General features: G+C 39.0%; 7 protein-coding genes and 2 long non-coding RNA genes across 12 annotated transcripts; 4 read left to right on the top strand and 5 right to left on the bottom strand.

Annotated features, from left to right (window-relative positions):
- The first annotated feature begins 438 nt into the window (after positions 1-438).
- Positions 439-4,196, top strand: LOC126610746 (ras-related protein Rab5-like). 3 transcript variants are annotated; one of them, XM_050278867.1, is made up of 7 exons: positions 439-655; positions 1,508-1,585; positions 1,681-1,848; positions 2,428-2,476; positions 3,149-3,222; positions 3,381-3,474; positions 3,664-4,196. In XM_050278867.1, the coding sequence occupies exons 2-7, from the start codon at positions 1,523-1,525 to the stop codon at positions 3,777-3,779; spliced, it is 564 nt and encodes a 187-aa protein (XP_050134824.1). In that variant the 5' UTR covers positions 439-655; positions 1,508-1,522; the 3' UTR covers positions 3,780-4,196. The 3 variants fall into 3 exon arrangements, with proteins under 3 accessions (XP_050134824.1, XP_050134822.1, XP_050134823.1); XM_050278865.1 differs by having other exon boundaries at positions 443-651; XM_050278866.1 differs by having other exon boundaries at positions 457-651; positions 3,735-4,196.
- Positions 4,197-5,433: 1,237 nt separating this feature from the next.
- LOC126610745 (protein ROLLING AND ERECT LEAF 2-like) lies at positions 5,434-9,107 on the bottom strand. The gene is made up of 4 exons (XM_050278864.1): positions 7,870-9,107; positions 7,574-7,749; positions 7,132-7,355; positions 5,434-6,360 (listed from the first exon to the last, which is right to left on the bottom strand). Exons 1-4 carry the CDS (start codon positions 8,873-8,875, stop codon positions 5,556-5,558), a joined length of 2,211 nt encoding a protein of 736 aa, XP_050134821.1. The 5' UTR covers positions 8,876-9,107; the 3' UTR covers positions 5,434-5,555.
- A 1,200-nt stretch (positions 9,108-10,307) lies between these two features.
- On the bottom strand, positions 10,308-13,374 carry LOC126609621 (uncharacterized). The gene is made up of 9 exons (XM_050277476.1): positions 13,085-13,374; positions 12,891-12,965; positions 12,514-12,587; positions 12,309-12,411; positions 11,901-11,951; positions 11,491-11,644; positions 11,137-11,275; positions 10,734-10,839; positions 10,308-10,625 (listed from the first exon to the last, which is right to left on the bottom strand). The coding sequence occupies exons 1-9, from the start codon at positions 13,230-13,232 to the stop codon at positions 10,468-10,470; spliced, it is 1,008 nt and encodes a 335-aa protein (XP_050133433.1). The 5' UTR covers positions 13,233-13,374; the 3' UTR covers positions 10,308-10,467.
- A 552-nt stretch (positions 13,375-13,926) lies between these two features.
- On the bottom strand, positions 13,927-17,505 carry LOC126609860 (uncharacterized). Its single transcript, XM_050277792.1, has 7 exons — positions 17,200-17,505; positions 17,024-17,081; positions 16,781-16,913; positions 15,754-15,857; positions 15,534-15,678; positions 15,283-15,423; positions 13,927-15,023 (listed from the first exon to the last, which is right to left on the bottom strand). Exons 2-7 carry the CDS (start codon positions 17,062-17,064, stop codon positions 14,166-14,168), a joined length of 1,422 nt encoding a protein of 473 aa, XP_050133749.1. The 5' UTR covers positions 17,065-17,081; positions 17,200-17,505; the 3' UTR covers positions 13,927-14,165.
- Positions 17,506-23,809: 6,304 nt separating this feature from the next.
- Positions 23,810-25,526, top strand: LOC126612203 (uncharacterized). Its single transcript, XR_007618984.1, has 4 exons — positions 23,810-23,973; positions 24,126-24,181; positions 25,134-25,175; positions 25,260-25,526. It is a non-coding gene; the product is annotated as an uncharacterized LOC126612203 (long non-coding RNA).
- Positions 25,527-30,524: 4,998 nt separating this feature from the next.
- On the bottom strand, positions 30,525-30,936 carry LOC126611349 (uncharacterized). The gene is made up of 2 exons (XR_007618814.1): positions 30,790-30,936; positions 30,525-30,753 (listed from the first exon to the last, which is right to left on the bottom strand). It is a non-coding gene; the product is annotated as an uncharacterized LOC126611349 (long non-coding RNA).
- Positions 30,937-30,993: 57 nt separating this feature from the next.
- Positions 30,994-33,473, top strand: LOC126611348 (mitochondrial arginine transporter BAC2). The gene is made up of 2 exons (XM_050279574.1): positions 30,994-31,702; positions 32,713-33,473. Exons 1-2 carry the CDS (start codon positions 31,469-31,471, stop codon positions 33,373-33,375), a joined length of 897 nt encoding a protein of 298 aa, XP_050135531.1. The 5' UTR covers positions 30,994-31,468; the 3' UTR covers positions 33,376-33,473.
- A 1,171-nt stretch (positions 33,474-34,644) lies between these two features.
- On the bottom strand, positions 34,645-36,245 carry LOC126611347 (pyridoxal 5'-phosphate synthase-like subunit PDX1.2). The gene has a single exon (XM_050279573.1). The coding sequence runs from the start codon at positions 35,880-35,882 to the stop codon at positions 34,950-34,952; it is 933 nt and encodes a 310-aa protein (XP_050135530.1). The 5' UTR covers positions 35,883-36,245; the 3' UTR covers positions 34,645-34,949.
- Positions 36,246-46,847: 10,602 nt separating this feature from the next.
- LOC126611482 (kinesin-like protein KIN-13B) lies at positions 46,848-52,552 on the top strand. 2 transcript variants are annotated; one of them, XM_050279775.1, is made up of 12 exons: positions 46,848-47,270; positions 47,532-47,738; positions 48,199-48,390; positions 48,808-48,909; positions 49,349-49,426; positions 49,581-49,662; positions 50,078-50,237; positions 50,325-50,627; positions 50,991-51,209; positions 51,304-51,658; positions 51,866-51,931; positions 52,169-52,552. In XM_050279775.1, exons 1-12 carry the CDS (start codon positions 47,103-47,105, stop codon positions 52,346-52,348), a joined length of 2,112 nt encoding a protein of 703 aa, XP_050135732.1. In that variant the 5' UTR covers positions 46,848-47,102; the 3' UTR covers positions 52,349-52,552. The 2 variants fall into 2 exon arrangements, with proteins under 2 accessions (XP_050135732.1, XP_050135733.1); XM_050279776.1 differs by having other exon boundaries at positions 46,849-47,270; positions 47,535-47,738.
- Positions 52,553-60,948: the final 8,396 nt, after the last annotated feature.

The following is a 60,948-nucleotide window of genomic DNA, read 5'->3' as shown; positions in this document are numbered from 1 at the left end:
AAAGTACATAACCGTGAGCAAGCCTAAAATCGGGGTTGTGCCGGCCAAAAGCAAATCGGGGTTGTGCCGGCCAAAAGCTCTCCGATGGTCGAGTTAGTAAATGATTTTAGACTCAAGTAGCGAGTAAGAGAATTTAAGTGTTTAGATTACGGAAGTAGAGAGAATATTCGGAGTGAGGGAGTCTGATGGTTTTTTATACAAATCTGTTGTTACTTCTTGTGCGTTTGCGTATGTTTTTAAAGAGAAATAAGTGTATCAGTGGGTTGATTGGGAGCCAATATGACTTCTCAATCCCTCGCCGATAGCATGTATCGATTCACATTTGATTATTAATAAAATCTATCTATCATTTGAGAAAAAAAGGGTCAATGACTCATTGAATGAGATTTGAGATTGGAGAAGTGCAAAATGCAATAAAACTACCAGTCAATACAACAACCAGTCTACTACTTGTGGGATTGTCTGAGTGCTCTCTCTTCTTTGTCATCTTTCCAGTTTCTTCATCTATTAATTTTCTTGGAAAATCCACACAAAATTTCTTGTCACTTTTATTGCAACAGCTTCTCTCTCCCCCTCAAAAGCTGCTACAATTTTGATCAAAGTAGTGCTCCAATGGCGAGGCCTGGCAACAAGATCATACAAGCCAAACTGGTGGGTATGTCTTACCCTCTCTTTTATTTCCAATTCTTTTACTTCTGTATTTTTTTTCTATATCTTTTGCCTCTGTTCCCTTCAGCTGCAATCTATCATTACAAAAGACTAATGTGTGCAGAGATTTTCATGAGAATCTGAAGGGTTCTATTTGCAATTGCTTAGCTCAAGAATCTTAATCTTATATATTACCCAGAATACAAAATTTGATGTCAATTGTGTGTGTGTGTGTGTATATACACTTTCTTCCAAAATTTGATGTCAATTGTGTGTGTGTGTGTATACACTTTCTTCCAACTGCATACTGGAAAGATTCAACCCCACATAAGTTTGATGTAACTTCTGTGACTATCCAAATGAAGCTATGGGATGTCAATTGTGTGTGTGTGTGTGTGTATACACTTTCTTCCAACTGCATACTGGAAAGATTCAACCCCACATAAGTTTGATGTAAATTGTATAGTCTGATGTAATGGGATATCAGGTATTCCGTATTCTACCGCTTCGATTTCCTAGTTGATACAATAAAACTATGGAGACTCCCATAAAAATGATAAAGCTTCCTTGTTCGAACGCTTGCGGTGGTTCATTTACTAGCTAAACATTTAGTTATGTTGGCTCTATCAGGATTTCGAGCAGAGCAGCATTTCTAGGTGTGCCATTTTGTTACTCCAGACCGTCTTTTAGTTTTAGGATCGGATTTTTTATCTGCATTTGTAATCACATTTTTAGTACCGAACGATGTAGAAAAATGTTGATTCTTATTTGCAGTTGTATTTACATGCAAACAATATTAGTGGAATCGTCTCACAAAGACACAGCTTATTTCTAAATTTCTTGAATGTTTCCTTTTCAGGTGCTTCTAGGGGACATGGGAACTGGGAAAACCAGCTTGGTGTTAAGATTTGTCAAAGGCCAGTTCTTCGATAACCAGGTTTTTGTTGATCTCTTGTATTTTCGACATAATCTTTCCTTTTCCCGATTTATGAGTTTCACAAGGGAGCACCTCGGTGCTTATCTGTGATGCAGGAACCAACGATAGGAGCAGCTTTTTTCACTCAAATACTGTCTTTAAGTGAAGCCACTGTGAAGTTTGACATATGGGACACCGCAGGACAAGAACGATACCATAGCTTGGCTCCTATGTACTATCGTGGTGCAGCAGCAGCTGTAGTCGTGTATGACATCTCAAGCACGGTACTTAGCTAGGAATTAATTTCCACTTACAAGATACCAAAAGTTGCACATTTTAGAAGACTGAATGCAGGGACGGAGCCAGAAATTTCTTCTAGTGGGGGCAACCGAAAACAACTAAGAAAACCTTATTATAGTATGGTTATACGCAATATGATATTAAGGATGGTTTCAAATGATGATGTATCATAATTCCAATGTTACAAAAATTTCAATATAGTAGTGGAAAGTGGCAAAGTGATGAGAAAAATATACGTACATGATAGGCAGGAGAGGGTTTTTTTGTTTGAATGACAGAACAAGAGCACTATTGCTCATATATGGAGTACAAGTAGAATGAATATATGTTGGATATTAGATAGATATATTTCTTCAAAGATAACCCGTGTATATTATATAATTGTAGTCTGCAACTAGACAAACGAATTACTTGAGTGAGTGGGGGCATCTGCCCCCGATGAGCCTTCATTGGCTCCGTCCATGACTGAATGCATGCAGTTCTCTCTCTCTCTCTCTCTCTCTCTCTCTGATTAGCTTGTGAATATCTATGGTTCTCTGATTAGTATTTTGAATTGTCCCCAGGAGACATTTACTCGAGCCAAAAAATGGGTTCAAGAATTGCAGAGGCAAGGTAAACCAGTGTTCGTATCATGTTTTTCCTTTCCTAGACTCTGTTTCCAATAGTAAAAACCAAATAGTCAAATTATTAAAAATGATTTACCTCTTCTCTTGTCTTAAGATACTGATAATTATATAATCTTCCTAATATGCTTTAAGTTAAATCCAAACTTCTGTATATTTTGCAAATATTTCATCAGATATGTGATATACATTACTTACTAGACTAGTAGTGTTCCGTTGCTTACTGTTTCCGTAAGTGTTGCCCTATGCAGATGTCATGCATAAAGGGTGGAACAAACCTTGCTTTTCAGAACCTCCTATTTAGTTCCTATTCTCATCCGAATCTTTCGGGCTATTTGTCACCTTCCATGGTCTAAAACTGTGTTGCTTGTATTATTAAATCTGTGGCAGGCCTCGATACCTCTCTTTCGCGTGCCCTCCGCTGTCAAAATTTTGATTGCTTTTCTCTGGCTAGCTAGTACATTCTGAAACAACCTGGTTTAGCTCTTGTATTGCATACATCTCTGTGTATCCTACGTTATATATTAAAGTAGTAAGTCTGTTTTGGGATGATTTTTTTAGTTGCACTTCGAAAATGATTCGTTATCAGTATTGTGTGCTTATTTTAGAATGATCTCGAGCTGTTCTTGAAAGATGATCTATTATTTATCGCATTCTCTAGGGAATTTAAACTTGGTGTTGGCATTGGTTGCAAATAAGTGCGACTTGGAGGCAAAAAGGGAGGTCGAGAGTGAGGTATTTCCAACAGCTTCTCCACAATTTCCCATTCTCTTTCGCTTTCCTTCTGCATGACTTTTTTAGGAATGCACATTAAATGTTACGCTGTTTGTTCAATCAAAAGTTGTATACAGATCACAGGTCACCGTCTGATTTTTCTTGTAATTGGGTTGCAGGAAGGGGAGCAATTTGCTCAAGAGAACGGGATGTTTTTCTTGGAAACATCAGCCAAAACCGCGCAGAACATTAACGAGCTTTTCCATGAAATAGGTAAAATTTAGGTTTATTATCCGGAAGAAAGATGTGTTTCTGTTATATCAGTGCCTAGGAACTAGGATAGCAGGTTGATCCCAAAGGCTCATATCATATGAGACGTGAGCTGCTTGTTCGTGTAGGGTTGTATTACTCGAAATGACTTAGGATCACGGCCTATTGACATTCGGAAAATTTCATTTACAGTTTTGCATTCTAGCCTGGTTTTTGAAATTCGGACAACGCTTAGACGGTTCTTTTCCTTTCCACCTATGCAGCAAAGAGATTGGCAAAAGCTGCTCCCGCAAAGCCTGCCAGAGTGAATCTAAACAGCGAAACACGAGACAGAAGAAGAATGGGATTTTGCTGCTTGGGATGACTCGACGACATTTTTTGAGAAATCCCATTTTGCCTGTGGCTCGAAGATCGTGTTCTTCAAAGTGCAAGTCGAAGTCTCAACAAATTGCTGACACGAAATCAAACATGTTATTGATTGAAAGTTACATCTGTACATAAGATTCGTATACGTTCTGCAGAACACCAATGTTGCCTTGACAATCATATTCGTATGTCACCGATGTTCGTCGAAAGCATATGAAGCAGTGTAGCCATTACACAAAAACTTAGGTTGGATGGATCAGCTCATCTGTAGACTAACTGTAAAGGCAGTCCTCATTCTTTTTCATCAGCTTGTGTGCGGTTTCCAACCATCTATACATCTTTTTCGCGGTTTAAGTCCACTGGATTCTTTCTTTGGAAGGAAGAAAGGTATATATAAAGAGTACATCTTCCATAATTCTGAAAACACTTCCTTTAATGAAAGCAAACTGTTATTAGCACTCCAAAAATCTCATTCTACACTCACAAGTGAATTTTTCTTTCTATTTATAGATAATTCGGGGTGCAAAATGAGATTTTTAGAGTGCTAATAACAATTCCCTAATGAAATATTATAGGGGAAGGGGGTGGTCTTAACCTTACAATGGGCTAGCAATAATATGGTTCAAATTCGCTTTTGACGAGAATCAAACATAAGATCTCTCACTTACAAGTGAAAAGGAATACCACCAGATTGTAGTACTAAATAGCAAGTGACTCGTTTAAATCTAAACTACTGGTAAGAGCAACCTTTCCGTTGCACAAAGACTCGCCCACAAATCTAAACCATTGGTGATATTAGTAAAAGAAATTTACAATTCCAACCCTCTGTGACAAAATTAACAAAAAACCAATCCACCACATAAGACAAGACAACACCCCCTAATGACATTACAGTTATGGGTATTTTTTGAAGGGGCATGATATCCACACCGCATTTTACTTCTCACACACCCCTTGATAATTTATGTTCGTTGATCTTCTTTAATTCATCCGATCCGACGGTCGAAAATTAAAAATGTACGTGAGAAGTAAAATGGGATGTGTGGATAGCACACCCCTTTTTGGAATATTGGTGTGTGGGTGTAGGTGGTGGTTTGTTCTGGTGGTTAGGGTCTTCTTCTTCAACCCACTGCGTATCGAGTTTAAATTCTCCTCTCCTATAGTTTAAATTAAAGTAGTTATATGCTTGTATTCCGAGGAAAAGGAAATTCGGTGGAAAAGATTGTGTGACCTTTATTAGGAACCACATTCTTTAAAGAAAAAGTACCAAGCTCAAGGGTATCTAGAAAGACAACCACATTCTTCCTGTAAGTGTCCATGTCTCATAAATTTCTTTAATGCAAAGCTGGTTCCCTGACACCAACTTGGAAGGTTATAGTTGGACAATGACTTGGATGGACTAATAACACCAACGTGATAGCGTCTCAAATCAATAATACAGTGCCATGTGAAAGAACACGACGATACCAAGTTGAGACTCGATATTGCATCATTGTCCGAAACGCTTCGTCAGCATTCCAAAGAGAGTCAACACCAGTCAAAGGAATATAAACATAATCCCCCCATGACCAAAACCAAGAGACAATTCTCAGTATGTATTGAAACAACTTTATGTATATGATTTTGAGGGCTTTGTCCCATAAGAAAATTGCACAAACTTATAAGTTGGTAATAGATACAAATATACTTATAGGCAGGAAAAAATCATTTAAACAAACCTATTCTCTTGCTGAGCTCTCACTTGGATTATGGGGTGATCTGGACCTCAAGCCTCTGTACATTTCTGAACAAGAATAGGCGAAATCCGACAACGCCCTAAAGAGTTCTGGCAAGCGAGTTTTAAGACTTACCACCGACTTCTCCCTCACCTGAAGGCCTAGCCGTTCATATGTTTCCTCCTCCTCCTCTAACCTCTTCTTCACTATCTCCACAGCAAACTGCTTTTCTGCAAGCACATCACTTCGAGTGTGGCCTTCTGGCCCATCTGTATCTCCTTCGTCCGGAATGGTCTTGTGCTTATTTTTATCGTACCATTCTTGGAACTGTCTCATCTTGCGGGAAAGTTCTTTCCGGGTGTCTTCACATTTCTCCTTCATTTTAATTTCTTCCTCTTGGTGGATCATAATAGTATTGATTGCAGCAGCAAAGTTGTATATAGCAGTTCTTGCAACATCGTCTGGAAGTTTCTCAAGATGATCATGCCACGCAAGGAGGAGTCCCTGAATAGGGGGCCGTTGAATTCTTGGAGGGGAAGAAACCTTCTCCTTCAAGTTGCTCTCAATGGGGATGAGATTAAGTTTTAACCAACTGTTGAGGGCCTTTATGTACTCCTTTTGTTGACTCACAAGCTTCACAAACTCACTCTGCCACCCTTGCACAACACCAAACAGTTGTATCGTGCGCTCATGGTGGTGCTCACTTGTGTGCTTGGGACATTGGGAGATGTCCAACCACCTGAGTTCTTTGGCAATATTCGATTGGGTCTCATGGTGAGATCGCATTGTTGCCCACATAATTGTCATCCTGCAGTCCGAGAGTCCTATTTTAGTGGTTTCAAATTTTATGTTTGAAAATGAAGCAGTATAAAGATCTAAACTCCCACAAGGTTAGTTCGGTGGTAAAGTCCATCTCTGCCAAGGCACCATTCTGTGCCTAGGCAAGGCAATGACCCCGAGTGTTTATTAACCAAAACAAAATAAAAGAATCTCTGGAAGCAAAAGCATTAAGATCTAGAAACGGAATAGGATGGGTCACCATATATAGGTTTCCTTCAAAATGTGTATAAACAAGACAAATTTTTATAGGTCTTCACAGAGAAGGGTAGCACCATCCACTCATAAGTTGCGAGGAAAGGAAAGCTTACATTGAATGCTTTCCAACATTAAAAATATCCAATAGATCAGTGTCCAAATCCCTAGTTCTACATAGCACGCATAGCGAGTCAAATATGCCAGTGCAGATATTAAAGACTATATCGTTCTTTTCTTTTCTTCATTGCTCTTTCAAAAGATAATTCTGAACACTCTATATTCTGAAAAACTTATCCAGTAACTACTGAACTTTTCGGGAGAAAATATAGCTATAATTCATTATTTGCAAAATCTACCTACAACTCATTTACCATCTATCAAATCCCTAATCAATCCAAACAATATGCGGAAGTAGACTATTGTTCTCTATCATCAAATGCAATAAATAAATTCAGATGCCGAAAATCAGGAACTCGTCCAAAACTAAGAAACCTGAAATAAAGAAACTGCTCATATATAAATGGAGTTGTCAAGAAAAACTCACCCCTCGACAAGCTGAACAAGTTTTGGGTACAACCGTTCGTCTCGTAATGAGTTTATCTCTGCTACTGTTGAATCCATGGACTGCATGTCAACAATGTATCTTGTATGCAGATGACTTACGGCTGCTTTTGCCTTCTCCAATGCTTCAGAGTTATTACCCCGTTTCTTCACCCTGTTCAGCGAGGCAACCTTCTTTTGGTACTCAAATTTCATAAGCTCACCGGCCTATCCACCAACCAATCCCACAAACGATTTCAGTACACAAGTAATGAATATTGACATCAGTGAAGAGAATTACTAAAGTTTAAAGGACCACAATACAACCGAAGCAAACGACAAGAGGGACAGATTCACAAAGTTGTGTGGAACAATGTAGCATGTAAACCAGGATACTGATATCAGTGAAAGAAACAAAAAAGAAAATGATGGGAGTTTTTTAGTACCTTGACTTCATCGTATAGCTTTTTCTCCCACGCCAACAATTTATCCAAGATGGTAGCGTGAGTTTCGTGCTCTTCCAAGTCGAAGTCATCCTTGCCCTCATCCACATTCGCCAATCCTCGAAAAGACCGATTCCATGTAATAACACGCATCACCCTAGCAGAGTGATCAATATGCCCTGCAATTGTAATCACAGTAATTGCCAGCAAACATCAGAATTACTCTTTTTCGGTCTCAAAACATCATAAGATTACTCCAACGAACATAACAATACCCGACAACAGAATCATAAGATTACCTCGATTATCAGCAAAATTGGAGTGATAGTGGAGCCGGGCGGCCTCCAACATCTTGGAAACATCATGGGCACTCTCTGAAGCCTTGAGAAAATGGTCATCAAGCTCCCCAAATATCTTCACCAAATTCACAGTCCCCTTTGACCCCGCCGCCTTCGGCTTCTTCAGGCTATTTCCAGTGGACCCCCCGGGCACCACCTCCGCCACCGCAGGCGGCGGCGGCGCCACTACCACCTCCTCGACTTTCGGACTCCTCTCCACCTCTTCCTCTTCATCCTTTTCCACCCTCTTCGGACTTTCGTCCAACACCTCCTCTTCTTCAATACTCTCGACTCTCGTTGGCGGCCTTTCGTCGTACACCCTTCGCTCAATCTCTTCGGCGTCGGCCAGCGTCGTCGCCGGCATATTATCCACTGAGAAAAAGTAGTCAAAAGGGCTGTCCCGATGCTGTGGCAACGGCGGCACCGACCGGCTCTCCACCGAAATTGGCGGAGCCGGAGATGAAACTGGCGGTGGACCATCCGAATTGTGATCTTTCTCCACAACCCCTCTTTTACCCCGGCTGCTCCTGCTCCTCCGCCTCAAGCTCTCGCTCTCAATCACCTCATCGTCCTCGTCCTCCTCGATGATGGGTTTGGGCTTGGGCTTGGACTTGGGCAGGGGCTTCGGTTCGGGTTTGATCTCGGGCATGCTGGCGGCGCGCTGTAAAGGGGAGCCGGAGAAGCTAGGGAGCGGCGGAGGCGGAGGAAGATTATCCACAAAAGGAAGCGGGGCGGGGGGGGCGAGGGCGGCGGAGGAGGGCAAATTGGGCTGGGGGTATGGACCGAGCACCTCGCCCTGGGCGTAGTCGCTTAAGGCGGCGCCGGTGTTCTTCAAGTAGATGGCGTAGGAGGAGTGGGCGGCGGCGAAGGCGTTACGAAAGGAGACGGCTTGTTTCATGAAGAGCTTGCGATCTTTGCAGCGGGAGACCGCTTCTTCGTTCTCGATCTTGGACTGGGTGCAGCCCATGTCTGGCTATTCAGCTGAGATTGGGGAAACGGGCAAGGAAGATCGAAGAAGATGCTGATTGGAAGTTGAGAGAGAGAGAGAGAGAGAGAGAGAGAGAGAGAGTTGAAGGAGGTTGGAGGCGCTACTTTTGAGTCAGCGTCTCCTTCCGTGAGGAAAAGGAAAGGGGCAAAACGTCAGATTTTTGAGTCAGCCACTGCAGGGCTGCAGGATTCGGCTCTCACGACAACGTCAGATTTTTTTATGTTGCAACTACGACATGATATATGTTAATTATATAAATTTATGAAATTTATTTTTAAAACTTTAACGAAAAAATTTTGGTAATGTTTATTTAACCGAAAAAATATATTTTTACATTAAAATATCAATCATATTACTATTTATTTTACTATTTATTTTATTCTTATCATTAAAACTCAAAATTTTCAAGTCATTTTCATTAGCTTTCCTTTGATTTTTATATGTTTTTTCCACATGTACAATGGGACTAGCATTCTCTTTCTTCCTCTTTTCATCATCTTCCCTCCCATCATCTCACATTTTTTTATTTTGTCTTTCTCTTTCTATATAAAATTAATAAAAAATATTGACATGATTTCATCGTAACCGTTTAAATAAAAAAAAGGAAAGATGATGAGAAAAAAAGAAGGAAGAAAATCATATTCCAACACAATGACTTGTGTATCTCGCTCCATGACAAGTGACAACGGAAACGGTGTCACTTTTCACACGGTTTTATTTGTATTTTTACTTTTTTTTTTTTTTTTTAAGAATTGTATTATTTTGGTAATTACAAGTGGGTTGTAGATGGTGATTTGGTGGGGGTAGAGAGAGAGAGAGAGAAGAAGGGACAAACAAGGAAAGAGGCGTTGGGATTTTGGAGTTGGACTTTCGGGGATGAGTTTTTGGAAATTAGCGGCTGAGTCAACAAATCGTAAATGATGGGTAAGATAAGTCAAATTTAAAAATACGATTTATCACAAATAAATATTAAGTAGATTCTTTTATAAGGAAGCTTTTTATAAAAAATTTGCCATCTTATATTTTTAGTATAATTTTTTAATCATATTAGTATACGTATTAAACTATGAGATGATGAAGAATTCATGAAAAATCTCATTTTAAAATAGTCTCTTTAATCATAAACGTAGGACATAATAATTTTAAGCTAGAAATATTTAAAAAAAATTATTTCTGAATTAAAACCTAAATTTTAAGTGTTAAAGATTTAAATTTCAACTCCAACCACTGGAGCTGGGTTCCGAGATAATCTACCTACCATTCCCAGATCAAACAAAGAAGCAAGGGTTCCTTCAATTCAAAAGTAAAATCAAAGCATGCATGATGATAAACTGAATTGTAGCCATTTTATTGACGGCGATGGTTTTGACAATTTTCAGAAAGAAAAAAGAAATGGGGGCAAAATGATCAATGGACCAAATTTCAGAAGAATGTAATCCTTCTTGATTTGTCAATATATCGCTACCGTGTTCCCTAAACAATAATATTAGGGGTTGGCGGTTGGGGATTCGACTAAGTCACACAAGTATCAAACTCCCCATTTCTCGAAAAGGTTTTACACGGCTTACACTTTACATCAGTTTTCTTTTGTTACACTTGATTTGCCAAAGCTCAACATCATTTCCTCGATCATACTCTTTCACATACTGAGGAATCTGTGTAATGTCAATGCATTTGCCCATAAAGCAAGGCACTGAACCACATTCGAGGCCTTCGCAATCTGCACCATCTATTGAAAATCCAAACTAACTATAAGCCAAAAGGATGAACAAATAAACGATAGAACAAGCTCACGAATCATGATATCGGTACATCTTGATACATGAACAATGCTTACCCCCCTCTAACTGCAAAAAGCTTCGGAAATGCAAGTAACCATTTGCCACAATGGCGAGATCGTCAAGACTGAAATTGTAACGCTTTTCCAACGCCAAGTATAACACCTGATATAGAAAGAAATCCCCGGTTATTGTTAAATGATGGACTTTAAACAATATGAAACAGACGAGGAATTGTCACAAATCAATATGGGAATCTAGTTATCATTCTGATTGACACCCATTCTTTTCATGATCAAGCTCACTCTATATAACGGTTGCTTCAAATCTTAAACTTTTGGTATATTAAAGGCAATTGGGATTCCTATTTTAAAAATAAAAAAGGCAAGTACGAAAGGTCTCAAAACTCTGCCCAGCAGTTATACTCGCTATTTTTTACAATTCTAACATGTTGGCTTGTACCTTTTTTGATCCCAGAGGCATTAATCTCTCTAAAGTGCTGAAAAATGCGTCTGTCAGGTCATCACTGTATATTACATCTGCAGCTACAAGCACAGAAGCTTCCTGGGCAGCTTCAACTTCTGAAAAGGTCCAAGAATACCTAGGTAACATCATTAGAATTTGATTTGTGTTTCCCGATAAATGATGTTAGGATATAACAAATAGTGTAAGTTGTTAAGCTACGTGAATGAGAGAATACCAGAAAAGCAAGTACATTAGCAGCGTACAAGACACTATCCGAAATCAATGTGTTTTAGTATCTTTCAAAATTCAACTAGTTGCAACAAACAATCAAAGTAGATACATAATTTTCACCTTTCACCCAGGGAGGATTCTTTTACGGTTATTCTTGGGGGCCATGGATTCATCCAATCAAGTTCACGTACATGAACAGAAGCTTGTTGACTAAACATTTCAGAATTAAGGTCGACATTCTTGGCACAGTTGTCAAGGACTTCATTCCCACGGTCTGACACAGAGGGCAACCTTGTATCACTATCAATTTGAATTGGATGACACAACAATACAGTATATCCAACCTAACTATTCGTAGCAATCATCAATAAAAATCAAATCCTAGTAATATACACTGAACCGATCGAGCACCCGCTTTAAAAGAAATTGTTTCAGAGACTTGTATCAAAACTACAATGGAAAAAAAAAAAAAATTTTGAGGGATGAAAGGACATGGCAAACGAAATTCAGTATGTACAAGGTTCTTGTACCTGTTATAAACACTGTCTTCGCAACGCGTGCAAGTAATACACCTACCAACCCTGATTAAAAAATCAATTCAAATTCCTGTCATCCAATAGATAGTGAAGTCTCAAATTAAAGTCATTGAAATCTTGAATGAGTAATGAATGTGTAGTATGACTCCACAAAATTGAATATGTTTTAGTGGTATATTGAGAAACAATCATGAACATAAATCTAAATTAAAGCATTTTCCTCCCGCAGACTGTTTTTAGCATGACTCCTATGATTCAGTTCAGCTATCCACAATTTGAAGTATCTAGAATCTCTAAGAACTCACGAATACACGTTGACTTAATCTGAAACGAGTGTTTACGAGTCACTGACTGGCAGATACAGTATAAAAGTTAACATTAAGAAATATATTATTAATGTACCTGTACCAGCACCAAGTTCTAAACAGACAATTCCATCGAGTTCAGATGATGTAAACATCTTATGCAGCAAAAAATCAGATAAGACAAGTTCTGCCCTCCACACCTGAGGGGCAAAACGAGATTCGATATAAACACTTAGCAAACAAACCAAACTTAAAATAAAAGTTCAAAACCAACAGCAGCAACAACAACAAACAAAATTTACCTGCAAGCCGACACTTGGAATTGACGATGTGATATTATGCTGGATACTGACACTGCAACTTGAAGTTGATAATTCTGCACATTTTTCGTGTAAATTTTGTATAGAAAACAAAACAAAATGAACTTGAAGAACGAAATGTGGCATTTTTCGATAAGAATTACTGGTTTTGGTTAATGGGTAAATACAAAGAAAAAAAAAAATCAACCACCACAAGTATGCAGGGTTGAAGTACGCCATCAAATGCATGATACATTTTGGTTAATGGGTAAGTTAGCGCGCATCGCCGCTACATAACGGATATTGTATTGCAGTACCTCCAACATGACGCGATTTAAAACTTTGGTACTAACAACCACAAGTGAAAACCGAAAACTTACTGCTGCGCCTCGGAAGAACAAGATCACCATCCTCATCCAAGCTAATCAATTGATTTGGGGAAGCAGGTTCAAATCCTATGAGTAATTGATTGCGTTAGAGGCCTAGTTAAAGCTTGGATTTTTTTTTCCATTGAATAAAAACCTAAATAAATAAAATGAAACAGAGGAGAGGCTATGGAGGTTAAATTCAGTACCAGGTGGGATGGAGAAGGTGAAGTGGGAAATGTGGGGGCCACAGAAACCAGGTGGGCAGCCCAAGTGCACTTCACTCATCACCTGCTCTTCCTCCTCTGAATCTCTCCGCTTCATTTGCCCCGTCACCTCCATTGGACCTTCTTCCATTCACACCAATATTGCTGAGAAACCAAACCCTAACCCTAATTGCAGTGTATCTCTGGGAAGATTTCGATTTCTAGGCGTTAAACGCCCCGTTTTTGGTTTACGAGAAAGAAAACTGAATTAGTGCTTAGCCCATCTGGAAAATTCATAAGCAGACTAATCCATATGAGGGGAAAAAAAAAGCCTCATAATTTTTTGTGTAAAAAAATACCATTAATTTGTTTTAAATATTTTTCTTTGTAAAAAATGTTGGAGAACGGAATCAAACACATAATCTCGAGTGTATGGTTGAATACTTAAAAAAATATTAGAACTTATAATTTTTTTCTTGAAAAATAAACGGTTAGCTCTTGAATATAGAGATTTAGTTGATCTTTTGCAATAATTACATCTTGTATGAAACTCGTATCATTAAGCAGTAGCCGAACCTTATGTGATTTGTGCATGATAGAATCTAATGGACTTTTTTTAAGTGATAGGTTTTAGAGAATTTCAATGGACTTTACAATTTTATATGGACTTTGACAGATTTATATGGAATTCTATTATAGATTTCTATGAACTTGTATCACTAATTTCTATACCCGGTTTTAAATTTTTTTTTAATACTTTCAAAAGCTCAAATTGACTATACCTGAATTTTAAAATATACTAAAATTTTATCAAATCATAATTTGACTGCACCCCAATACACAACTGAAAACATAAAATATACAATTGGAATTTATATCTAAAGTATTGTTAGATTGTGAACCCTTAAGTTCAACCGTGCAACTTTGGGGATTTTTACATTGATATAGGACCAGTAAACTAATGATTAATGAATGTTTATCAACTCTAATAATATTTTCCTATTAGGATTTAGGAGGTAGAGAATATGACACCAACTCACTTTTTACATATAGACACACTTTAATTTCTAATGCTTTCTTTCTTCTATATTCCCCTAAGAGCCGCAATTCGAGCTGCCAGTTCATCATACTCCGGTAGCTTTGGGTGCACATGCGCATCCGGTTCCAAGGACACTGCTCGGCCATGCTTTCTCGGTGCCTCAATTGGACTTGTTGGCTCTGGTGGCAGAGATGATGCTCTGGCCGATGGAGCTTCTCGCTGAGATCTTCTGCTTCTCTTCCATGTGGATTCACCACCATCATACTCGTCTACATTTCCCTTCTTCTGGCTCGATTCATAGGGTGACTGTTTCTTGCTGTAATGCAACAAAAGCCCGTCCATTATCCTCTCTTCTTTGTCCCTTGGATCACTATCATCTCCGTGTCTAGTTTTATCGTTCATGTCAAGATTCTCACGACCTGGTGGTGGTTTCAAGTTTTTCCACCTTACTGATCTTGGTTTTGTATTATCTTCGTCGACTGAAACATTGCTAGGCTGATCTGTTTCCTTTTCGCCGTGACTGCTTTCCTTTTTTCCAGGTCTTGGTTTGTAGTAAGGTGGTGGAATAAATTTGGAGTGGAAGGGCATCTTCTTGTTATCTGCTTCATCTGCGGATGTGCTTCCTACTGCGCTTGAAGAATACTTTGGGGCAGATTGGGATGCGTCTGTTGTGGTTTCATCTTCACTGCTGCTCTGCAGCTTGTATCTGTCATAAGAGTCACCCTTGCTTGCCTGAGGTTTCAAGTCGATCTCACTTCCTACTGATGCAGTAGAAGCCGTTGTGTGGCTTAATTTGTCCCCAGCATCCTGGTTTCTTCTCTTCGGGAAAGCATTATCCTGCCCTTTATGTGATTTGTGCATATCGTTATCTCTGTCAACTGGAGACCCATACCTGCGCTGACCCTGCAAAATAGGTCATACTGTTACTATCAATGAGAAGAGACAATACGAAGCATTACAATAACACAACGTGGGAAAACATGGAGGGAAATGTTTGGCATCTAAGCAGATTTGGGATAATGATTTGAGACGACTTATATTGTGACACATAACTCAGCCTTCCTCGTTCGCCAAAAGGTTCATACTATGTGCCAGATCCTAAGATTTCCATATGATTCCTTCAAGCATAAGTAATTTATAACAGATATATAAATAGACTTACTTGGTCTGGTGCAGGCGGAGTATACAGTTTCTGTTCCAAGGCCTTTGAATCCCATTCAATTGAGAATTCCCGTGCTATGTCATGCATTAACTGAATCTTCATCTCCTTCGTTGAAGGCTTTGATTTCAACCTCTCCACAAACTGAGCACAAACGAAAATTGGGTCAGACGAGAGACAAACCTATAGAATAAGTATGCATCGTCTGATTATTCGATAACTAAGAACTTAAAGGGCAAGTTCTGAATTATCACCTCTTTATTCAGAAAAGGTTCGAGAGAATTTCCATATTTTTCACTAAACAGAGTTCGGAGGTCACGCAGTTCTGGCAAATCAGAAAATCGTGCTGCAGCGTACATCAAAGATGGAACAGCTTCCTTGCATTCCTCAGGGCACTCACTGTAGAACAAATGAAGGCTAAGGAGAAAAACTCTAACAAACTTAAGGACATATTATTCTGGAAGCGACATATACCTCTGACTTTGCATGAGAGACAGATGACTCGAGATGCATCCAAGAAAGTTTTCAGTTGATTCGTAACAGGCGGACATATTTTGCTCAACTAGAAGCCCCTCAGCCTGTTTCACCAATTATGAAGCGTTAAGAGCATTGAACAAGATATAATAATTGAGGCTCTCTGAGTGAACTACTGCCGCAAGCATATATGTAAATCATGGATCATCTGCAACGATGCAATATGCGAGTAATCTTCATTCAATATAAATGCAACGCAATCAACAATTCATCACATTGTGAGCAGGTTTATGTGAGTGTGGTAGGGGATGGAAGATTAACCACTCCAAGACCTACCAACTTAAATTTTCGTGGACGTTCTTGCCAAAACGCCAGTGCAGAAGAAAATGTCATCCAAAATCAAGTATTGCACCTACGCCTAATATAAAAAATGTTTTGACATTTGCCCATGTAACTCGTTATTGTCAACATAATTGGTAACTTGGTAATTGGGTTAACTAGGTAAAGAAAACACAGAGTAAACCTATTCAGTTACCTAGTTAACTTGGTAATTAGGAAGAATCACAGTTAATCATTTGGAAGCAAACTAATAGAGACAAAGCTAAACAAGTCTTTCAAATGAATGATTTATGAGTAAAAAGAGGGCATGAAATGGATGACCAGCATGTGAGGAACAACAAGCCATGGCGTAACGAAAAACCGGGCCACAACCAGTTGTTCTAGCTTGTGTATCAAGTTTCAGAAGCCGTGAGATAATCTCTGTGCAAGTGGGATTTGTGTGTTCAATGGAAGCAACAATAACATGCCGCCATCGCCGAAAATGATGCACCAAAAAAGGCGAAGGAAAAGACACAAGGAAAAAGTCATAAGGCAGGGCATGGAAACAAGCCTATTTCTCAGGCCACAGAAGACCATAAAATCAACAAAAATTGAGAAAATTATAAACAAGATTAACGTTAAATATGTTTAATTAATTAATCAAAAACAAAAACCAAGAACAAGATTAATTAAGCAGAAACATACATACCCTGCCATAAGCATTGATGCCAAGGCCACTGCTCAAAAGATCAGCCATATCGTTCTTCAAAAACTTCTGCACTGCGTTCCTCTTCTTCGTTATCGCCTCGAGCCGCATCTTCGTCATCTTTATATCCGATTTGCTGCATCAGAAAACACCCAAATTAGAAAGGAAAAAAAAAGTAACAATCAATGAACAGAAAAAATAAAGAAATAAAAAACTGAAATGCGACTTGGGTTTTTTGCAACGAACCATTTGGTGACGAATCTCGGCTTTCGGAACCCCCTCAACATCTTGTTCTCTGAGGACTCTGCAAATTCACAAAACCTCGGTAAAAAGGAAACAAAGAACCGAGCTTTAAACAATGACTGAGAATGTAACGACAACAAGGAAAAGAATGACTGAGGGATTAAAACATTTCGACTCACCGGTCCACGCCAAGGATCGGATTCAAGAAAACCCGGAAGGAAAGAAAACGGGTATTTTTGGCATTCTAAGCAAGAAACAGAGAAAGAACAATCTGGGGTTTTTCCTGCAAACGGGTTCAGAATGTTGGGCAAATTGGTAACAGCAATGCCTTCGAATTGGGATCACCACGAAGAACAGAGCTGGAAGATTAAGAATTCGGAGCTGTTATATACACACATACATAAAAATATACATATTTATATGTGTGTATGTATATATATTTTTTTTTTCTGGGAAGAAGGTCGACAGATGGAGACGAAGGGTCAATGAAGAACCTATATATCCTAGGCAGACTAAGCTCTGGGAACAACTGAAAGGACGTGGGCTTTTGCCACGTGGCCTCCCGTTAAAAATAAAAACTAGCGCGCTGCATTTACGAATTTCGCTACTGAAAAACCGAAAATTACCTGGATTGCCTTGTATAGACAACGAACTGACGAGGGGTAATTGGGGAAGAAAAGTTTGTATTGGTTGCAGGCCTATTTGTTTTCGGTTGGAAAGTGGCAAGGAAGTAAATATAAGATCCCGGGAAACCAAACCGTCGAGAATATAGCGGTTTTATTTTTGTGGATTTGGTCTCCGAAATTCTTGGGTTCAAAAGATTTTCATGGATTTTGGTAGTATTAATGGTTCTTAATTTAGCCACCGAATAATCGGCTATGTGATTAATTTTTCTGATCAAATGCCTACCATTATCAGATTATCATGTGAGTTTTCATAAACACACTATCGCATTATTGTTTAAAATCATCAATAATTGGAATTGATTTTACGATGACACTCGAATAACCAAAATCTTGTACAGAAGAAATTTTAAAATCAAATCTTATGAATTCAACATGCAAAGAATACAAGTTTACTTCATTTAAGGGTTTGCTTTGGATTGAAATTTTGACTGCTCAAATTCTCAAATCCTAATACAAATATTCATCAAAATAATGCATATAGTTATTTGTTGAAATTGTTTGTGGTTTTGAGTGAAGGGACCAGATATGTAGGAAGGGAGACAGATAAGGCATGAACAAGATTAGGTTGAGTGTTGAAGGCAATTCAATAATGATAATGTCACTTAGTATTACAATCTAGTTGTACTTCTCTCTACTTGTAAGTAAGATGTGTTAGGTTCAATTATCGCTAAAGGTAAATTTGAACAACATTATTATGGATAACTCAGTGTGAAACTTAGTCTACTTCCCCACGTTATAATATAGATAATGCCGATTGTTCAAAATAATAATAATAAATGAAAGCAGCCCGTACATAGCTGTCCCTATCTTTACGGGCCTGCATGGAGCTTTTCAAGTATATATCAGCTGGCAGGCACAAATAAAGGGAAATAAAGAACCATAGATTGCTTGACCCTCAAGACTCAAGTTTTCTGGTTTTTCAGTTTTCTACCATAGGACTCTTGTGTGAGAGGCTGAAATTTATCCTTAGTTGGATAACCAGCCGTTAAGGTAACGTTTGGTACGCAGACGGGACGGAACGGATGATGTAAATATTGAAAAAGATAAGGAGAAATTTTGTCATAAAATGTTATAAATTTGTGTTTTACGGATATGGAACGGGTCGTTCCAGGGGGAAGAGGTGGAACGAAAAATCAGCCAAATTTCGTCCCATGGGACAACCCGTTCCACAGTTTTTAGGCGCACCAAACGTGGGACGGAACGGCTCGTCCCGTTCCGTCCCGTCCCATCGCACGTACCAAACGGTACCTAATTGCTATCACTGCAATAATGCAAAGCAGCCAAAGAAAAAGGATTTTTGAACTGCATTACCGACTTACTAATCAATAAACGAATAATGGATTAAAAGAGACACACAGATATGAAGCTTTGATAGTGCATCTAATTTGTCATGTCAATTGTTTGCAAGTACGTGGACGTTACGTACCTTACTAACGAGCACAAAACAAAACAAGCGAATTCACAAGCTTTTAAATTCTAAAGACAATAATTAAAATTCATGTACTGTATCTATAAGAATAAACGAGAGAACTCTCAAAACTCTAGAACAATGGTCAAAATAGGATGCTATAGGCTTTATATTTGTATGGGCATGCATCAAACACTAATTTGACTATAAAAATCCTCATCAACCAACGAAACCTAAGTGATTAAGTGATATATAGTAAAGACATAAATTAAGTGTATTAGTCTGCGTCCACTTTAAGCCAGCTGATTAATGTAAGTATTGAGCATGTATTATATATCCACATGTCACTACCAGCGTGTTGCGTGAAACGAGCAAAAGCAAGTGAACTGAAGCAGGCCAGGTCTATTTGTCATCCGGTGGAAAAGTAGCCAAGCTTACTGTGACCCAGCTGTGTGCATCATTAATTATGCTTTGCTGGCATGATTATATCATGCTTATATTAGAGTCGAGATACTCTTTGGATCTCTATGTCTAGAGTAATGAGATTTGGAAATCCGAACCGTTCAAGAGAGAGATTCAGACGTTTCAAAGACTTCATTTTCTATGAGGGTGGACTAATAGAATGGGTTAATGAATACCGCATAACTTAAAATGAGATGTCCGAATTTCCGAATTTAGCTACTCAAGACACAGAGATTCAAAGAGAATCTCAACTTCTTATATGGCATAGTGAATTGCCATTCGGTACTTTATTTTCTCTAGAAATTGTTTTGGTGTCGTCATAATAATTTTCATTGATATTACACGTGAACTAATAGCATTGCATGACATTTTGATCGTCAGTTTTGAAATTTTTTTCCTACCGCTCATGTTAATATTAAACTGTTAAATTTAGTTTTTTTTTTAATTACACTAGCATGTGGGCACACACAAAGTGTGTGAGAAAAATTTTTATTTTTGTTTTTGAAATAGGAGAGAGGAAGAAAGTGATAGAGAATGTGGGAGTGGGAAGTTTTTTTTTTTAATTTTTAATTAGAGATATGTTAGTATTACATGTAGGTGATGCTTTAAAAAAATATAGCAAAATTTAGTTGTGTGAAATTACATTTCTGCCCCATATTTATTATTCATGTTCTTTCTTAATTAGTAGGTTAAACTGGTAATTTCATAAAGTTTTAGTTGACAAGACCCAGTACGAGCCACTAGAGTCTTAACTCTTGTTATATGTACATTATGCAATTCAAATATTATATAGTTGTAGGATTATATAACATATTATAATATCAAGATATCAATATGGATGATTGATTAAGAATTAATTTGACTTACGTATATAATTAACATTCATGCAAAATATTTGACAAGAAAACATGACTTTTTGCTTGCAATGGTTGGTCTTCGTCAAGAAAGTTGTTTAGAAAAGAAAAAGTGAACCTTTCCGGCCAAAAAAGAAAAGTTAATAAAAAAGGAAAGCCAAGCCCGTAGTTCTATTGAATGTTTAGTCGGAAAAAGTAATGTTAGAGAGATTAAAAATTTTAAATTAAATGATATGGTTGTTAATGATTGAATTATTATTTAAACGTTGATTAACATACTTATTTCTTATTGATGATACATCATTTGATTTAAAATTTTAATATCTATAGCATTAGCCAAAAAACCAAAAAAGTGTGAGAACTTTGGTTTTGAATAATGGCAAGTTAGGGTTAAACCCTAAACATGTAGGCACACGACTTTAGGGTTACAAAAAGCTTAAACGATGCCTAATCATTTTGGTAGAACACATGATAGCTGGATCAGTTAACTCTACCTCGTTTAACGAAAAAAGAAGGTTAACTTATTACCTTAATTGCATGCTGATTCGAAGGAAAGCCGAGAACTAATGTCTTTTCAGTTTGAAAGTTGAAATCTGAAAGTAGTTAACAAGTAAGTTTTCAAATCAACGAAAACTAGAAGCAAAAACAAAAAAAAAAATGGTTATCAAATGCAGTGTCAGAGTTAGTACAGGATCATTGGTCATTCATGACCCCAACAACTTTAAAATTCCGTGTTTATTGTATTTGACCTCTATAAACACTTGGAACAAACTAAATTATAATTTCTTCCTCCTCCTACTATTTCTCTAATTTTCTTCTATCATACATGTCTTTGTTTTCTCTCTTCTTGTGTGGGACTCTATTGTGCTTATCAAGTGCTCGACAAAATGCCTCAGTTGACTAGCGTAATATTACTCCACAGTTTCCTACAGCCACCCTCAAAACGCCTCTACAGAACATGGTAATTGTCAACATATGTTGGCATAAGATTTCGAACATCGGCAGATGGCTATCAAGTGCTTAATTAACATCGTTCAAATTAATCAATATATATATATATATATGAGAATTGTTATTAGTACTCCAAAAATCTCATTTAGCACTCCAAACTTTCTATAATTAGAAAGAAAAATACATTTATGAGGAATGTAAAACGAGTCATTTGACACTCCAAACATTTGGTTTGGTTGGACTTTAGGTTTGTTTGCCCACCCTTATGTAGCATTTATATATACACACATGTGTACTATAGAGTTTAAATTTTAAGCACCATATAATGCTCCTCTTTCATTTTTCGATGTTTTAGGCACCATAGAGTTGAAGTCGCTTGACTTCACGAAATTTTAAAGTAGGCGTTTTGTTTCAAAGCTTTGTTCTCTGTTGTCAACGAAAAACAAACAAAGACATCTTCACATAGCTTTATAACAACAAAAGCATGGAATTGTTTTTTAAAATTAATTTGATAGCCATTTGTTTTCATGTTTCCTTTTTTTTGTTTGTTTTTGAAAACATTAAAATTGTTATTAAACGAGTTTTTAATTTTCAAGAAAAAGAAAATTGAAAATAAAAAACTGAACGCTAGACTCATAATTTAGCCTTCAGTTTTCAATATTTATTTTTTGAAAACTAAAAATAATTAACAAACAAATTTTATGCTTTCTAAAAAGTGAAAAGTTAAAGTTAAAAAAATAAAATAGTTACCAAACGATTCCTAACTTTTTTTATTTTTAAACCAAGGGCACGACGAACCTCCTTTCAATTTTTGTGGTACTGTGGATATGCTTAACCCAATTTTCCCTTCTCCTTTGCACAATATATACATTGAAAATTGTAATCCAAAAGATAAAGAACATGAACCTGAAGATTGACATGACTCCTTGTCCTAGGGACATTGGTGCGATTTCATTATTAAGGTGGGATTAGTTGCTCAATGATGGGATGCAGCTATTTTAAGCTTATGGGAATTTCAGGTTTGGATTCTTCAATTCTTGAGTCTAAACTATATTTGGGCCTACTTTTAGCAACCCAATATCCATTTGGACTTCAACATAATTTGTTTTAGGGAACTTTAACGAAAAGTTCTCGGTACTGTTCACTTTAACAAAAAACCACATTTTTACACTAAAAAGTCAATCCTAATACTATTCACTTTACCTTTTATTTTGTCCTTATCATTAAAACTCAAAGTTTTCAAACCCTTTTCATTAGTTTTCCTTTTGTTTTAGTGTATTAGAATAGTGTGGGGTGGCCCAATTAGTTTCTATTTTAGAAGTCTATCGCTTTGTTGGAATAAGGAAATTCAAGATTATGAAAAAACAATTAAAATGAAGAAACTTTATTTTCTATAATTTGTGAATTTTCTTGTTTGATTAAGCTAAAAGAACAATAGAATTTGAATGCTAAATTTGTTATTTTTAAATTCTCACTCAAAGAAATTTAGAAATAACACTTATTTACATGGAATTTAAACTTAAAAATTGGAGGTCCAAATCCTAAATTTTTTTCCACGCGTAAATTGTAAGTTTTTATGTTCATGAATTCAAATAAGAGAATTGGCTAACTTTGATCCAAATTCTAAGTTTATTTCCTTCATCTAAACTTAGCGTAAATGGTATCTAAGAAACATGGATAGAGCCACTATAGGCCTAGAGGGGGTGGATGCCCCTACTCCTTTTTTTTGGTGAAATTTTTTTTTATAGTTTTGCATCCCAATGATCAACCATGTATGTTAATTGGTATCATGGGAAATGCTAAGGAGACTCTTCTAAAAGTTTACATCTTCGTCATCTAATGTTTTTAGCATAATTCTTGTACCAACATTATTAAACATTATGCCAAAAACATGAGGTAGTAGAGAGTCAATGGAGAGTTCCACTTTGAGAGAGTCTCTTTAGCATTTCTTTTAATATCAATATGGCTAACTTCACCAACAATGATTCTAAGTGTTATGTATGAAAAACTTTATGGATTAATATATAAGTGTTTTGTTAAGTAAATATTTTAGCTTTTTAATTGTAACTTTGTTGTTTGAGGATGTCTCCATTCATACAAATATCTAGCTTTGTCCCTACCAAGAGGTATTAATTTAATAAGCTAAACTATCTACCAGAACAATCCACCACTTACAGACCCAAGCAATTCAATGAGCAATTTGTGTTCAAAAAGATGGATCAACAATGAAAGATATGGTTGTCTTTCAACTAAATATGTTTATAACATATCGGATTAACGAGTCGTGCAAGACTTAGTTGGTGTAATGAGCAAACAATAGAAAGAAAACCTCAGATTGTAAAATACTAAATTTGAAATAGATGACCAAAAGGAATTGACTCATGCCAGATCATAAACAGGGGTTGATTCACGCACGTGAGTACCACGTGCAATATCCAATATATAGTAGTGATTGGTGAACGATTCATGAACAAGGGCGGCTGCGTGTTATTGGAAGTAGGGTTGTCCTGACTCCCGTGGATTTGTGGTCGCTCTCAAATACCAACCGAGCAAGCCTTTTGCCCTAGATCCCAGCCATGTCTTCCAAGCAAGGTATGTCCTTTACGATAAAAACCCTAGATTTTAAAGATTCAATTTCAATTCCGACCAATTTTTTGTCAATTCGGAAATTAGGGGAAAAAAAACCCTAGAAATTTGTTAAGCTTTTCGAACACAGAAGTATGAAATTGTGCTTTATTTTTCAGGTGGAAAAGCAAAGCCCTTGAAGGCACCCAAGGCCGACAAGAAGGAGTACGACGAGGTATGATTAATTGTTTGATTATGTTTGAATGATGAAGTTGGTAGCTTTGGTGGTATTATTATTCAGGACCTTACTGGGTATATGAAATGGGAAAATAATTAGAGGAATGTTTAGGTTTATGTTTTAGGTGGATGATGATTTCAGATTTGTGTTTTGGGTGGATCGGATCCTTTTAGCTCTGAATTTTTTTGTACTGTATGTTGAAATTTTAAAATCCCATTTATTAGGTAAAACTTATGCTTAAGCAATTAGTATGTAGTTGAAATCGTTATCTTGTTTGATTAATCAGTAGGTAGGAGCTGGGTGATTTTATTTAGTACTCTTCCCTAAAGTTTGTATTTCGTAGGAATTGAGGTTATTCAAAGAATGGTCTATTGTTTTTTGTAACGTTGGATTCGATTGTGGAAACAATAATGCAAATAACTATTTTTCGATAGATTTGGTATAGTAACCTGGGAAATTTGTGTAGAACAAACATAAACAGATGGATTCTCTATGTGTCTCCGACTAGCAGATGCTCAATGTTCAGCTCATAGTATGCGCATTGTATTAGGCTTATAGCTTGAATTTTGAAAAACGCTGTTTTTGCCCTGTTCACCGGAGCATATTTTATGTGTTACTCTTACAGTTACAGGCTATGCTATTTTATGACTCCTTTGTCACTCTATGTTGAATCTTGCATGTTTTGAATGTAGAAACAAAGGAGCTTCTGAAACTGTGTGTTTATTTTAAACTTGCCCCAGCTAAATTGTTCTCAACTGCGCTTATATTTGAATCTTTATACTTTAGATTTCGCCCATGGTGGTTTGTGTCATTATATTCAACCGTACGTTAAACATTATCCTTATACAAATACATGTTCAAGTTCATGAAGTAATTAGCTTGTTTTTCAGTGCCTTTCAAAATTACTTGTTATGTCCTGGAATAAGAATCTTTATCTTCTATTGTGCAGTCCGATTTGGCCAACCTTCAGAAGAAGAAAGAGGAGGAAAAGGTAGGTTTTTCTTAACATAACCCGGTTCGTTTATCGAGTGTTTTGATAAATTATTTACTAACTTATCATGCTTGTGATAAACAGGCACTGAAGGAGCTTAGAGCCAAGGCACAACAGAAAGGGTCCTTCGGAGGTTCTGGGCTCAAGAAAAGCGGGAAGAAATGAGTGGGTTTATCGAACCCCAATCCGGGATACAATATATTGTTCTTGAGCTGTAATTATGAACTCTGTTGTGTTAACGTCTTTCAATTCATGTTATTGTCGAGCATCTAATGTGCGCGAGATGCTCGAGTGAATTTCAGTGTGTAACATTATGACCCGGTCTAAATAAATTGAGTTGTCCAATCTTAAGCTTTTCTGAGTTGTTTCTAGTGTTACCATGTTTGTTTTTTTTTTGTTATTCTCTAAGATATCAATGAGATTTCGAGATTGGCTCTCGAATATCTTACAACATGCTGGTCTGTTTTTGTGTTACGGAGAAAAACATATATGAAACAACGCAAAAAATCCCGTGCTCTGTTTTTGTGGGAAATGGTCGCAACATCTTGTTCTGGACCCATAATTGGATTTTTCCTTTTCCGCTTTTCCGTCTCATACAGGAAGATCAATTAAGTAGTATTGATTGGAACCTGAAAGTTTGTCATTTTATTTTCAGTAACTGCTGGAATAAAACTCTTTTGCTTAATTATGTCAGTATAGATATTGCTAATAAAGTTTGCAGTATTCCTTTACCATTGCTATTTTTAACACTAAGGGGAGGAGGAGTTTGGTTATGCCACACAATGGGCAACTTAATTTGATATCGAATTTACAGTCCATGAAATTCAAACCTAATTTGATAGAAATGATTCGATCTGTTGGGGCATGAATGCCAATGGTCGATGAACTGTCAAATATGCGACTTGGATTCAAAATAATGCAACATGAAATCATTCAAAAACTGAGTTGCTAAATAGAATGTAGAAGTTAATGTTCCTCATAAGGTTAAAAAATTTAGTTGGAAGGAAAGAACTCAAGTAGTGTTCCGAAGTGTTAAAGCAGTTCCCAATAGACTTATTAAATTAGATGGAAATCAGGAATGAGGATGGAGACCCAATTGTTGCTGGTGCTAGATGTTTGGGGGAACGTTCAATATCTGATGTTGAAAGTCTGGCTTTGAGAGATGCACTTTGGATGACAAGAAGTAGAGGCTTCGAGAAATTCTGTGTGCAGGGAGACTCTAAGCTTGTGATTGATTCAATCTTAGGGTCTTGTAAAGTTCCTTGGCGTTTGAAGTTTATTATTTAAGATATTAAGAGCTTATTTGGTATTCTATTTGAAATTTTTTATCATTTCTCAAAACATTTCTTAATAACATTTCTTGAGAACAATTTTTTTTAAGACTTAAAAACTTGATTGGTTTGTGATTTAAAATTTTTAAATCTTACAACTTAAAATAGACAAAGAGATTTAAAAAGAGGGGGTCGTAGGAGAAGGAGAAAGAGGAGAGAGAGAAGGAAAGAAAATAAGAGATGATTGAAGTAAAGAGAAAGAAGAGAGAGGATCGGACGAGATAGAGAGGAAAATGAGTGAGAGAAAGAACCGAAAAAATGAAGAGAGCGGATTGGAGAAGAGATGAAAAAGGTAAAAAAAACAAGAGAGAGAGAAGAAAAGAGAGAGAGATAGATTTGGAGTGAGAGGGGAGGAGGGAGAGAAAAGAAAAGAGTGAGTTTAAGTTTAAAAACTCTAAAAACTCACTTTTTATGTTTTTAGAGAATAGACTATATTTTTTAGTTAATATTGAGTTCAATTTTTTAAAATAGTCCTACCAAACAAGTTTTTAAGGCCTAAAACTTGAAAATTATTTTTGAGTTTAAAAAGTTGGATTCAAGTAGAGTACTAAACAAGCCCTAAGAGCAACTCCAGTGTAGGAGCCCTCCCCCTAGGCTATTCACTATTTAATCCACCCAGTGAACAGTAACTGCCTTTAATGAATAATGCATTCCCTTGGCAATTGTTTTTTGCATCTCCACTCCTGCACTGAATAGTCCTGATAATTGGTAATAAAATATTAGTATTTTATTTATTTATAAAATAATAAAAAATAATTTTTAATTGTTTTCCTTTTTCTTTTTTCCTATTCCTTTTCCATTTCATTTTTCCAAACTCAACTGACAACCATTCTTTCAATTTTTTTCCAGAACACTCTTCATGTTTCCTAGCCCTCTGTCTTTCATTTCTCTCTCTGTCTCTCTGTCTCTCTCTCTCTCTACGACGCAACCCCCCTCATTTCTGAAACATCTCTCTCTCTTTAATCTCTCTCATTCTCTTGCATGCATCATCAGATCACAATTTGGGTGATCCACCATTGAAGCCGAGAAAATCAAATCCAATCCAATCATGACAGCCGTTGCGGCCACCGCCACAGACATGCTAAAGACTCTGACTTGCATCAAAATTACGGCCATTGCCCTCCTCTCCCTCCCCTTCTTCTCTTCCACCGGCACGTCCTCCGCTGCGCAGTCTCCGTCTCTCACATTGCAGAAGCTGAAATAGCATGCTCTGAATCCTCCGTCAGCTCATTCTCCTCCTTCACCGTGACCACTGCTGAAGCTGGAAATGATGGGGATAGTGGACGAGATCGGTGCGATGTTGGAGGAGTTCAAGGCCTGATAGAAAAAAAACATTAAAATAAGCGTCTGACGTCAGTTGAATTCAGACCCACCTCAGGCTCTCGGGCCGCCGAGAATCGACGGGCCTGGCGCTCAGGGGTGCTCGGGCTCCCTCGCCAGCCAACGCTGGACTTCCTCCCTCGGGCAATCAAGCCCTGTTCCGGAGCCTGTCCCTCGAGCAGGAGCTCCCGCTGGAGTTGCTCTAAGAGTTTGTTTGGTACTCTTCTTGAATTCAACTTTTTAAACTCAAAAACAATTTTCAAGTTTTAGGCCTTAAAAACTTGTTTGGTAGGACTATTTTCAAAAACTGAACTCAAGATTAACCAAAAAATATAGTTTATTATCTAAAAACACAAAAAGTGAGTTTTTAAACTTAAACTCACTCATTTCTTTTCTCTCCCTCCTCCTCTCACTCCAAATCTATCTCTCTCTTTTCTTCTTTCTCTCTCCCCCCCTTTTTTTTTATACCTTTTTCGTCTCTCCTCCAATCCGCTCTCTTCATTCTCTCGGTTCTTTCTCTCATTCCTCTTCCTATCTATCTCCTCTGATCCTCTCACTTCTTTCTCTTTCCTCTAATCATCTCTTACTTTCTTTTATCATCTCTCATTTTTCTCTCTCAACCTCCTCTTTTTGGATCTCTTTGTCCGGTTTAAGTTATAAGATTTTAAAATTTTAAATTGCATGCCAAACAAGTTTTTGAGTCTTAAAGAAAATTGTTTTCACGAAAAATTCTTAAGAAATGTTTTGAGAAATTATAAAAAATTTCAAATAGGATACCAAACAAGCCCTAAAGGTTTAGCAGCCTCTTTTGATTTCGTCTCTTGGGCGGATGTTTATAGAGAAGTAAACTTCTTGGCGGATGCTATTGCGAGCACTGACTTTCAAATTAACGACCTTCATAGAACCTTACCTAATGTTGCTCACAAAGCTTATTTCTTTGATTGTATGAGGATTGGTTACGACCGTGGTCACTCTTTTTAATGTCTTTTTTTAATTAAAAAACAACTCAGGTACTTTTACATGAAAATTTAACAAATATTGACACTAATTTAAAAGTACTTTTATAATTATAAATTACCAACATTTAACTACTCTATTTCATATTTGTTTATTCTCAAAACACAATAAAAAGCAGTTTTTTTTTTTTTTTAGGTCAAGGAAGATAATTTATTTCAAACAAACACACAGAACACAAACTTACAACCGAACTGAGACGCAACAACGCTTATAAACAACAAAAAAGGACCTAAAAACAAAACAACATAAACATAAAAAAGCCCGAAGGCCCAAAAACGAAAGAACATCCGAGAAGCATCCACCACTTTCTCCATAGTTGATCCGAGGAGCTTCAAGCCCGCTGATTCTTCGACCACCGTCAATCATCTCCTTCTCAGACGCCTCCTGCACACAGCTATAAGCAAGAGGTAATCGGCACTCAAACGAAAAAGGCCAACCACCTATGTGAATCTCAGAAAAATTCCCGAGCAACACTGCTGGAAACGGCAAACACCAAGGAGAACATGGTGTTGGAAACACCCAAGCCGGTAAGAGCACTGGAACTCTACACACGAACTCCACAGAGAACATGGCTGAAAATCTAAGCAAAGATGGGCCAGGAAGAGGAAACCCACGGAGGTTGAGGAATTGGATAGGCCGAATTGAAAATTTGGGAGAACCAGCTGTAGATGCAGGGAGAGCAAAAAGAAAAGAGGAAGAAGAGGACCTAACAACTGACCCCAACCGAAGCAAAAGCCGGTGCCACCAAAAGTGTTTCAAACTGAAGATCTCACATAATCAGTGAGAAAGACTCACTTTGGAGAGAACTAGAGTTACACGCATTCAATAAAAATCAGTTTAAAAAAATAATACAGCAATCTCAAACAAGCAAATTGATTGATTTGAGTGTATAAATCCAAATTCCTCCATAGCAATGTCGAAAGTGATGTCACTCTGCCCAACAAAAAATCAATCGCATGTTTATAAATTGGGGGCACAAAAGGCCAAACCTTGTACAAACCCACTTGTGCAATCTCTGCAACTTTTCACATGATAATTATAGCTACCCCACAAAATGAATTACGACACGTAACTCTGATATTAAATTGATACATTTTGACTCGGAATATTCACTTAGACATTTAAATCGAGTTGTGCTTCCTGACATCCGGAAGATGACGAAAGGAGAAGTCTCCTACGTGACAGCTTTTTTACCAACAATTCTCGTCCTCATGAAACATTTGCCACAAAAATCCTGAAGGGGCGAAAAACAAGTGTGAGTGGGTTTGAAATTGAAGTTTCGTTTTTGAAATGTGTAACCCCTCACTGTAAAATAAGTATATAATTTTCCGAAAATATTATAATAATAGTATGTAATAGATACACTGCATCACAATTGAGTCTTATTTATGTTTTAACCTTTAAAAATTAATATTTTAAAGTATAATATAAGATTAAAGTTTTTCATCTCCAATCATATACTGCTAAATCTTTCTATCTTAGCTTAGGATACACATATTATGGTCCGTCGAGGAGCTTGAGGGCTCACTATGTATAGCCTGCCTTTAGCTAAACTTAGCACTAATTCCTTTGGCCCTTGACTGAAGACAATTTTTGCTCAAATTGAGGCTAAAAGTTATCTCTAACCCTTGGTTAGAAATGGCCTTACATGAGCTGTCAAGAACAACTTAAACAACACATATATACTATCATCATAATATTTCCTACTAACAATACAATAGTACGTAAAAAGAAATTTACATAAGTCGATTATTTGAACGAGAAGCTCATGATGACGGTGTAACTCGTGTCATGTAATTCTTTCACCAGCAGCCAGAAGCTTTCAGGTTTCGTCATTTTGTTGCTTGCATCAGCCAACCACTGAAAATTGGTTGGATTGGGATGTGATTCACAAGTTCACAATCCCAGACCTTTTTTTTTTTTTTGGTAAACTCACAATCCCAGACCTTTGGTTAACGTACACTAGGATGAAAGCACTAGGTCATCCTCAGCTGCCACGTGTGAGCCTGCTAGTGGTCCACTTGGCGCCCCCTGATTGCTTCTCTGAAAAGAAAATATTGGCCGTTTCCTTCGCGCTTAGCTTTTTAGGCACACTCCCCACAAATTAGAAACCAGTGGCTTCTGTTGAGAGAAAGAGAGAGAGAGAGAGAGAGAGAGAGAGAGAGAGAGAGTTGGTGAGAAAGAGAAGAATTTGGATTCTACGGTGTTGAAGGAATCCGTAAACAGCCTCTGCAGCAATTGAGATAAAAAGACTGAAGTGAAAAGAAAGATAACTTTTTCCCTTTTTGGTTGATTTTGTTGTTTCTGCATCGTTTTCAGGAGATTTTGATAGAAAACAGAGAACCCAGAAAGGAAATTCCCACAACCCTTTCCAGAATTGTATATATTTTTGTATCTGAATTGGGTTTCCCAGCTGAATCCGAATTTTGAGAGAAAAGCAGAGAATCCAACAGAGAGAGAGAGGGACAGAGAGATAAAGGTCTGAACTTTTAACACAGATCCTACAATTTGAGGCGAAATTTTGATTTGGGTTACTCTGAAAAGGGGAAACAAGAATTGGTTTTCGATCAGAGAGGAGGATAGGGCGGTGGAAATAGGAATTTGGGGTGTTTGGTGAATGGGAAAATGGATTTCTGGCCCGAGTTTCTTGCGAGCAGTTGGGGAAGAGAGTTTGTGGCAGGAGGGGTTGGAGGGATGGCTGGTGTTGTTTCTGGTTATCCTCTCGACACTCTCCGGATCTTGCAACAGAATTCGCATTCGGCATCGGCCTTCAGCATCCTTCGCAATGTTGTCTCTGCTGAAGGCCCCGTTGCCCTTTACAGGGGCATGACTGCTCCCCTGGCAGCCGTTACCTTCCAGGTTCTTCTCCTCCTCCTCTTTTTTTATCTAACAAAAAATATCTCATATTTACTCTACTTTCTTTTAGCTGTAAATTGATTGATTTTGTTTGTTCATGTTGATCACAAGATGTTTGTGAGGTTAGTTAATGCCCTTGGTGTTACCATTTCCTGGAAATTGGAATACTAAGGTGACAACTGTTTAATAAACTTCCATGTAGATGTCACACACTAGTCCGATCCCATATTTCAAAGGGTATATAATATCGAGTGATACAGAAAATAAATGACTAAGATTGAAGATAAAAGATCTAATATTTATGAAAATTGAATCCGACGACTGAAACACTTGTAGTATTGAAGCCAGGCTCGTAAGTTTATTCGTAAACAAAAATGAAGATTATAATTTTCTTATAAAAAGAGACGTGGTGAATGGTGTGAGGTTACGAAATATATAATAGAAGTAGAAAACAAAACAAATCTGGTGGTTTGGTCATTAGAGATTGTTAGTGTTATGAGTGATGACTCAAATCACAAGTGCGATTACGTGTTTGTAATAGAGACTTAAAGCCTTTTTTGTGGGGTGGTGGTAATGGTAGGTTTTGTCATTTTTTATTTTGTTAATAGTATTTGCATTTCTGACGAACTTGCTTTTTGTTTCTCTTTACACGTCACTATCTAGCAATGGGCCATAATATCCACAAAACTTATCGACTCATAAATTGATATTGTTTTTGGTTGAATACTGAATAATCTGTCTTGTGAACCGTTATATATCATTTTGTATGTGTCTATTTTATAATGTGATTTTGGTACAACCGAAAATTATTAAGAATCTCTCGAAACATATGATGTTGGTGCTTAAAACCATCGCCCATAGATAAACCCTAGACAAAACAGAATTTACATGGCCTTCGTAGACAAGTTTTTGCTTGCATCGAAAGCAACATATAATAATTGTGACCAAATTAAGCATAAACCATCCAATTCAAAAAAATTGATCGATGCTGACAAATGATTTGTTGATTGCAGAATGCCATAGTTTTCCAGGTATACTCCATCCTCTCCCGAACCTGCGATCCTTCCGTTTCCGCCAAAGACCCTCCTTCATACAAAGGTGTTTATCTAGGGGGAATTGGCACAGGTGCTATACAGAGCCTAATACTCAGCCCTGTAGAACTCGTAAAAATCCGGCTTCAACTCCAAACCGATGCAAAATCGAAACCTCATCAGCTGCAATCCCCAAAAGGCCCTATAGATGTTGCCAAAAGCATTATGAGAGCAGAAGGCTTTAGGGGAATATATAGAGGACTTTCTATTACTGTCCTGAGGGATGCACCGTCGTTCGGTTTCTACTTCTGGACTTATGAGTACATGAGAGAGAAGCTTCACCCGGGCTGCAGAAGGACCGGGGAAGAGAGCTTGCAAACAATGCTGGTGGCGGGAGGGCTTGCAGGAGTAGCCAGCTGGATTTGTTGTTATCCCCTAGACGTTGTGAAAACGAGATTGCAGGCTCAGGTTGTGTCTCAGTACCCGCCCAGATATTCCGGCATCGTTGATTGCTTTCAGAAGAGCGTTAGAGAGGATGGTTATGGTGTGCTCTGGCGTGGACTAGGAACTGCGGTTTCTAGAGCGTTTCTGGTGAATGGGGCAGTTTTTGCTGCTTATGAGATTGCTCTGAGGTGCCTATTCTAGGAGGAAAGTGAATGTAAAATGGAATTGGGAATTACCCAAGTAGTTCTCTCTTCAAAATGAAAGTCAAAACTGCGAAATAAAACTGATTTGGTACGGTATACTTCTGTTTTATAAGAATTTTCAATCAAACCAAACCGAGCCAATTGAAGAACAATTTAGTTTGGTTTGAAGCTAAAAAGGGTGAAGGGTGTGTGCGGAAAGTAAAAAGGAATGTGTCCTCTGTATACACTATCCACGGTAACACACTTTTTATAGCTACTACTCCGTTATTCCGATTTAGTCACTGGGCTGGCAGGAGTTGTGAATCCTTCCGTAAGTGTAAGAGAGGACGGATACTGAGTGCTCTGGCTGTTGCAAATGCGACCAGATTTCTGGTGATTGCGGCCATTTTTTCTGCTTATGAGATTGCTCTCCGGTTCCTAATCCTATATAGCAATGCTGCAACCGATCTTGCGGTGAATGCCCTATCTTACCCTACCGGATGATTCTATTGACCTGCCTGCATCAACTCCGTTCAGAAAAATACATGTTTCTTGACTTGGTGCTGGTTAATCTTCGCAATAGAGCGAGGAAAACCAGATTCTCAAGCGATATATGCATATGGCAGGAGTTGTGTAAAATGCACCCTCCATTTATGTATAGCCTAGGAAAGGAGACCCACATGGTGAGTAACAGGAAAGACAGCAGATTTAAATGGGCAGAATTCTTCAGGTTCAGCCATTCACTAGTGTCTGTCCCCTGCCATTAGCATTTCCATGCTAGTAGCTGACAATACAGTAGTTTTACTTTGTTGCAATGCTAGACACAGCCTCAACAATCTGACCTAAAATCCGAAATCCGAAATCAGTTGGCAATGGGCAGAGAGACCTATTCTTTAACTAACTAGGGTCGAGCTCAATAGGGTTTTCTTTTCCCATTGATTCTGCCAAGCCCATGCCCTTGACCGTGGTTTCGCTAGATAATAGAAAAAGCCATCGAAAATTTCATCAATCTATTCATGCGCACGACCAAGTACATACTGATGAACTCGCATTCTCAACCATCCCCAGAATCCCCGAAAAATAAAATCACCTTAACAATCAATCATGCATCAATCTCATTGTTCCACATTCTGTTATTCTCACTCAAGCCTCCTAAAGCTGCTGTGACATTCATTCTTGGCTCCTTACACGTAACAAGCAGTACTTGCTTACTCGCACTATTCAATTTGACACATATGCATATATCGCTCGTTGAAATGACGAAAAGAAAAGTTTCTGCAAACATGTCTAATAAACGAATCAACACTCAATCGAAATTACAAAACAAAATACAACTCGTCTGGATGAACAAAATTATTCTCATTGACCTCACATGAAGTAGATCATTATTCCTAAACATCTCGACGGAGTCGAACAAACGAAATTATTATTTTCAATCCTATCTGCATTTTCACAAAATTGGCCTCAATACAACATGAAAAAATGGACACAAGTGACTAGTCACAACAGAGAGACGCAGATATCCATGTATAATAACATTACTCTATGCCAAAGAAAGAGTTTCGAGCTACGTTACATGATTAAGTCGCCTAATCAAACACCTCCGTGGCCGCTGCCAAATTGTTCGATCCTGTCCTCACCGAAACCCAAACCCGCCATCAGATCCGACAACCCGGAACTCACCTCCACCAGCACATGCGGATCATTGTAGTTCCTAACCGCCTGAACAATGTCGATCACCCGCTTATACGGATCCGAGCAATTGAATACATCCGACCCGATAAACACTCCGTCGCAACCCAATTGCATCATCAACGCCACGTCGGCCGGCGTCACGATGCCACCGGAGGCGAACAGCACCACCGGCAGCCGACCCATTTGCTTGGATTGTGCAACCAGGTCGTACGGTGCTTGAATCGTCTTCGAAAACGCGAAGACTTCGTCGTCGTCCATGTTGTTGAGCAGCCTAATCTGACCCATCACGGATCTGACGTTTTTTACAGTCATGGCGACGTTGCCGGACCCGGTTAGATCGCCTTGGATTCGTATGATCGCCGCGCCTTCTCTCACTCTCCTCAACGCGTCGCCGAGCGTTTGAGCTCCGCAGATGAAAGGGGTCTGGAAATTGTGCTTGTTTATGAAATGTTCCTCGTCCGCCATCGCTAGATACTCGCTCTCGTCGATGTAGTCGACGCCGATTGATTCGAGGATCTGGGCCTCGACGAAATGCCCGATCCGTGATCGGGCCACGACGGGTATCGAAACGGCACGTTTGATGTCCTTGATGAGACAGGGGTCGGACATGCGCGAAATGCCTCGGTTGCGGGGCGGGTCGGAGACGATGACGGAGCAAGCGCCCGCGTCTTCGGCGAGCCTTGCTTGCTCGGGGGTGTTCACCTCAACAATGGTGCCGCCGCGGAGCATCTGGGCGAGGCCGACCTTGATCGAATATGGCTTCTTCTTCTTGTTGGCGTCGGTGATTGCGCTGCTGTTGTAGATTGTGACCGCGCCGTCCTCTGCCGCCATCGAGGTGTTTGTGAAAATGCCTGAACGAAACTAAATGCCGCGAGGAGAATGAAGACCTGGAGATTGGGTTGGTTTTGGGAGGCGGGGATTGTGCAAATTTAGAGAAATCTGGAGGGAAGATAATGGGGGGATTGAGGAAGGAGGTGGGGGTGGGGCCGATGAGTTCTTGAAGCTTCGGTGTGGGTGGTGGAGTTTTCTGGGATGGTATGGGGGAAGTTTTGGTTGGTTGGTGATTGACTGCTGACTCGCGTGTTAGTTCGGTGGCTTTGTGAACATATAGAAACTTCGGTTCCATATGCCAAGATTGAAGGTATCTTTTGCACGCTGTCTGTCTCCTCTTGTTCGGTTGTGCGCGATTCCGAATTAATTATAAAGTTTGTCTCCCAAATAATAAAATCCCTTTTGCTCTTTTCGGATTTGCCTTGTTATTGGCTCAAATTAATGGACTTGGGCTGAGTAAGATTATAAGCTCAGTCCATAGTTAGACAGACTTGTTTGGACAAGAAGCTCAGCCCAAAGTATGTAGCCGAGTTTTATGATGGACACTTGAAAATCAAGGACGGATTCGATTAAATCCTGATTCAATCAAGAATCCGGATGGCATAGGAAGATTCGTAAAATTCTAAGGGTCTGGTTAAAACAAGGAGTGAATTGTATACCAAAAGATGACTAGGTTCAGAGTCCCAAGTCTGGAAGGAGTGATCGAGTCCAATCCAAATGAGAAGGTAATTCGTTATTGGATCAAGATATGCCGAGGAGATTTTGTCCGAGTAGGACTCTACGTCGGCACTAGGTGAAAATCACTCCTACAAATAGAAAAGGTTTTCAACATCAAAGGCCCTTCAACTCAAGACATAAATATACCCTGCGCAATTTCTCACTCTACGCAAAACCCTTTCATCTTTGGGAAAACACTAACCTTCATAACTCCATCAAACACACCTTACAGTTTGTACTTTTCAGTATTTGTGTACATATAGTCTGATACCGATCGGTGCACTTATACTTGCACAAATATAATTGAAGCAGCTGAGCCCGATGCCAACAATTCATGAACTTTGAAGTAACTACAGCCTTGTCTTTGGGCTCTAGAACCCAGAGGCCAAGACAAGTTCCTTCCTCGCCTGCAGTCGCGAGCTATAGAAGTCAGCAGCGTGTTCGATACCACCAGCACATTCATTCACTCATCGACCGAGCTCGGTTGTCGAGTTGGCACAATCGCATTCAACCAAAGGACGTAGTTAGCTCATTAGCTATTTGGCATGCGCGCCACAAAGGCTAAGTAGTTTTTAGGGTCAACACCTTGTTAGATATTTTCACACAAATTGCAATTATAGTCAGTTAATTAGAAAACTTGTCCGCACGTTGCTGCGGGTTCTGATTCCGTAATACATTTTCAATTACATTAATCAAGAAAATGCACATCTTAGTTCAACCAATTGCAAAAAAACACAGACGAACATATATAATTCAACATAAATTAAAACCAAATACCCAGGTTAACCAATATGGCATAATAAGTATTTTAGCTTGCATTTAGATTGAATTTATTTTTACATAGCTAACATCACAAAAATTAGATAATGCACCAAAATACACCGTAAACATAAAAAAAAAATAGAATGCACCAAAACTTGAGGCCCAATTCTCTGTTTACAGAAGAGAAAATCCCAAAAAAAAAAGGTGCATCTTAAAATCCAAGCATACATTAAAAATTCAACAACAAAGTTATAAAATGATTGTAAATGAATGAATATACCTCAAAAAGCCAAAGGCCCAAGTGCTCTCTCCAATGATCTAAATTTCTGAAATTCACAAATATAGCAAATCCATTAGCAACTTGACATGCTTAGTACAACCAAAATTCACAAGAACAAACAAATGATTGAATGAACAAACTATGTGAGCTAATTAAATATTCACACGCATTGTACTCACACACACTGCATACACATACACTAAGAACTAGAAATTTTTATGCATATGTCATCTGACGTGCAATCTTGAATATTGTGCCAGAAAGCTTGCAATGATGAGACTCTGCATTCGTGGTGTGTACATGAAGAACGAGAAATTTTCTCCATATCTTCATTAGTTCCAACCGTCCGATTTAAGGATCTTAAAGTGAGTCGATCCGGATTTGACGATTGGATTTATTTTTTGAAATGACATATATAAATCCTCGAATCTTTTCCTTTTACTTTACCAAAAACTTTAAAACTATTTGTTGTTAAAAAAGGGCTCCAACATTCTTTTCGTACTGATTTTAAACATTCTTTCCATTTTCTTCACACTTTTCGCATGGCGTCTTCAAGTAATAACCCTAAACTGACCAATATGTCATTAAACCAATGATCATTGTCAAAGGGGAACGGTCTGATTTTCTATTCATCTCCATACAGAAAACAGAACTGGATGATATAACTAGTTAGTTCGGTACTATTGTTCCAAGGGGAAGATTCAGAGAGAGAAAAGATAGGAAGAAAGCAATGTTCTAAAAATCGCTAGGCGGTAATCGAGTGGAAAAAAATGGCCTAGGCAGGGTCTAGGCATTTTATTCTACTTTAATTAAATTGACTATAATATATATAAGTGTAATGTGAGAGTTTATAACAGTAAAACCTCTCTAAAGTTACATAGTTAGGACGAAACTAATTTTATAACTTTAGGCAGGTTATTACTTAATAAATGTGTTTATATCATACTTGACCAATCCTGAAACTACTGAGCACCGGTCAATGTTATATCGTCAAGTACCTAGAAGAGTTTCCTTCCAACCAGGAGGCCAATCACAGTGCGACACGTGTCGACACCAGAAGCCAATCATAGCACGACATGTGTCAACATTAGAAGCCAATCACAACACGACACGTGTCAATGTCAGAATGAAACTAGAAACTCTCTTCTATAAATAGAGATCATTCTCTCACAATATTTCCTAATGTCATTGGTACTAAATCATTCACTAGTACTCACTAAAGGAGAGCTTGAACCTATGTACTTGTATAAACCCTTAACAATTAATGAGAACTCCTCTACTCCGTGGACGTAGCCAATCTGGGTGAACCACGTACATCTTATGTTTGCTTCCCTGTCTCTATCCATTTACATACTTATCCACACTAGTGATCGGAGCAATCTAGCGAAGGTCACAAACTTAACATTTTATGTTGTACCAAAGTTCTCACTGATTTTGTGCATTAACATTTGGCGCCATCTGTGGGAACGACACTTATTCCCACTCTCTTCAGCTTTGTGAAGCTGGTTTCCACCATTCGTACACTCTCTTTTGACCAGGCATCCATTTCCAACATAGGGAGCAAAGGAAGCCATATCACACAGAATGACACCCTTCTTGCACCTAGTGTGAAGCAACGAAAGAAGAAAGGAAAGAGGGTTGCTCTTCAAGCTAAAGTCGATGAGCTAGAAGCTCAGAACAACAAGATAGCAATGAAGAATGAGGTCCTCTAGAAGCAGTATGAGAAGCTCTTTGAGACGCTTCATGAAACTAGGCATACTCAAACACGCGAGCTCGTTGCCCTTGTAGACATCAACCATCATCTGGGTGCCCTCCAACACGGAGGGTCACCTCCCTTCGACATGGGTATTCCTGATGAGGAGCGCGCTAATCATTAAAACATTGATCAACATGAGACTTCTCTCAACCCAGATGCTTCGACTTGAAGTAGAAGAAGTGGAGGAAGACACCTCATTGCAGAAGGGTTGGAAGGATCAAAAACCGTTTATCATAACTGCCGAGACTTCCTAAAGCAACGTCGAGAGAATCCCCTCCACATATGTTCGAAGATCAATGACCCAAGGGTTTATGAAAGACTCGGTCCCCTCTCACGACCCAGGCCAGCTGCCAATCTAGGGAAGGAACGACAGGTCCCAGAGGAACATGAAGGTACGGGAGACTGAGATATTCCGACAAACTCACCCTAGAAGTCAGTACGGTGAGTCCAAGAAAAAACCACACGACCATGCTCAAACTTTCCAACTTCCAAGAGGCGATGGAGACTTACGAAAGAAAATTCCAGTGGTACATAACTCCACTCATGACCCTCTTGTCCTACAGCTCCTTGATGAAGTAAACAAGTTGAAGGCCGAACGTCAGGCCGATATACCTGACTGGAACCAACCTAGGCCTGACCCTGTCACAAGAAGGATCTTTAACACCCATTTCAAGCGAAGACAAAACAAACACTTGGTTTACAACTTTATACTGGAAGGGAGGACCCAATTGAACACTTTAACCTCTTTGAGTCCACCATGGCATATCAGATGCACACCGACGAAGAGCGATGTCTTCTCTTCCCCTCCACCCTATCTGGAGGATCTCTAAACTGGTATTGCCGTATTTCACCTGAGACAGTACACTCATTTGAGGAATTGAGGAAACTGTTTGTCTCTCAACACATCTTCCAGACCGATCACTTGCATTCTGTAGATGACTTGTACACTATTCGCCAAAAGCCGGATGAGTCACTACAAGAGTATGCTGGTCGCTTCAGCTATGAGTATTCTCGCTGCGCTGAGGCAGATGACAAGACCGCCCTCAAGGCCTTCACGGCAGGCCTACGTGATTTTTTCTTCAAGTACATGATCAATGCCAACACTTGGAAGACTTACTTTGAGGTAATGACACAGACTTACAACCACGTCTCCGTCGAAGCAAGGACATACCAAGGGAACCCCCATATGGTTAACCCCTATCAACAAATGGGAAGTGGAAGTTAAGTTCTACCAAGTGAAGAGACATTGGCCATTCAGACTCCCATTGCATCATCTCATGCCTCATTTAGCTACTCGCTAAGTCACCAAACGTATCTGTCTCTTGGTAAGAAGAATGATTTTTACTCTCATCAAGCCCATTACAACAAGAGGGATAAAAGTTCGCATCAAGACAACCAGGGGTGAACGTACCGTCGACTATTATGACTATAGGGCCAAGCCTCACTCTTTCAAAGTGGAGGACTATGTACTAAAGGAAATGTTATCATAAGAAGGCATACATATTACAAATGTTTTGACTTTCAATTGCTTGAGATCTTTTGTCACACAAGCCATTCGGCAAATATTTAAAGAAGAGGGAATTCAGACAACTTCTTTTGAGTCTTTTGCGTTCCTAGCACTGGAACACTTGGTCTACACTGACCTACCCTTATACTCCAACTCAGAGGTTCAACATACGTACTTTGACACAAATTATGTGATACTAAGTGTTACAACCAACATGGTTCACATATCAAAAACATGGATCCCTTCATGCATAGCAAAACATTCATAAGCATCACTCATATCAATCAACATAAACATTATACATTCCAACACATTCATACATAAACATCATACATTCCAACACATTCATACATAAACATCATACATTCCAACACATCCATACATAAGCCAACTGTGTTTCGATAGGGTTCAACATACTTTGTGTCTTCGACACTTGCTACAATATGCCTCGACACCTTGCCCTTATTCTCACCAACCAGGTGATAAAATGTGAAGAAGGAACTCATCTTCATGCCACCAACCAGGTGATGAAATGTACAACCCGTACTCTAATATCATTTGGCAACTTGCCATTCATGCCACCAACCAGGTGAAGAAGGAACTCATCTTCGTGCCACCAACCAGGTGATGAAATGTACAACCCGTACTCTAATATCATTTGGCAACTTGCCACTCATGCCACCAACCAGGTGAAGAAGGAACTCATTTTCATGCCACAAACCAGGTGATGAAATGTATAACCCGTACTCTCCTTCATGCCACCAGCCAGGTGATAAAATGTACAACCAGTACTCTAATATCATTTGGCAACTTGTCACTCATGCCACCAACCATGTGATGAAATGTACAACCCGTACTCTAATATCATTTGACAACTTGCCATTCATGCCACCAACCAGGTGAAGAAGGAACTCATCCTCGTGCCACCAACCAAGTGATGAAATGTGATGAAAGGTGATGAAGGAACTCACTTTCGTACCACCAACCAAGTGATAAGAGCAACTTACCATTCATTCCACCTACCAGAAGACGAGTGGTACAACTTGTACATGTGAACTCCTAACATTCACAAATAATAATAAACCCTCAAGCTTGACAACTTAACTAGGGGAACACTTATGCCCAACAAAAGTTATAGTTACCAACAAAGTCTTATTGCAAGCCAACAACAACTTCAGTGCATGGCATACGAAGATCAAGCTATTCATCCATCTGAATCTCGAGAGCCAGACTCTCAACATGATTACTTTCTCAAAAATCAAAGAGACACTGCTATCCGAATCTCAAGAGTCAGACTCCCAACAGGATTGCTTTCTCAAAAATCAAAGAGGCACCGTTCTCTGAATCTCGAGAGCCAGATCCCCAACATGATTGCTTGTTCGAAAACCAAAGAGGCACCGCTCTCCGAACTTTGAGAGCCAGATTTCATTGGATAAAACTTGTCTGCAATTTTCACACGCAACATCAGCTTTCCAGATACAACAGACCACTTTTTCAAAGTGCTCTGACAAAGTTAAAACATGTGAAGCTTGCAACTCCCACTACATTACTATGACCAAGCAGGGTAAATGAATAACACTACTACTTGTTGTTAAAGAGACTCCTATATATGTTGACCTCTATCCTCCACAGTCAGACAGATCTGCAAATAAAAAAAAAATGCTCAACTTTTCTTCACATCCAAGAGAGCACTCTTAGCAGAGTCTCTCAAAATACTCAACTTCTTTTCTTCCCGATAATACCTCTGCAAACAAGCCACACCAGAGCAAGAGTATCTCATATCATCATGATTAAAAGCAAGAGTATCCCATATCATTCTTTTTCCCTGTTTTTTCCTTTGGCCTTGTTCTTACCTGCAAGACAAGGAGAAAGAGAGCAATCAGTCAGCACTTGGAATCAAGCTTCCAGTCATGAACTAACTGCCTGGAACCCCTTGCCTGACTACTTACTTGACATTGCTTTCGAGTACTCATCTTCAACATCTTATGCTTCCAGAGAAGATACCATATCTGCCTGAAGAACATATAGGGCAAGTGAGAAGGATACAAGGAAGCATGTGGAGACAAGCGTAACAGAACACGTGCCGATACATCCACTACTTTGTCAACAGCAAAAGTATCCCATATCATCAAGGTCGAACGTACTCATAGATTTGATGGATTTGTTTTGACCATCAAATTCTTGAGTCGACCTTATACTCTAGAGGAAGCCAGAAAACCCTCCAGCCCAGTTCAAGAATAAGCCTGTGAAAAGTTACTTCTTTAAAAACAAAAGTATCTCATATCATCTCTTTTCTATTTGCTTCTCCTTATCCTTGTTGCTGTTTACGACACAAGGAGAAGAAGAACAATTAACCGGAATCCGAAGTCGAACCTCCGATCCAGGTTGCTTGCTTGGAAGTTTGATTGCTTACCTTGTCTGTTACCTTATTCGGCAAATCTCCTAGCTCGACGACTTGGGGGACTCCTACTATAGGGTTTGTATCGCACTTGACCAAACCCGAAACTACAAGTAAGCTTCAATGAAATTGATACATTACCTTGTGCATCTTCATCGTTTAAAAATACCACCCCTAGATGGAGGAAAAATACTTCCAGAGAAGATGTCACATCTACATATGAGACAGATAAGGCAAGTGAAAATGATACCACACTTCGGTACTTAGAAGTTTTGTGATTACTCAATGGCTTGGATCTTGCAAGTCCCCAACCGAGGAGTTTCCCTCACTCAAGAACTTAGGGGAGCACTGTTTATACCATACTTGACCAATCCCGAAACTACTGAGCACCGGTCAACGTTATACCATCAAGGACCTAGAAGAGTTTCCCTCAAACCAAGAAGCCAATCACAGCGCGACACGTGTCGACATCAGAAGCCAATCATAGCGCGACATGTGTCAACATTAGAAGCCAATCACAACACGACACGTGTTAATGTCAGAATGAAACTAGAAACTCTCTTCTATAAATAGAGATCATTCTCTCACAATATTTCATAATGTCATTGGTACTAAATCATTCACTAGTACTCACTAAAGGAGAGCTTGAACCTTTGTACTTGTATAAACCCTTCACAATTAATGAGAACTCATCTACTCCGTGGACGTAGCCAATCTAGGTGAACCACGCACATCTTGTGTTTGCTTCCCTGTCTCTATCCATTTACATACTTATCCACACTAGTGACCGGAGCAATCTAGCGAAGGTCACAAACTTAACATTTTATGTTGTACCAAAGTCCTCACTGATTTTGTGCATCAACAAAATGTATAGTTAAAATATATTATTTATTAACTTATTTATCCTTAACGAGTGTTGCATTTCCTAAATAGGATTCCTTAAGCACCATGTATTTTATTTCTTACATATTTTTGTACTGATTTATAATTATAACTATGTAGATGTGTGTTTCCTTAAGATAAAGCCAAGAAAACTTTATAACTTATAATAATATGGAGTTTATTTTACTACATAAATGGTCCCAAGTTGGGACCCGAATTTTTTTTTATAACTTTAAGAAAGTTATTCTATTATGAAGTATTACTTTAGGAAGGCTTTACTGTATAGTGGTGGGATATATGTCATATCCTGACCCGGGGCGGACCACTTCCTGGGCCCGTTCCACCACCGTAACACGATATTGTCCGCTTTGGGCTTACCATTCCCTCACGGTTTTATTTTTGGGAACTCATGAGCAACTTTCCAGTGGGTCACCTATCATGGGAGTTCTCTGGCCTCATTCTCGCTTAACTTCAGAGTTCCTACGGAACCCGAAGCCAGTGAGCTCCCAAAAAGCCTTGTGCTAGGTAGGGATGAGAATATACATTTAAGGATCACTCATTTGGGCGATGTGAAATGTTACAATCCACCCCCCTTAGGGGCCCAACGTCCCTATCGGCACACTTCCAGCCAGGGATTGGCTATGATACCATTTGTCACATCATGACCTGGGGCAGACCACTTCCCGGGCCCGTTCCACCACCGTAACACTATATTGTCCGCTTTGGGCTTACCATTCCCTCACGGTTTTATTTTTGGAAACTCACAAGCAACTTCCCAGTGGGTCACCTATCCTGGGAGTTCTCTGGCCTCCTTCTCGCTTAACTTCAGAGTTCCTACGGAACCCAAAGCCAGTGAGCTCCCAAAAGGTCTCGTGCTAGGTAGGGATGAGAATATACATTTAAGGATCACTTCCCTGGGAGATGTGGCATGTTACAATATATAATAAGGAAAACTAATGAAAAAGGCTTAAAAACTTTGAGTTTTAACAATAAGGACAAAATAAAAGGTAAAGTGAATAGTATCATGATTGATTTTTTAGTGTAAAAATGTAGTTTTTCGTTAAAGTGAACAGTACTGAGAGTTTTTCGTTAAAGTTCCCATAATAATATGGTGGGGTCTTAAAAAGAAAAAGAATAAAACACAACCAAACAAAAAAAAAAGGTCAAAAGATGATGGGTTAAACGAAAAGGAATCCTCTCCGGATCCCTTCCTACTGATCTACTAAATCAGGGAATCTGTGCCATTGAAATTTGATCCAACACCTAAAGTTATTATAACTTTTAAAGTGGACCCCTGTTTGTAGCCGTTGGATCAAAATTCAACAGCATGAATTCTCTGATTTGGTGAATTAGGAGGAAAAGATTCGGAAATGATCCATTTCCGGGTTAAGATAAAAGAAAAAAGGAATAATAAAAACGAAATAACATGAAAAAAGAAGATAGTGGTGTCATTTTAATGAGAAAAAAATGAGATAATTATGTTGTCAAAACCACTCGCAACTTTAGAAAACGACGCCATGTTGTCTGGGTAAAGATTAAACAGTATCTTCTTCTTTGCAAGTTGCACCGCCGGTTTTGCAACAAATTTTTTCTCAAGTTTTAGCATAGTTCTTCATATAAGCCTATCTAGCCCATCCCCACATAGTCCCGCTTAGTCTTGCCCAAGCGGCCGCCTTATATACTTTACGATTTTGTGATTGATTAGGGGTTCATCGCGGCGGTAATCAACCGTCTAGAGCTTAGATGCTGCTAAGGCCGATTTTTAGAACACTGGTAGAGAGGAAAATGGTAAGAGTAGAAGACACAAAGAGAAAAGAGAAAGTCGTGAGTATAGATAGAATGGAGAAACAAGATGAGAGAAAAGATGAGAGAGGGCTTCTCATAATGAAGATGGTGTTAGGATACTAATAAAATAATTTATTCAATTTGATATTTTAAGTAAGAAAATCGCAAACCAAATTAGCCAAAACTAAAACAATTTTTTTTCAACTCAATTCGACCCGCTTGACTGGTTTAAATGCCAACATTTAGAGTAGAACTTTTTAAGTATTTTTAGTCAAAATGATCTCTGAGATTGTTATAACTCCTCACTTTGATTCTTGATATTTAAAATCGGTAGAAGGAGTCCCTCAAATTGTCCACCGTCAATCATTTTACTCATTCTGTGAAAAATCTCTGTTAAATTGAAGAAACCACATGTACTCTTGATTTTTTGGGCCGGGCTTGAACCAATTTATATAAAACAAGAGCTTCTAAGAGTCCAAACCCAAAAGCCGAAAATAAAAGTTCGAGAAGGGAATAATTGCGCCGAGCTGCCCAAGCGGGTCCCAAAATCCAACGCCATACAAGCATTTACCGCCGGTTTGATATCCGTACCATTCAAATTCGGCCGTCCGATGACCCACCAGCCAAAACCCTCGCAATTCCTCGCCACGTGGCACCGCGAGTCACAGAATTTGAATGAGGATCGTCAAGCGCGCAACAAAACAAGTCGGCCCCACCACGTGATGGCGGGCCCGAGGCATTCGAATGCAGAATGCCGGGTCCCACCAGAGCTAAAATCCCTTGTCACGTGTAAATCTTAAGCCGCACGTGCCGCACTGTTTTTTCAAAAATTCGAAGCATTTCTCCTCCTCCTCCTATATCTTGGGGTTTACAGGAGGTCCGCTAAAGTTCAGCTTATATAGCACACCAGATTTTTTACTTTTTAAAAAAAAAAAAATTTTAAAAAAAATGGAAAAATATTCGGAGAGAAGCTTCGAGCTGTGAAAAAGGAGCCTCCCTTGCAGTAATAAATGATCGAGATTTTTTTGTGTGCTTGAAGATAGAGAGAGAAAGAGAGAGGGGTTGAGGTTCCGATCTGGGTTTTTGATTGGAGGGTCCGATTGAGATTTGGATCGGGTCGGAGTGAGAGAGAGATGAACGGAGTTGGGAGGCAAGGGCAAAGATCTGGTGCGGCGGGGGTGCACCACCAGCGGCAATACTCTGATAACTTCTTGGAGACTTCGTCCAATGGGAGGTGGCTTCAGTCTGCTGGTCTTCAACACCTTCAGTCTTCTTCCAACTCATCTGGTCCTCCTCCTCAGGTATTTTTTTTGCTTTCCCATTCAAACCTATCCGAATTTAATCAAAACATTGTACCAAATCTGAAATTTGGGTACATTGTAATCAGCATTTATTGTTTTTTCCCTGGAATTTTTTAATTTTTTAAAACTTTTTTGGGTACATTCTGATCGGACCCAGATGGGATTTTGACTAAAATGTTGAAGCTTTGATCTTTGTAGATCTGATGGTATGATTTTGTATCTAAGCTATTTCATTGTTTTGCTTTTTGGTTGAATTGAAAGCAGGACTATGGTTTCTATGGTGGAGGTGGAGGAGGACCGCCTTCTAGAGTGTACCGGAATGCGCAGAGAGGGTACAATGAGTTTTACGCGGAGGCTCCGTCGACACCTCCCTTCAATTCCCGGAGGAAGAGCGACGAGGAGTCGCCCAATGAATTCAGTCCTGGACTCTTGGATCTGCATTCCTTTGATACTGAGCTCATTCCTGATGTGGGTTACTTTCCATTTCTGAATTTCATTAAAGATTTTTTCCGTTCAGGTTTTATGATCCGTATTTGGAAATGTGTCTGTGCCCATGCATTATATTGCTATTGCATCTTGATGTTGTAATTATCTTCATGAAAACTTCCCATTATAAACTTTGTGATGATTAATTGTTTCATTTACTTTTCCTATTGCTTCGGAAATCTTAAACTTGGATTCACAGTAATGCGACCGCAAGTTAATGGAAGAAATTTTATTTCTTTGTATGTGCATTCCTCTTTTCTTTGATGAATTAGAATTTGTCTACATTTCCAACTACTAATGTTTACATGAGGTTCAGTTTCATTTTTGTTTTGTTGATAATAGATGTTTTGTTTTTCTTTGTTTTTGTTTCATTTTTTTGTATTTAATAAAAAATGACTTTTGATGTATTGTCCTTCTAAGTTCTTATGTATCTCATGTACAGCTGCCAGTCTCTGGGTTATACGATGGCGCTTCTCTATATTATCCTTCACGGGGAAGAAGCTTTGATGATTCTGAACCCTACATTTCAAATAACAAACAAATAGAAAGGGCTCGGGTACCAGAAAACAACCTCCAGAAAAGTTTTGCTGCAGACAAAGAGAAAGCTAGTTCTGTAGCAAAGATCAAAGTTGTGGTATGTCCAGTTGTAGCATCATAATTAGTGCTTGTGATTTATACTTTTTACCTGAAATATTGCAAGCCGACACTCACCTCTCCCAGACCCTGCATAAAGCGGGAGCCTTGTGCACTGGGTACGACCTGAAATATTGCAAGCGTAGTGCTATCCACGCACCCATTTTTAGTTCTCACACACCCCTCTCAACTTCCGGCCATGTGTGGGAGGTAAAAATGGGTGCGTGAATAGCACTATCCATATTGCAATACCCATAAAACCACCAGGCATTTGCCGATTCACACGTTGTAATTCCCGTACATATGAAGTGCCCTCATTGGTTAAGAAGAAATTATTTGGACTTCATGCAGCATCAGGCCTGTTATATTTGTCTTTTATTTTATTTCAAAAATTTGTTTTGTGATGGCATGAATGCAGGTACGCAAGAGACCACTTAATAAAAAGGAGTTAGCTAAGAATGAGGAAGATATCATAGATACACTCTCAAACTCTGTCACAGTTCATGAGACAAAGCTCAAGGTAAATGCCACTTAATGATGATGGCATGATTACAGCTTGCCGGAGATATATTTGCCATCTGGCTAAAAAGAAAAATGAAGGTGTCTCTTTTTGTGCCCAAGAGAATGATGAAATTATTGTATACGCATAATGATGAAAATTCTGCATTGCTTAAAGTTAGAATGAACGAGCTTGAATAAACTCCAGATGCGTCAGCCTTAGAAGAGAGTTAGAAAAATATTGCTAAGTACACAAACTTGTTGCCACTTGTGGTTGTAGTGTGGAAATATTTAAGATTTGTGTTTTATTTGTATGTCTTGTTAAGTTGTTAAGCATTTCACTATAATCTTTTAGGGTGTTTCTTACATTCCCTTACTCCATTGTGAACCTGATACTTAGCTCATCAATCTACCTGTACCAATGCCTTTATATCTCTGAGTTAGCTTTTGATGTTCTGCAGGTTGACCTAACAGAATACATGGAAAAGCATGAATTTGTGTTTGATGCAGTGTTGAATGAGGAAGTGTCCAATGATGAAGTATGTATAGTGCTATTAAATGAATCTCATAAAACAAAAATTACAAAAACGTAAAAATCTAGAATGATTGGATTCTAATCAATAAGATTATAAACTAAACATGGCTCTCAATACATTTTAGGCTTATCATACGGTTTTTATCCTGTACTTTTAGGTGTATCATGAGACTGTGGAGCCCATAGTTCCAATAATTTTCCAACGCACAAAGGCGACCTGTTTTGCATATGGACAAACTGGTTAGTAGCCCTCCATATCATGGTTTTATTTTGATAAACAATGAATCATTCGTGAGGACACCTGCTGATAGATCCTACTTTGAGCATATTATCCTATGTTAACTGTGGAATGGTGTAAATTTCTAACACCACTGTGTATTCTTTTCCTTTCATCATTAGTCATTACAGACCCAAACAAACTCACATGCTTAAAAACTATGCAATTCTCTCTCTCTCTCTCTCTCTCTCTAAGTAAAGACTGTAAAGTGCGCGTTGCACACACACACACACACCTCAAACTGTCAGAGTGAATTGACCGAAAATCTGTAGCATTAGAGAAAGGGTCAATTAATGCCATTTTATAACTTTTCACCCTTGTTTTGATATATGTTATTAGTATGGTAAACATGTGCTTACCTTTTGGTTGCCCAATCAGGGAGTGGAAAAACTTATACGATGAAACCATTGCCTCTTAAGGCATCCCGAGACATCTTGAGGTTGATGCACCATACTTACCGGAGCCAGGGATTTCAGCTGTTTGTGAGCTTCTTCGAAATATATGGGGGGAAACTTTTTGATCTCCTCAGTGATCGAAAGTAAGCCATTCTAGCCTTTATTCTCTAGTTAGTATTTAGAGGTTTATGACATCTTGAAACTTGAAACTTACAATTTGAATTCTACAGAAAGCTTTGCATGAGAGAAGATGGTAAACAACAGGTTTGTATCGTGGGTTTGCAAGAATATAGAGTGTCAGATGTGGAGACCATTAAGGAGCTCATTGAGAGAGGAAGTGCCACAAGAAGTACTGGTACAACTGGTGCAAATGAAGAATCCTCTCGTTCACATGCAATACTTCAGCTTGCTATAAAGAGGTCAGTTGATGGCAATGAAAAGAAACCTCCCCGTCTTGTTGGCAAGCTCTCCTTTATAGATCTTGCTGGAAGTGAACGGGGTGCAGATACTACAGATAATGATAAACAGACAAGGTATAATCCATTCCATCTTCAATTTATTTTATCCCAAAGGAAAACCAAGATATTGCTTTTATGCATTTCACATGGTAGCATACAGCACTAGAAGTCACCGTTTAATATATTAGACAAGATATCTGAAATCACCTATTCTTCTATGATTATGGGGTAGTAGAGATTTTTAGTTTGTCACGATTCACATCAGTGGATGAAAACATTGAAAGGGACCATAGCTCAAGTCACATATAAGATTTTCATCTTTATTTTTGTTATTATTTAGTATAATTATCAATAAGTCACACATAAGATGTAGATGTTCTTTTCTCGATAATTGTGGACTTCAAGCTAAAATTGCTGTTTTGAAAAAATTCAATGCAGAATGGAAGGGGCTGAGATTAATAAGAGCTTACTGGCATTGAAGGAATGCATTAGAGCTCTTGACAATGACCAGGGTCATATTCCTTTCCGAGGAAGTAAACTAACGGAAGTTCTTAGGGATTCATTTGTTGGTGACTCCCGTACTGTGATGATATCGTGCATATCACCAAGCTCAGGATCCTGTGAACATACTCTCAATACTTTAAGATACGCTGACAGGTAAGATGCATTCTTGTACCAGTACACTTTCTGGTATATATGTTGCTCGTTTGTTCACCTGCTAATGTTTCTTGCTATTAAAATCACATTCTAGGGTCAAAAGCCTTTCGAAAGGGAGCAACCCTAAGAAGGATATGTTACCTTCAACACTAAACCTCAAGGAATCAACAAATATACCCCTACCTTCAGCTTTACCCACTGCTTCTGCCTACGAAGTTGACACAAATGATACATGGACTGAACAAGTTGAAAAGGAGGAATTTGATGCATCAGAAGAGTCTTATTATGAGGCCAAAACATCATGGAAGAGAAATGGGAAGCTAGAGCAGTACAATGTATCAGCTACAGAGGATAAAGTACGTAAGCCCAATGGTCAGACAAAATCAGAACTGCCAAAGTTTCATTCAAGGAAGTCAAACTCAGATGACGATTTGAATGCCCTGTTACAGGTAACAAGAGACTTGAGTACAAAGACTTAGTAGAAATATTTTAGAAATTGTGTGGTGGATAAATTTGTGAGATGAGCAATAATTTGATAACGTGGTGTAACAGTCACCAGAAATATTTGTGAGACAAGCTTTCTATAATTTCTACAGATAGGATTAACCACTATATAACCTAGAGTTAATGTGCAAAGCCTATGTTGCATTTTCCAGGAGGAGGAAGATCTTGTAAGTGCTCACCGGAAACAAGTTGAGGACACTATGAATATTGTTAAAGAGGTATGTGGTTGCGATTGAATAAAATTCGCTGGGTCATAGTTTAGCATGCAAGAGCCTACAACTTGGATGAGGTTTCTAGAGTTTTTAAATGCCATCTTATGTCGTGTTTTTGTGTTTACGCTTCCACAGAACCTGATGCACAACATTTTGTTAGTTTTTCCAAACATGTGGATATACTTTGGAAGACCTTATTTTGTCTGCACGTATGATGTTTTGACTTGTGTAATGCATTTGCAGGAGATGAATCTCTTGGTAGAAGCAGATCAACCCGGGAATCAGCTGGACGATTATGTTTCTAGACTGAATGCCATTCTATCTCAGAAGGCTGCAGGCATCCTGCAATTACAAAATCGTTTAGCTCATTTCCAGAAGCGTTTAAAGGAACACAATGTCTTAGTGTCCTCTTCGGGTTACTGATTTCGTGCGGAACTGCAGACTATAGTTGGAACACGTGCTGCTGCTCAACAAAGTAAGATTGTAAAATGGTGTTCGAAATAGCATTATGGATTGGTTAATTCTTCATGTAATCTTTGATAAACTCTACCACCCCTCAGGGGACTTGGAGTTTTCCTTGGATTTACTGTCCAATTTTCTCTTAAATATATACCATTTTCACAGCAATTCGATATCTTTTTATTTACCAGCCATTGCATGGATTCCCATTTACATGCCGCATGGGCATGCTTCTGTAAAGTTCTGGATTGTGCTGTAATTTCATTACATTTTTAGTTGTTGGAGACTGGTTTAGTCGTTGTACCTGTCTTCTTCAGCAGATTTTTATGCATAAAAGATTTCTGCACATTTTTTGTTTTTATGTAATTCCGTAGGAAGATGGATATCCATTAGAGAGGAACTGCATTAATGCACGATGCATACAAGATCACATTCATGAGAGAGTAAATGTGAAGCTTAACCTTTGGTCAGAAGTGTTGGAAACTAAATGTCTTTGCTTAGGTTGGTTAAAGACAATGTATATGAAGAGCAAGTTCAGTGGGAATAGTAGTCCCAATGAGATAAAGTTGAGGATTAGAGAGTAGGAAGTATCACAATTTGGATTGCAAGTATCAATGATAAGATTAACTCATGCTCAACTGATCCTAACATTTCAGCAAATTAATCCGGGAGTAGGTGCCCCTTAAGAATTCAAATGAGGTGGTGCATGGTCCCCTTTGCAAGTTGGTATCATGTTGCGGTGATATGAAGATAAGATGGCATTTGGAAATATCAAGACTCAAGTCACTTTCCCACAGTTGCAATGCTTTAAAACCAAAACCTTCTACCAAAGAGTGAGCGCTTTCGTTATATTGGATCTTTATTGCAAAAGAAGAGAGAATTGTAGGGAGATCTCATCCATAGAATACAAGCTGGATAGATAAAGTGAAAGAGTGTATTGGGAGTGTTATGCGATCGACAAATGCCACTAAAGCTAAAGGGAAAATTTTGTAAGATGACAATAAGGCTAGCAATGCTGTACACCACGAAATGTTGGCCGGTCAAGCATCAACGCGTGCAAAAATGTATATAGCGGAGATGTGAATGCTTTGTTAGATGTGTGGGCACACGAGAAGGGACATGATTAAGAACGGGATATCTAGGTAAGGTAGGAGTGGCCGCAATTAAAGATAAGATAAGAGAAAATTGGTTTAGATGGTTTGGACATGTGAAACGAAGACTTACAGATGCTCCGGTTAGAAAGTGTGATTATGAGACAGAGGCTGAGAGCAAAATGGGTAGAAGAAGACCTAGGAGGATTTGGAAAGAGACTTTAAGAAAAGACATGAAGTACTTGGAGCTAACAGAATACTTGAAGCAAAACCGAGCACAATAACATTTTGGGATTCATATAGCCAACCCCATTTAATGGGATAAGGCTTTTTGTTGTTATTATTCTTGTTGACGTTGATTCTAATGAGCTCATGGGGCTTTACATTTTCCATAAAAAGCAATATTGGGGGTGAGAGAAATTCGAATTTGAGACCTTGGGTGTAAGGGAGAATGCTCATGGCGCTTTGATTTATTGTTTAACTACCTATGGATAGAAGGTGTTATTCCATTTTTCTAACAAACATTTGCAAACTTTGAAGTCATGAGGGCATTCTTGTCATTTTGCCTTTTTTTTACCCGCTACTTTATTCTGTTTTAAAACCCTGCCAAGTTGTGAAGGCTGGAAGCAACTGACAACCCCTTATTAACAATTTATTTTTTGCTCAAAAGTGTTTGCTTATTAATTTTTTCTTATTGTTAAAGAAACTGCATTTGTGATTTATATGTTATTGATAGATAACTAATCTGTTCAAAAGTGTTTTCATAATCAGTTCAACTATAAATCAAGGTACGGTTAAACATGAAATTGACAAGATTGTATATACTTCATTTGCTCAAAAGTGTTGAAGTTCAGCTATGTACTCTGAGTTTGTAATTTATGTTTTAATTGTGAAAATCTAATATAATCGGATTATGTCCAAAGAGGATTACGGAATTATATGCTTTTGTTGCAATCAGAAAACATCTAGTTAAAGTTGTATGTTTCTGTCAAATTTTAGAAGAATAAAATTGACCATATGATTTTTTGTTTAGCTTTTCAGTCACTCACTTCTTTGCAACATTTGGCATAGAGATGAAGTTAGAAAAATTAGTAGTTGACGTTGAATCCTCAAGTTTCGTAATTATAAATCCTTTTACTAATGCTTGATTAGTGGGAGTGTTTAAGAGGTATGTGCGTTTATGAGTTTTTTACTCTTTTTAATCAGTGGGAGTAATAGTCTGTCTATTGGGGCCCAAAAATGTCACACACCAATCCAATCAAGTCTCAAGGCTCAATTGTCATGCAAAGCCTACATTCAAGCCCAAAAACATGCCAAGGCATGGGATCGATGAAGAATATATTTACAAGCATACCATGCCGTGGTGATTAAGCTGGATGTTCATGCCATGCTCATGCCTATTCATCACGCCATGCTTCCTTAGCCACAAATCATGCTAAGCCTAAGTCACATAATTGGGGCTTACCAAGTGGATTGTAGTGTGGATGGTTATGGAAAGTTATTAGGCCTATGTGAAATTCCTTCACCTCATGAGATCAAGATGCAACTACAACTTCAGTGGTACTCGTAAGCCTGGCCCATCTTTGGATGTTGAGTTCCTTCACCTCATGAGATCAAGATGCAACTACAGTCACTCAACACCTGCTTCAGCATAAAAACCTCATTCTTACGGCTTTGTGTCATCACGAAGAGCACCATTTCGATTCCACAAAGACCTGCAGCGATCCTCATTCAAGGAGGTATGATTGGCAATGGACAATGAGGGACCTAGATCAGCTTTAGGCACGCTGTACTATCAGAATCTTATGCAAGGCAAATGAATCCTCTATGTTGAATAGCAGTTGACGGTTAGGGAAAAAACATGGACTTGGGTTAGAGCATATGCTTTTGATGCCTAGTTGTTCCGTTATGACTTTGCCATGGCAATGATGAAGCTCTTAGACCTCCAAGTGTTGATAACACCAATGGGGTCAGATCTGGCTCAATTGTTCAAAAGCAGTATGATACGAGTTATGAAGCATGGATACGTTTGGGTTGTTAGAGAAGAAAAGTTGGAAATCTTATCCTGCTTATATATAGTAGAAGAAGTGTGAAAGTCGTATTCACGGTTTTAACTAAAAGGAAGCTCATTGTATTTATCAACATGTCTCCTAGTTTACTGAGTTGTTGCAAAAGCTGTGAAGCGTGCTACCAGTTTTAGCGCCTGTGGAAATCACCCTGGGAAAGCCGCATCTTGGGAAAAAACAATTTGCAGGTCTCAACAGTGCATCTAGTTTACACCAAAAAGGGAATAATAGGATAGCTAGGGAGAAATGGAAGGAAGACTATGCTACAAAGGGATATTCCCTTGAAATCTTGAAAAGAACCCTTTACCTACATAAGGAGGAGGGGATTTCATAGTAACACATAGAGAGAAATGGAGAAAACGCGATAAGATAGAACCACCCAAGAAGAAGCCTACATAATTCTATTTAGTCCATGAGCATACTCTAATCTTCAAGCATCACTGTTCATGCAGCTGTAGCAATTTCCACAGCCTTCTATCAAACATCTTAACCATTTGAAGCATTGCTATCACCTTAGGAAAGCCCAAAACATGCAGCTAAGAATGCCATGCAACCATGCCAACCTTTTCTCTCATGTAAACTGATAATCTTCTAGCTTCCACACCATACTTCACTTGAGAAAGTCATTATCTTGATCTTTCATGCTATTTTCGAGTTGTTGATGTTACCAGAGTATTTCCTAAGATAAGCTATCTCTTTCGAGATATCTTGCGACTTGTTGTGAACCCGCACCAATGGAGACAAGAAGACGTTCTCAAAGCTCAAGTCCACCTCAACCTAAAAGTCCCCTAACATAAATTTGCGACTCTACTAAGGATAGGTCATAATCTTTATTCAGTGGCTCCTAGGTCCAGAAGAAACACTACCAGGAGCGGCAACGCCTCAGACGCAGGTGAGGCTGCTTCCCAACTTGACAAGTCTCAATGTGAAGGCCAACACCAGGAGAGCTAGGAGAACCTGGATGAATACGACATGTAGAACATCATCGCAGCCATTCATGCCTTGGGTGAAGCCCAAAAAGAAATTGCCGTGTCTGTAAAAGAGTTGAAAAACTCAATCCCGAAGCCAAGCGAATAAGCTAGTGACAAGGATTGCATGCCTAGGGAAAAGGTTTCTCAGGAGGAGTCGACTACTGTAACAGGCAAGGGTCATAAGAAAGCACCACTCATTTGTCACTCAAGAAGACATCATAGCCATGCTCGAAAATGAGCTGCATAGGAGCTCGAAGGATTGGAAATATGTTCCTGAGCCATTATATCCAACTAGCGTTATCCATATGCTATATCCTAAAGGATATGAGGCTCCCAACCTTGTTCTCTTTGACGGAAGGAATGGTAGCCCTAAGGAATATATAAACCATTTCATTGACGCTTTGGGTCCTCATGTCGGCTACTGCAACCTATGCCTCAGAGAGTTCTCGAAAAGCTTAACTGATCGTGCCTATACTTGGTACACTATCATCGCACCAGGTTCCATCTGGACCTAGGAAGAATTGGTAGGCAAGTTATGTAAAAAATACTTTCAGCATGAGGAAAGGGTCACGACAACTCAGCTCAACAATACATGCAAAAAACACGGGGAAGATCCGGTGACTTTTGTCAAACATTTCCGGGACTTCACCATTGACTATTATGACGAGAAGGTCGAGGAAAATCTTGTGGAGATCTGCATCATCAACATTGTAGTTGATTATATAGTGTACTTGGAGAACACTGGTATCAGCTAGTTATCGAGACTCTTGAAGGCAATGAGAAGACCAGCTTGTCAGTCAAGCTTTCCATGGAGAGATCTTGGAAAACTGACAAGAATGAAGCTCATTATGCCTTAGCTGTGGATGACAAATCTGACTACAACCCGCAAAAAGGAAGGAAATGGAGAGCGATAGGAAAACCTATCCAGCACTAGCATGCAACGATAAGGATTTCCAAGCCATCCTTGATACCATGCTCGCAGATAGGGCACCAAGCTGCCCTGGTCGTATAAACCCCTTTTTAGGGAAGACAAAAAGGATCCCAGGTACTGTCGCTACCTCAGTATATGGGATATCTCTATTGCATGCCAAACTTTGCAAAAAGTTCTCTATGCAAAAATCCGTGAAGGAATGCTAGAGCTGCTATGCAAAACGTAAGCCATAGACATTAACACTTTGCTGAAACGTTGAGGGAAGGAAATGGCAGCTATCATCACATGCTCTAGAGATGACGATGATTACCATCTATAGATCTACGATCCCAAGCCACCGGAAGCTATTTAGGAATTGTCCTGGAACATAGAGAAGTCTTATTGGTGCAAATACTCCAAGCTACAGAGCTATGATACACCATGGCCTCAAGCTGAAAGATGGGGAGATGATGATGCAAATCTCATGGATTTTGCCCCAAGCTTAAGTGACGAAGTCTTCACCATTGATATGGTAGAATAATACAACGAAGAAGCTGCTGAAGAGCAGCTGTTCAACCAGGAAACGATGGCAATGACTTTGTACAACCTTCTTGACATGGAAGTTGACGTAACTAAGTGATACCTTTCCCCAAGGCAAGGGCCCATTACAGTGTAGGTCCTCCAGGAAAAACCCGAAGTTCAAATCCCTCTTCGACCAGCTTGAATATGGCATGAAAACAAAGATAACTACTGATAAAGCTTTCATACATGTGTTTGAGGATTATAGCCCTCAATGCTATGCTGCCCAACTGCAAAGGGCTTTCCTCGAGAATAACAACTCTATCATTTTCACTGACGAAGACATGGAAGTGGCTTTCCTTGACCACTGAAGGCCGTTGCACCTGCAAGGACAAATTAATGACATCTTCATCAGGCGAGCTTTAGTTGACACTGGTTCCTCCGTTAACATTCTGCCATTGGCAGTACTTACTGCAGTAGGCGTCCCAATGACAAAAGAGGGAAGGTTTCAAATCTCTATCAATAGTTTGGGAATAACAGTGAGAAAACTATGGGATATATCAAGATCAATTTGAGGATCAGCCCTATCATGTAATTTACTAAGTTTTATGTGATGGACATCAATATGGCTTACCATGTTTTGCTCAGAAGGCCATGGATAAACAAGCACAGACTCGTAGCCTCTACCTACCACTAGTGTGTTAAGGGAAAGATTGGGTTGAGGCATATTCGCATCCCAGGAAACCAGATGCCATTCAACTTAGACGAGGTTCACTATTCCGATGCCGAATTCTATAATGATTTCTCAAGTGCTAGAAGTGGGATATCACAGGCCTCAGGGATACCTTTACCTCTTTGAGAAGAAGTTCAAGATGTCAGTGACTAAGAATTCCTAGCCACTGTGAAAAATGGAAAACATATATAGCCAGAGACCAATGTCAATGCTCCAAGGTTGTGCTTCCCGACGATCGCGTCATCTACCGCTTATGACGGGTTGGAGGGCCTAACCATATTGAGTGGGAAAGCCCCGAGTATTGAGGCACTGCACCCCAAGCAAATGAAGACATGCCTGCACCTGTTTCCAATGACGAATCCTTGTAGAAAATCATACCTGCGCCAAAATGCATGCATGATGGATCCATTGTAGTGGCGGAAAAGCTTGAAGAGTTAAACCTAAGTGATGATTCCTCTATGAAAAAATTAATTTCTATTAGTGTTTACTTGACTATTGAGGAAAAGAAAGAACTAGTTAGCTTGCTAAAGGAGTTTAAAGACGTCTTTGCCTGAAGCTATGAAGAGATGCCAAGCCTTGACTCGAATTTAGTGTGCCACAAACTCAATACACAGCCTGGGATTAAGCCCATTGTGCAACAAAGAAGGAATTTCCACTTAGAAATAGAAGCTAAAATCAAAGTTGAAGTAGAAAAACTCCTTGCAGGTGGATTTATCAAGCCTATCAAGCACCCTTTTTGGCTGGCCAACATTGTCCCATTAAAGAAGAAGAACACTGTTCAAATCTAGATTTGCATCTATTATCGAGATCTCAATGCAGCATGCCTAAAAGACAAGTTTCCACTGCCCAACATGGACATCATGATCTATTCAACCTTAGGGTAAGGCTTAATGTCGTTCATGGATGGCTTTAGTGGATACAACCAAATCAAGATGTTTGTCAAAGATGTTGAGAAGACGGTTTTTCGCACGCCATTTGGAAACTTTTACTACACATTCATGCCTTTTGAACTAAAAAACGCTGGTGCTACCTATCAACGAACAATGATGGTAGTCTTTCACGACATGATGGGGAAGGAAGTGGAAGACTATGTGGACGATCTTGTCGTGAAATCCAGGGCTAGGGAAGAGCACTGGGAAGTGCTAAGGAAAGAGATGAGAAGATGCCGAGCATATGAGTTGAAGATAAACCCCAAGAAATGCGTTTTTGGTGTTTCCTTAAGTAAGTTCCTGGGCTTCCTAGTGCATCAGTGCGACATCGATGTAGATCTAGACAAGGTGCGCACCATCGGAGCCCTCATGCCCTCCGAAAAATGCAAATGAGCTGAAAAGCTTGATGGGGAAGTTGTCCTACATTCGACGCTTCATCCCAGGATTAGCAGTAGTAACATGAGCCTTCAGCCGACTACTTAAGAAAGGGAAGGAATTCGTATGGACAAAGGAATGTGGTAAAGCCTATCAACGAGTTGAGCAGTTAGTCACCAACCTTCCTACCATGATGGCACTAGTTCTAAGCATTCCGCTCAAGCTTTACCTAGCCGCAACTAGCACTGCCGTAAGAGCCTTGCTTGCTTAGGACAGTCCAGCTGAGGACGAAACACTAATTTACTATGTCAGCCGATAGCTAAGAAGTGCTGAAACCCGCTATGAGAAGACGGAAAGCCTCTACCTAGCTCTTATCTATGTATCACAGTGGCTATGCCATTATTTCCTAACCCACAAACTGCACCTTATGGTAAAGTCTGATCCAATAAGATACTTTGACACACCCCGATCCTAGAATCAAGGCGTGCTGGCCGTCACGTGAGCGTGACGTAGCCAAAAGTGCGACACGAAAGCAAGATATAATAGAAATATGAAGGAATTTAAAACAACCACTAGCGGTAATAACCTACTAGCATAAAGGAGTAAGTTATAAGGTAAAACACACGAATTCAGAGCGTAGGTATCAAGTGCAGTCAAGTAGGACTATAATTAAAAGTACAACACCCGCAGGTGAGTCCTACATGCAGAACGTCTGTCAGAACATCGAAAAAGACCTCGTGAGCCACCAACTGCTAACTAGAACCTGGAGGGGCGCAAAACAAAGATGAGTGGGTCAGTAAAACCAAAGATTTTCCACAACATTTCATTTAAAACATTTCTAACCCTTCACCGTAAAACTTGTATACTTTCCCAGAAATATAGTATATAAACATATAGATATATCACCAAAAGCTCAAATCCCAATCCTTCAACGCTTTTCAGAAAGAATATGCCATGCCATGCCAAAATA

Source organism: Malus sylvestris, chromosome 17 (genome assembly GCF_916048215.2).
Source record: "Malus sylvestris chromosome 17, drMalSylv7.2, whole genome shotgun sequence".
Lineage (NCBI taxonomy): Eukaryota > Viridiplantae > Streptophyta > Magnoliopsida > Rosales > Rosaceae > Malus > Malus sylvestris.
The sequence above is the reverse complement of the archived record's forward strand: the minus strand, read 5'-3'. Positions and strand labels throughout refer to the sequence as shown.

What these genes read in the sequence shown, in the direction of transcription:
- LOC126610746 (XM_050278865.1), top strand. Translation starts at nt 613, where the DNA reads ATGGCGAGGCCTGGCAACAAGATCATACAAGCCAAACTG. An exon ending in GCCAGTTCTTCGATAACCAG is followed by an intron (nt 1,586 to 1,680) that starts GTTTTTGTTGAT and finishes TCTGTGATGCAG; the next exon opens with GAACCAACGATAGGAGCAGC. An exon ending in AAAGGGAGGTCGAGAGTGAG is followed by an intron (nt 3,223 to 3,380) that starts GTATTTCCAACA and finishes ATTGGGTTGCAG; the next exon opens with GAAGGGGAGCAATTTGCTCA.
- LOC126610745 (XM_050278864.1), bottom strand. Translation starts at nt 8,875, where the DNA reads ATGGGCTGCACCCAGTCCAAGATCGAGAACGAAGAAGCGGTCTCCCGC. An exon ending in CAATTTTGCTGATAATCGAG is followed by an intron (nt 7,750 to 7,869) that starts GTAATCTTATGA and finishes TTACAATTGCAG; the next exon opens with GGCATATTGATCACTCTGCT. An exon ending in AGCTATACGATGAAGTCAAG is followed by an intron (nt 7,356 to 7,573) that starts GTACTAAAAAAC and finishes GTTGGTGGATAG; the next exon opens with GCCGGTGAGCTTATGAAATT.
- LOC126609621 (XM_050277476.1), bottom strand. Translation starts at nt 13,232, where the DNA reads ATGGAAGAAGGTCCAATGGAGGTGACGGGGCAAATGAAGCGGAGAGAT. An exon ending in TTCCAAGTGTCGGCTTGCAG is followed by an intron (nt 12,412 to 12,513) that starts GTAAATTTTGTT and finishes TTTGCCCCTCAG; the next exon opens with GTGTGGAGGGCAGAACTTGT. An exon ending in GAAGACAGTGTTTATAACAG is followed by an intron (nt 11,645 to 11,900) that starts GTACAAGAACCT and finishes CCTCTGTGTCAG; the next exon opens with ACCGTGGGAATGAAGTCCTT.
- LOC126609860 (XM_050277792.1), bottom strand. Translation starts at nt 17,064, where the DNA reads ATGTTGAGGGGGTTCCGAAAGCCGAGATTCGTCACCAAATG. An exon ending in CCGAGATTCGTCACCAAATG is followed by an intron (nt 16,914 to 17,023) that starts GTTCGTTGCAAA and finishes TTTCTGATGCAG; the next exon opens with CAAATCGGATATAAAGATGA. An exon ending in TCTCTCATGCAAAGTCAGAG is followed by an intron (nt 15,679 to 15,753) that starts GTATATGTCGCT and finishes TTTGTTCTACAG; the next exon opens with TGAGTGCCCTGAGGAATGCA.
- LOC126611348 (XM_050279574.1), top strand. Translation starts at nt 31,469, where the DNA reads ATGGATTTCTGGCCCGAGTTTCTTGCGAGCAGTTGGGGAAGAGAGTTT. An exon ending in TGGCAGCCGTTACCTTCCAG is followed by an intron (nt 31,703 to 32,712) that starts GTTCTTCTCCTC and finishes TGTTGATTGCAG; the next exon opens with AATGCCATAGTTTTCCAGGT.
- LOC126611347 (XM_050279573.1), bottom strand. Translation starts at nt 35,882, where the DNA reads ATGGCGGCAGAGGACGGCGCGGTCACAATCTACAACAGCAGCGCAATC.
- LOC126611482 (XM_050279775.1), top strand. Translation starts at nt 47,103, where the DNA reads ATGAACGGAGTTGGGAGGCAAGGGCAAAGATCTGGTGCGGCGGGGGTG. An exon ending in TTCATGAGACAAAGCTCAAG is followed by an intron (nt 48,910 to 49,348) that starts GTAAATGCCACT and finishes GATGTTCTGCAG; the next exon opens with GTTGACCTAACAGAATACAT. An exon ending in ATTTGAATGCCCTGTTACAG is followed by an intron (nt 51,659 to 51,865) that starts GTAACAAGAGAC and finishes TGCATTTTCCAG; the next exon opens with GAGGAGGAAGATCTTGTAAG.